Source organism: Lathyrus oleraceus, chromosome 3, assembly GCF_024323335.1.
Source record: "Lathyrus oleraceus cultivar Zhongwan6 chromosome 3, CAAS_Psat_ZW6_1.0, whole genome shotgun sequence".
In the NCBI taxonomy this organism is placed as follows: Eukaryota; Viridiplantae; Streptophyta; class Magnoliopsida; order Fabales; family Fabaceae; genus Lathyrus; species Lathyrus oleraceus.
Genome location: NC_066581.1, coordinates 84,242,574 through 84,314,662, shown reverse-complemented (window position 1 = coordinate 84,314,662; position 72,089 = coordinate 84,242,574). Strand labels below are relative to the sequence as shown.

General features: G+C 36.8%; 1 protein-coding gene and 1 pseudogene across 1 annotated transcript; both read left to right on the top strand.

Annotated features, from left to right (window-relative positions):
• The first annotated feature begins 18,452 nt into the window (after positions 1–18,452).
• Positions 18,453–19,632, top strand: LOC127125479 (MATH domain and coiled-coil domain-containing protein At3g58360-like; annotated as a pseudogene).
• Positions 19,633–41,194: 21,562 nt separating this feature from the next.
• LOC127129805 (MATH domain and coiled-coil domain-containing protein At3g58340) lies at positions 41,195–42,359 on the top strand. Its single transcript, XM_051058930.1, has 3 exons — positions 41,195–41,316; positions 41,390–41,550; positions 41,725–42,359. The coding sequence occupies exons 1-3, from the start codon at positions 41,195–41,197 to the stop codon at positions 42,357–42,359; spliced, it is 918 nt and encodes a 305-aa protein (XP_050914887.1).
• The last annotated feature ends 29,730 nt before the right edge of the window (positions 42,360–72,089 follow it).

The window sequence follows — 72,089 nt, the reverse complement described above, 5'->3', positions numbered from 1 at the left end:
CAGAATAGAATCTCTATAAGACCTATTCTAGAAAAGACTCCCTATGAAATGTGTAAAGGAAGAAAACCAAACATTTCATATTTTCATCCTTTTGGATGTTCTTGCTTTATATTAAATACTAAAGAACATCTGAACAAGTTTGATTCCAAAGCACAGAAAGGTATTATGTTAGGATACTCAGAACGCTCTAAAGGCTACAGAGTATACAACACAGAAACCAAAATTGTGGAAGAATCAATTCATGTCAGATTTGATGATAAGCTTGACCCTGAAAAGTCAAAGCTAGTTGAAAAGTTTGCAGATTTGGAAATCACTCTTGTAGAATTTGATAAAACTCCAGAAGCAACTGTCACTCAGAACTCTGAAGAAATTAAATCTCCAGAAATCCCAAAGAAAGTCAAAAGTCGTATCAATGTATCTGAAGATTTGATTCTGGGAAACAAGGACGAACCTGTCAGAACCAGATCTACCTTCAGGACTTCTGAAGATACTCCTCTGGGACTAGTGTCTCTGATTGAGCCTACGTCTTGTGATGAAGCACTTCAGGATAACGACTGGGTGGCAGCTATGCAAGAAGAATTGGATCAATTCTCAAAGAATGATGTCTGGGATCTCGTTCCTAAACCCAGAGGCACTCATGTCATTGGAACCAGATGGGTTTTCAGAAACAAGCTGAACGAGAAAGGAGAAGTTGTCAGAAACAAAGCTCGACTGGTAGCTCAAGGTTACAGTCAACAAGAAGGTATTGACTATAATGAAACCTTTGCTCCAGTCGCGAGGTTAGAATCTATTCGTCTTCTTGTATCTTTTGCTATTAATCACTCTATCAAATTATATCAAATGGATGTCAAGAGTGCATTTCTTAATGGTTATATTTCAGAAGAAGTGTATGTCAATCAACCTCCAGGTTTTGAAAATTCAAACTTTCCAGAACATGTTTTTAAACTTAAAAAATCTCTATATGGACTTAAACAAGCTCCCAGAGCTTGGTATGAACGTTTAAGCAATTTTCTTCTGGAACAAAATTTTATCAGAGGGAAAGTTGATTCCACACTCTTCTGTAAAACCTTAATAATGATCTCATGATATGCCAGATTTACGTTGATGATATTATTTTTGGTTCTGCTAATATCTCTGTTTGCCAAGAATTTTCTAAGTTAATGCAGGCAGAATTTGAAATGAGTTTAATGCAAGAACTAAAGTTCTTTCTGGGAATTCAAATTAATCAAACTCCAGAAGTCACGTACGTCCATCAAAGTAAATATATTAAAGACGTTCTGAAGAAGTTTGACATGACTGAATGCAACTCTGCAAAAACTCCCATGCACCCAACTTGCATTCTTGAAAAGGAAGAGGTAAGCAACAAGGTTTGTCAGAAGCTCTATCGAGGTATGATAGGCTCTCTTCTCTATCTGACTGCTACTCGTCCTGATATTCTCTTTAGCGTCTGTCTCTGTGCCAGATTCCAATCAGATCCTAGAGAATCTCATTTAACAGCAGTTAAGAGAATTCTTAAGTATCTGAAAGGAACTCCTAACCTGGGCCTGATGTATAAGAAAACATCAGAGTATAGACTTTCTGGTTATTGTGATGCAGATTATGCAGGAGATAGATTAGAACGAAAAAGCACATCTGGAAATTGCCAGCTTCTGGGAAACAATCTGATATCCTGGGCTAGCAAAAGACAATCAACAATTGCTCTATCAACTGCAGAAGCAGAATACATCTCAGCATCACTGTGCACAACTCAGATGCTCTGGATGAAGCATCAGTTAGAAGATCTGCAAATCTTTGAAAGTAACATTCCTATCTTTTGTGATAATACTGCTGCTATTTGTTTAAGTAAGAATCCCATTCTACATTCCAGAGCCAAACACATTGAAATAAAACATCATTTTATCAGAGACTATGTTCAGAAAGGGATAGTAACATTGAAGTTCATTGATACTGAACATCAATGGGCAGATATCTTTACTAAGCCTCTAGCTGAAGATAGATTTCTTTTTATCTTAGAACATCTGAACATTAAAAATTGCCCTGAGTGAAGCATGGCTCTGAAAATGTAAAATGAGACTCTGATAAAAACAAATACACTTCTGCCTCTGACTCTGATACTTCTACCAGTTAAGAAGATATCTGAGTTAGAAATCTCCAGGAATCAATCTTTTGGTATTCCTGAAGATCAGATACATCAACACGTGGAGCACTAAGCGTCTAACCCTAGAACTTATAGACAACTGTCAAAAGAAATTCAAAGGGCAGACGTTTGAAATCTCCTTGAGCAGTGTGCGTACTGTTGGGATTAGACATTCATTAATTAGCTGTAATCATTTTTCCCCCAAGCGTGCAATCTTGAGTTGTGTACTAACGCAAATTGATGTGTCGTTTTGCATGCGTTTTACTTAGAGTATATAAACACTTTTCTCACATTTCACACACTTATCACTCTCACTCACTCTAAAACCCTAAACCTCTCTGAAGCATTCTCTGAAAGCTCTTCATCTTCATCAATCTTCTTCTTCTTCACCATGGACGCTCAACAACAACAAGTCTTTAACTTCTCTCAAGAAATGGAATCAAGCTCTACTGCTCAAACTTCAAGCATTCCAACTCCAACGGTTACAGGCGTCACCATCACCCCTGTTTACAAAGAACCTCATGTTCTTGACGGTGAACGCCATATTAACCTTTCAACCCCTTTTGAAGGACTGGACGTGTTGTGTGAATCGCTAGTAGATTTCGACAACTTGAAGAGAAATGGCGTTGATCTCACTGAAGAACTTCGTAAACAAGGTTGGGAAAACTACTTCCAAAGGCTTTATGGTCCTGTTTACCCTCTTCTCATCAAAGAGTTCTGGAGATTTGCAGATGCAGATGACCATTTCATCGTCTCCTATGTTCTGGGGGTAAAGATTGTTATTACTGAAGGGTCAATTGCCTCTTTACTGAACATGGAGAGAGCTGGAGGAAAAAGGATTTACAACATCCCTCCTAGGTCAAAGCGCATTACTGATGTAATCAATCCAACAATCTTCAAACCCAACACTGAAGGAAATCCTTCAAAGAACAAAGAGCTGCATCAGAACCTCAGAGTGTGGCTGAAGATCATTCTGGGAACTATTCACCACCGTCCAGCCTCTAACTCCTCTGACTACATCAATGCAGATCAGAAATGCATTCTGTATTGCATTCAGAAAGGTGTGAAGATCTGCCTCCCTGCTCTCCTTTTCAGATATCTGAGAGATTCTGTCAGAGAAACCAGAAACAATATGAAGCCCCGATCCTACATCCCTCTGGGAAGATTGCTATCTGATGTCTTCATTGAGAATGGACTGGTAGATCATCTGGAAAAGACCAAACTGATGGATGATCTGGCAATAGATGTTGGGAAGCCTCTGAACGCCAGAAATCTCAAGAGTATGGGAATAATCAAGAAGATTCAAGTCAAACCCACTCTGGACACATCCTGAGATTCTTTGAAAGATCAGAGGAAGATGCCTCATGGCCTTGCCAGGTTCTTCAAAAATGAACCCAGAGATGCTGTTGCTATCTATCTTCAGCGTCTGCTGGATGATGGTGTTGACATCTCTGACTTCAGCCTCGACGACTGTCTGGATTCAGAAGAAGACTTCGTTAGATACAAGAGAGGTCTCTCTGAGAAGAAGATAGCATCTCAGGCAAAGAAGGCAAGAATTGGAGAAGCTTCTGGAAGCAGATCTTCAGCTCCTCTGAAAAGTTCTACTGGTATGTCTGTTCCTCCCATTACCTCTGTACCTTCGATGGTTTTCTCTACTCCTCCATCGAATCCTCTCACAACACCACCCATTTTTACAACCTCTGAAATTCCACCTTCAATCACCAGAACTACACAGCCTTCACCAGTTTTAAATATCGCCCGTACTTTCATACCTCCCTCTAAACCTGAACAATTAAACCAAAACACTTCCTCTTCATCATCCTCAGAACCAGAATCACCCCCATATGTTTCTATCTCCTCTGACCCAGAATACTCTGACCCTGACTCCCCAACCATAGCTCAGATTTATGCTCAAAAATTCGCTTCACAACAACCAACAGAACCTGAAATAACTTCACCACCACAACAAACAACTACCCTTACTTCTGAAATACAACCTTCTGGAAACCAACCCTCTGACCATCTCACTTCTGATATCAACCCACCAAACACCTCTGCTGCACCTGAATCTGAAACTGAAACTGAACCTTTAGATTTAAATCCTCTTTACGCTTCACTCCAAACATCTGAACCTCAACCTGAATCAGAAACTGAACCAGAACCTCTAACTCTAAATCTCAGCCCTCCAACATCTCCACCTCTTACCTCTGAACCTGACCTTTCTGTACCTACCCTTGAGGAATCCATCATGCTGGTTGCAGGGGCTTCAGTACAAAAGATCAAGTCTCTGACCACTAACTCTGAAGTCAGTGATGATCCTAAATCTGTAAGGACACACTGGAACAGAGTCATTGGCTGGATGACCTCTGAGGCTTTTAGGCTGAAGAGTATCTCTGAACAAGTCAGAAATGGCTACATCAGAGATGCTGAGGCAAGACTCCAAGAGAGATTAGCCAGAGAAGCTGAAGCTAGAAGGCTAGAGGAAGAGAGATTGGCAAAGGAAGCTGAAGAAGAAGCAAGAAGACTGGAAGAAGAAGAAAAAGCTCGTCAAGCTGAAATTCTAAGGGAAAAGGAAGCTGAAGCTAAGGCTCTGGCGGATGCAGAAGCACAAGCTGCTGCTGAAGCTGAAGCTCAGCAGGCTCTGACTCTGGGGGAGTCCTCTTCTGTGATCCCTATGGTTCTTCAGACACTGAAAGAACTTAAGCAAGATCAGAATGAACTCCGGGCCAGAATGGACAAGCAAGATACTGTCAACGACAACATCCAGAACATGCTTGCTATGTTGCTTCAGAGAATGCCTCCGCCTCCGAACCCTTAGGCACTTAGGATTTATTTTTGCTTGCCTGTTGTTTTTATTTTCTCTGAATCTGATGTTTTCTTTTTGCCTTTGTGCTTCTATCTAAATACAATGTTTTTCTCTTCAATTTTTTTTTTTGCTATGTCTTTTTGATTCTGACAAAAAGGGGGAGAAGTCATTAATAGCTCTGATGAAAATATTGTCTAATACCTAAGCATTCTGCAACATATTTTTCTTAAAAATAAATTTATCTAACCTGGACTTAAGAAATTGCAGAAGGTATCAAGAAACCTCTTTACTTAAGAAACTCTGGTAAGAACTTCTGAACTCCCTAGCACTATCTCAGGGGGAGCTTTTGTCTATCTGATCTAATATTATTCATGGTTCATCTGCTAATTAAGATTGTTTTGTCATCATCAAAAAGGGGGAGATTGTAAGAACAAAAATTGTTCTACAACAGATTCCTTGATTTTGATGATAACAAAGGATGAAACCAAAAATGGCACCCTAACAAAAAGTTTCTAAGTGTGCAGGGTTCTAAAGAAAGAAGGAAGAAATCTGATGATGTCATCAGATACAAAACCAGATCAGATACAAATTATCAAATGATCAGAAGCATCTGAAGTGAAAACAAGTTCAAGAAAGTCTAACTCTGAGCAAAACAACAAGTATCAGAAGCATCTGAACAAGAAGTAAGCTCTAGATGTTCTGACTCTGAACAACGCTATCTCTAACTTCCAGAAGTTATCAGCGCTATCTGAAGAAACTATCTGAACTCACAAGAGATCAACATCAGAAGCAAGATTCCAAGATTCTCCAGAAACACAAATACTCTGAGCATGGAATTGCTAATCATGAAAGAGTAACGTTAAAGTCAAGTAAAGATTTGCAAATGGTTTTCCTAATTAAGAAAGAGACGTTAATCTCCAATTTCAATAAAGAAGATACTACTTGTGGTAAGTAGTCATTTCAAGGAGAGAAAGTTATCCTGCAGAAGCTATTTAAGTGATGGCGTAATTTCATTTTAATATCCACCAGTTTCAACTACTACTTCAACTGATATATAAAATGGGCTGCAATCAACTTTGAAGTATAAGCAAGCCAACAAGCCAAAATTATACTGAAACATCAACGCTCAAGAAAAACACTCTTGCTCTCTAAAGATCTTCACGAAGCTTTTGCTTATAACGTGAAAAACTCTTGTTCTTAATACTGTAATATTTGCTTTCTTAGAAGCACTCTAGATTACATAAATCTTTTATCTATTGTTTGTTTATTTCCTCAAGTGACTTTGTGAAGTCTGTATACTTGAGAGGACTAAGAGATCTTTCTCTTAGACGTTGTTTGTAATCTTTCAAGATTAGTGGATTAAGTCCTTGTTGAAGGCGAAATCACCTTGGCCGGGTGGACTGGAGTAGCTTTGTGTTATAAGCGAACCAGTATAAAATCATTGTGTGGTTTTCATTTTGAAAAAGCGCTTATTTTTCCAAACAATTCAAACCCCCCTTTCTTGTTTTTCTCACCTTCAATTGGTATCAGAGCTCCGGCTCTGTTATTGATTTTCTAATCAAACACTTAACAGTGTAGAGAGATCCAGTACGAGAAAAACCATGGCCCACTCAAATGAAAGAGATAGTTACAATGCTAAGCCTCCTGTTTTTGATGGAGAGAAATTTGATTACTGGAAAGATAGAATCGAAAGTTTCTTTCTTGGTTATGACGCTGACCTCTGGGACATTGTCACAGATGGATACACACCTCCAATCTCAGAAAATGGAGCTGAAGTTCCCAGAAATAAGATGTCAGAAGATCAGAAACGTATCTTCAAAAATCACCACAAGGCCAGAACAATACTTCTAAATGCTATATCATACAACGAATATGAAAAGATCACCAACAGAGAGACAGCCAAAGATATACTTGACTCTCTGAAGATGACTCATGAAGGAAACTCCCAAGTCAAAGAGACGAAGGCTCTGGCGCTTATCCAGAAATATGAAGCCTTCAAAATGGAAGATGACGAAGCTATAGAGGCTATGTTTTCTAGATTCCAAACTCTTATTGCAGGTCTCAAGGTGCTAGACAAAGGATACACAACTGCAGATCATGTTAAGAAGATAGTCAGAAGTCTGCCAAAGAAATGGAGACCTATGGTTACTGCTCTGAAGCTGTCAAAGGATCTGAACAATATCAGCCTTGAAGAACTTGTCAGTTCTCTCAGAAGCCATGAGATAGAACTAGAGGAAGATGAGCCTCAGAAAAGGAACAAGTCCGTAGCGCTAAAGTCCAGATCTGAAAGACGGAAACCTGACAGAACCAAAGCTCTCCAGGCAGAAACTGAAGATACTGACGACTCTGAACCAGAAGACTCTGATGATGAAGAAGAGTTGTCCCTACTAACCAGAAGAGTTAAGCAACTCTGGAAAAAGAGGAACAACAACTTCAGAAGACCAAGACCCAGAGGGGATCGATCTGAATCAACTTCAAAAGGTAAATCTAACAAAGATATTACCTGTTATGAATGTAAAGAAACAGGTCATTACAGGAATGAATGCCCCAAGCTAAAGAAAGACAACCCTAGAAAAGAAAGCTTCAAGAAGAATACCTTCAGGACAAAGAAAGGACTGATGGCTACCTGAGATGATAGTGAATCTGGATCATCAGAATCTGACTCTGATGAACAGGCCAATGTGGCACTTATGGCTACCACATCCAGGAGTAGCTCAGATGAAGAATCTGAAGAGGTATTTTCTGAACTTTCTCGATCTGATCTAGAATCTTGTTTATCAGAAACTCTTAGCTCATATCAGAAATTAAAACAAAAGTTTAAAAACATTAAAGGCTGTCTTAAAGCAAAATTTGAAGAATGTAGTGAACTTGAGATGACAATTCTAGCACGAGAAGATACAATCAGATCTTTAACACTAGAAAGAGATGGAGCAAAAAGAAAAAGCTTAGAATTAGAAGAAGCGTTGTCTCAAGCACCACAAACTTCAAATAAAATAATTTATAAATACGAAGAAGCCTTTCAAGAATTTCTGAAAAATGGGATAGATAGGAGTATTATGGCATCCATGATTTATGGAGTTAGTCAGAACAATAAAAAGGGAATTGGGTATGATTCTAAGGAAGATAAAACTTCTACCAGTAACCAACTTAAGTCTCCCTTTTCATATCATTACACACACACACAAGAACAAAAATTTAAAAATGCTAGAAAACCCAAAGTTATAAGAAACTCTGGGAAAACTAATCTGAAAGGACCCAAGAGATTCTGGGTACCAAAAGATAAGATTGCGTATGTTGCAGATATCCTATGCAGCAAAGTTCAGACACCAGTCATGGTACCTGGACTCTGGATGCTCGCGACACATGACGGGAAGAAAGTCTATGTTCCAAAGTCTGGAACTTAAAGACGCTGGATTTGTAGGCTTCGGAGGAGATCAGAAAGGAAGGATCAGAGGCTCCGGAACTATTGGTAATGGTACTCTTCCCTCTATATCTGATGTTCTTTATGTAGAAGGATTAATGCATAACTTGTTATCCATAAGTCAATTAAGTGATAACGGTTATGATGTAATCTTCAATCAAAAAACATGTAAAGCCATTAATCAGAACGATGGCTCTGTCCTTTTCACAGGCAAGAGGAAAAACAACATTTACAAAATAAATCTTTCTGATTTAAAAGATCAAAATGTTAAATGTCTAATGTCAGTTCACGAAGAGCAATGGGTATGGCATAGACGCTTGGGCCACATTAGCATGAGGAAACATTCTCAGCTAACTAAACTCGAGTTAGTCAGAGGCCTACCTAAACTGAAGTTTTCTTCAGATGCTCTGTGTGAAGCTTGTTAGAAAGGAAAATTTTCAAAAACATCTTTTAAAAAGAAAAATGTTGTTTCTACCTCTAAGCCTCTGGAACTTCTTCACATTGACTTATTTGGTCCTGTGAAAACAACATCAGTTAATGGAAAGAAGTATGGACTAGTCATTGTTGATGATTACAGTCGTTGGACATGGGTAAAATTCCTAAAGCACAAGAGTGAGTCTCACTCTGTATTCACTAGTTTCTGTTCCAAAGTGCAAAAAGAATTTGACTCTAAAATTATTAGAGTCAGAAGTGATCATGGTGGAGAATTTGAAAACAAAGATTTTGAAGAATTATTTGATTCTAATGGAATATCCCATGATTTCTCCTGCCCTAGAACTCCACAACAAAATGGAGTTGTAGAGAGGAAGAATAGGACACTCCAAGAGATGGCCAGAACCATGATCAATGAAACTAATGTAGCAAAGCACTTTTGGGCAGAAGCTGTAAATACAGCGTGTTACATTCAGAATAGAATCTCTATAAGACCTATTCTAGAAAAGACTCCCTATGAAATGTGTAAAGGAAGAAAACCAAACATTTCATATTTTCATCCTTTTGGATGTTCTTGCTTTATATTAAATACTAAAGAACATCTGAACAAGTTTGATTCCAAAGCACAGAAAGGTATTATGTTAGGATACTCAGAACGCTCTAAAGGCTACAGAGTATACAACACAGAAACCAAAATTGTGGAAGAATCAATTCATGTCAGATTTGATGATAAGCTTGACCCTGAAAAGTCAAAGCTAGTTGAAAAGTTTGCAGATTTGGAAATCACTCTTGTAGAATTTGATAAAACTCCAGAAGCAACTGTCACTCAGAACTCTGAAGAAATTAAATCTCCAGAAATCCCAAAGAAATTCAAAAGTCGTATCAATGTATCTGAAGATTTGATTCTGGGAAACAAGGACGAACCTGTCAGAACCAGATCTACCTTCAGGACTTCTGAAGATACTCCTCTGGGACTAGTGTCTCTGATTGAGCCTACGTCTTGTGATGAAGCACTTCAGGATAACGACTGGGTGGCAGCTATGCAAGAAGAATTGGATCAATTCTCAAAGAATGATGTCTGGGATCTCGTTCCTAAACCCAGAGGCACTCATGTCATTGGAACCAGATGGGTTTTCAGAAACAAGCTGAACGAGAAAGGAGAAGTTGTCAGAAACAAAGCTCGACTGGTAGCTCAAGGTTACAGTCAACAAGAAGGTATTGACTATAATGAAACCTTTGCTCCAGTCGCGAGGTTAGAATCTATTCGTCTTCTTGTATCTTTTGCTATTAATCACTCTATCAAATTATATCAAATGGATGTCAAGAGTGCATTTCTTAATGGTTATATTTCAGAAGAAGTGTATGTCAATCAACCTCCAGGTTTTGAAAATTCAAACTTTCCAGAACATGTTTTTAAACTTAAAAAATCTCTATATGGACTTAAACAAGCTCCCAGAGCTTGGTATGAACGTTTAAGCAATTTTCTTCTGGAACAAAATTTTATCAGAGGGAAAGTTGATTCCACACTCTTCTGTAAGAACCTTAATAATGATCTTATGATATGCCAGATTTACGTTGATGATATTATTTTTGGTTCTGCTAATATCTCTGTTTGCCAAGAATTTTCTAAGTTAATGCAGGCAGAATTTGAAATGAGTTTAATGCAAGAACTAAAGTTCTTTCTGGGAATTCAAATTAATCAAACTCCAGAAGTCACGTACGTCCATCAAAGTAAATATATTAAAGACGTTCTGAAGAAGTTTGACATGACTGAATGCAACTCTGCAAAAACTCCCATGCACCCAACTTGCATTCTTGAAAAGGAAGAGGTAAGCAACAAGGTTTGTCAGAAGCTCTATCGAGGTATGATAGGCTCTCTTCTCTATCTGACTGCTACTCGTCCTGATATTCTCTTTAGCGTCTGTCTCTGTGCCAGATTCCAATCAGATCCTAGAGAATCTCATTTAACAGCAGTTAAGAGAATTCTTAAGTATCTGAAAGGAACTCCTAACCTGGGCCTGATGTATAATAAAACATCAGAGTATAGACTTTCTGGTTATTGTGATGCAGATTATGCAGGAGATAGATTAGAACGAAAAAGCACATCTGGAAATTGCCAGCTTCTGGGAAACAATCTGATATCCTGGGCTAGCAAAAGACAATCAACAATTGCTCTATCAACTGCAGAAGCAGAATACATCTCAGCATCACTGTGCACAACTCAGATGCTCTGGATGAAGCATCAGTTAGAAGATCTGCAAATCTTTGAAAGTAACATTCCTATCTTTTGTGATAATACTGCTGCTATTTGTTTAACTAAGAATCCCATTCTACATTCCAGAGCCAAACACATTGAAATAAAACATCATTTTATCAGAGACTATGTTCAGAAAGCGATAGTAACATTGAAGTTCATTGATACTGAACATCAATGGGCAGATATCTTTACTAAGCCTCTAGCTGAAGATAGATTTCTTTTTATCTTAGAACATCTGAACATTAAAAATTGCCCTGAGTGAAGCATGGCTCTGAAAATGTAAAATGAGACTCTGATAAAAACAAATACACTTCTGCCTCTGACTCTGATACTTCTACCAGTTAAGAAGATATCTGAGTTAGAAATCTCCAGGAATCAATCTTTTGGTATTCCTGAAGATCAGATACATCAACACGTGGAGCACTAAGCGTCTAACCCTAGAACTTATAGACAACTGTCAAAAGAAATTCAAAGGACAGACGTTTGAAATCTCCTTGAGCAGTGTGCGTACTGTTGGGATTAGACATTCATTAATTAGCTGTAATCATTTTTTCCCCAAGCGTGCAATCTTGAGTTGTGTACTAACGCAAATTGATGTGTCGTTTTGCATGCGTTTTACTTAGAGTATATAAACACTTTTCTCACATTTCACACACTTATCACTCTCACTCACTCTAAAACCCTAAACCTCTCTGAAGCATTCTCTGAAAGCTCTTCATCTTCATCAATCTTCTTCTTCTTCACCATGGACGCTCAACAACAACAAGTCTTTAACTTCTCTCAAGAAATGGAATCAAGCTCTACTGCTCAAACTTCAAGCATTCCAACTCCAACGGTTACAGGCGTCACCATCACCCCTGTTTACAAAGAACCTCATGTTCTTGACGGTGAACGCCATATTAACCTTTCAACCCCTTTTGAAGGACTGGACGTGTTGTGTGAATCGCTAGTAGATTTCGACAACTTGAAGAGAAATGGCGTTGATCTCACTGAAGAACTTCGTAAACAAGGTTGGGAAAACTACTTCCAAAGGCTTTATGGTCCTGTTTACCCTCTTCTCATCAAAGAGTTCTGGAGATTTGCAGATGCAGATGACCATTTCATCGTCTCCTATGTTCTGGGGGTAAATATTGTTATTACTGAAGGGTCAATTGCCTCTTTACTGAACATGGAGAGAGCTGGAGGAAAAAGGATTTACAACATCCCTCCTAGGTCAAAGCGCATTACTGATGTAATCAATCCAACAATCTTCAAACCCAACACTGAAGGAAATCCTTCAAAGAACAAAGAGCTGCATCAGAACCTCAGAGTGTGGCTGAAGATCATTCTGGGAACTATTCACCACCGTCCAGCCTCTAACTCCTCTGACTACATCAATGCAGATCAGAAATGCATTCTGTATTGCATTCAGAAAGGTGTGAAGATCTGCCTCCCTGCTCTCCTTTTCAGATATCTGAGAGATTCTGTCAGAGAAACCAGAAACAATATGAAGCCCAGATCCTACATCCATCTGGGAAGATTGCTATCTGATGTCTTCATTGAGAATGGACTGGTAGATCATCTGGAAAAGACCAAACTGATGGATGATCTGGCAATAGATGTTGGGAAGCCTCTGAACGCCAGAAATCTCAAGAGTATGGGAATAATCAAGAAGATTCAAGTCAAACCCACTCTGGACACATCCTGAGATTCTTTGAAAGATCAGAGGAAGATGCCTCATGGCCTTGCCAGGTTCTTCAAAAATGAACCCAGAGATGCTGTTGCTATCTATCTTCAGCGTCTGCTGGATGATGGTGTTGACATCTCTGACTTCAGCCTCGACGACTGTCTGGATTCAGAAGAAGACTTCGTTAGATACAAGAGAGGTCTCTCTGAGAAGAAGATAGCATCTCAGGCAAAGAAGGCAAGAATTGGAGAAGCTTCTGGAAGCAGATCTTCAGCTCCTCTGAAAAGTTCTACTGGTATGTCTGTTCCTCCCATTACCTCTGTACCTTCGATGGTTTTCTCTACTCCTCCCTCTAATCCTCTCACAACACCACCCATTTTTACAACCTCTGAAATTCCACCTTCAATCACCAGAACTACACAGCCTTCACCAGTTTTAAATATCGCCCGTACTTTCATACCTCCCTCTAAACCTGAACAATTAAACCAAAACACTTCCTCTTCATCATCCTCAGAACCAGAATCACCCCCATATGTTTCTATCTCCTCTGACCCAGAATACTCTGACCCTGACTCCCCAACCATAGCTCAGATTTATGCTCAAAAATTCGCTTCACAACAACCAACAGAACCTGAAATAACTTCACCACCACAACAAACAACTACCCTTACTTCTGAAATACAACCTTCTGGAGACCAACCCTCTGACCATCTCACTTCTGATATCAACCCACCAAACACCTCTGCTGCACCTGAATCTGAAACTGAAACTGAACCTTTAGATTTAAATCCTCTTTACGTTTCACCCCAAACATCTGAACCTCAACCTGAATCAGAAACTGAACCAGAACCTCTAACTCTAAATCTCAGCCCTCCAACATCTCCACCTCTTACCTCTGAACCTGACCTTTCTGTACCTACCCTTGAGGAATCCATCATGCTGGTTGCAGGGGCTTCAGTACAAAAGATCAAGTCTCTGACCACTAACTCTGAAGTCAGTGATGATCCTAAATCTGTAAGGACACACTGGAACAGAGTCATTGGCTGGATGACCTCTGAGGCTTTTAGGCTGAAGAGTATCTCTGAACAAGTCAGAAATGGCTACATCAGAGATGTTGAGGCAAGACTCCAAGAGAGATTATCCAGAGAAGCTGAAGCTAGAAGGCTAGAGGAAGAGAGATTGGCAAAGGAAGCTGAAGAAGAAGCAAGAAGACTGGAAGAAGAAGAAAAAGCTCGTCAAGCTGAAATCCTAAGGGAAAAGGAAGCTAAAGCTAAGGCTCTGGCGGATGCAGAAGCACAAGCTGCTGCTGAAGCTGAAGCTCAGCAGGCTCTGACTCTGGGGGAGTCCTCTTCTGTGATCCCTATGGTTCTTCAGACTCTGAAAGAACTTAAGCAAGATCAGAATGAACTCCGGGCCAGAATGGACAAGCAAGATACTGTCAACGACAACATCCAGAACATGCTTGCTATGTTGCTTCAGAGAATGCCTCCGCCTCCGAACCCTTAGGCACTTAGGATTTATTTTTGCTTGCCTGTTGTTTTTATTTTCTCTTAATCTGATGTTTTCTTTTTGCCTTTGTGCTTCTATCTAAATACAATGTTTTTCTCTTCAATTTTTTTTTGCTATGTCTTTTTGATTCTGACAAAAAGGGGGAGAAGTCATTAATAGCTCTGATGAAAATATTGTCTAATACCTAAGCATTCTGCAACATATTTTTCTTAAAAATAAATTTATCTAACCTGGACTTAAGAAATTGCAGAAGGTATCAAGAAACCTCTTTACTTAAGAAACTCTGGTAAGAACTTCTGAACTCCCTAGCACTATCTCAGGGGGAGCTTTTGTCTATCTGATCTAATATTATTCATGGTTCATCTGCTAATTAAGATTGTTTTGTCATCATCAAAAAGGGGGAGATTGTAAGAACAAAAATTGTTCTACAACAGATTCCTTGATTTTGATGATAACAAAGGATGAAACCAAAAATGGCACCCTAACAAAAAGTTTCTAAGTGTGCAGGGTTCTAAAGAAAGAAGGAAGAAATCTGATGATGTCATCAGATACAAAACCAGATTAGATACAAATTATCAAATGATCAGAAGCATCTGAAGTGAAAACAAGTTCAAGAAAGTCTAACTCTGAGCAAAACAACAAGTATCAGAAGCATCTGAACAAGAAGTAAGCTCTAGATGTTCTGACTCTGAACAACGCTATCTCTAACTTCCAGAAGTTATCAGCGCTATCTGAAGAAACTATCTGAACTCACAAGAGATCAACATCAGAAGCAAGATTCCAAGATTCTCCAGAAACACAAATACTCTGAGCATGGAATTGCTAATCATGAAAGAGTAACGTTAAAGTCAAGTAAAGATTTGCAAATGGTTTTCCTAATTAAGAAAGAGACGTTAATCTCGAATTTCAATAAAGAAGATACTACTTGTGGTAAGTAGTCATTTCAAGGAGAGAAAGTTATCCTGCAGAAGCTATTTAAGTGATGGCGTAATTTCATTTTAATATCCACCAGTTTCAACTACTACTTCAACTGATATATAAAATGGGCTGCAATCAACTTTGAAGTATAAGCAAGCCAACAAGCCAAAATTATACTGAAACATCAACGCTCAAGAAAAACACTCTTGCTCTCTAAAGATCTTCACGAAGCTTTTGCTTATAACGTGAAAAACTCTTGTTCTTAATACTGTAATATTTGCTTTCTTAGAAGCACTCTAGATTACATAAATCTTTTATCTATTGTTTGTTTATTTCCTCAAGTGACTTTGTGAAGTCTGTATACTTGAGAGGACTAAGAGATCTTTCTCTTAGACGTTGTTTGTAATCTTTCAAGATTAGTGGATTAAGTCCTTGTTGAAGGCGAAATCACCTTGGCCGGGTGGACTGGAGTAGCTTTGTGTTATAAGCGAACCAGTATAAAATCATTGTGTGGTTTTCATTTTGAAAAAGCGCTTATTTTTCCAAACAATTCAAACCCCCCCTTTCTTGTTTTTCTCACTTTCACGTTTTTGCACAAGCGAAAGCCGATGAGCATCCAATTCGTTAGAGGTAGGGAAATAGGCTGGCGAAAGTAGGTATTGCCATAATAATCTATTTTTCTAAAAACTGTGTCGGGAATCCCGTAAGATAAATACTCAAGTCATGTTGAGACGTCTAAGATAGGAGTCACAACCCTAAGTTCTGCTTGTTATATATGTTTCAAGTGTTTTTATTCAATTAAGTTGTTTTTCATAAAAGTGCTTTTTAAAATAAGTTATTTTAACTTAAGTGCTTTTTCACTTAAGTCGTTCTATTTTTCATTATTTGGTTGCTCTAGCTTTGCATCGATAGGATAATAATCGATAATTAACCATCAGTCTCTGAGGAGGATATAAATTGGTAATTAACCATCGGTCTCTAAGGATCGATACTTTTTTACTACTTTGACATTTGTCGTATGCTTGTGGCGTATCCGCCATACTTTGAATCATCACACACTGTTCTTTTTATTGGTTTATTTTGATGTTTGTTATGTCTTAATGTTACTATTTGTTTGAATGTGAGACAATGATTTTAGTTTGTGTATTGCCTTGGATGACAATTGTGTAATGTTGTCATATTGCTCTTTATGTTGTGTTAATTTCTATTGTGTATCTTCATGTATGTGAGTGCATGTTCTTATCTTTGCAAATGCCTATGTATGATATATTGTATATGTGATATAGTGTATATATGTGATACTGCTAATAGCTTGCTTTGTCTCTTTTTGATGTTGTCAAAGTGAGAAAAGCATATGCAGCTACGAAGCCATGATGCATACATTCAGGGGAAACATGCATGAAGACACGAAACACATCATCTCAAGTTTTGCCATCATCAAAACGGGGGGAGTATGTGAGTGCAACTTTCCGTTAGATGTATATTATATGATGTCAAAACTAGGATACTTTAGCTTTTATATACATTGGACGGTATCCTCTAAGTCAAGTTGTGCATTTTAGTATCACTAGTGTAGATAAGAGATTTAATACTGGATTTTTTTCGGTGTGGTGGCTTATGGTATTGTAAGTATGATTTTGAAACCTGTTTTAAAAAAGATATGGTAAATCAATTTAACACCGGTAATAATTTGATGTTATAAGTGTCACATATGAGTGTTAAAATTAACATTCGACACATTTTTTCTCCTTCAAAGAGGTGTAAACACTTATAAATCATACCTACTTTTTCCAAAAATCCGTGTTAAAGTTTAATGGAATGTAGTTTGATTAGAAACCAACTAACACCTGTTTTGACTTAAAAAAAGATGTAAAACATATATATCGTACCAATTTTCTCCAAAATTGCATGTTAAAAGTTTAACGGGGTTATTTGGTTAGAAATCAACCTTTCACACCTGTTTTTTTTTAATTAGGCGTATAAAATTTTCTTATAATGTTTGTATGACATATGTATCAAACATGTTCTTTATTAAAGTTAGTGTTATAAATGACATCGAGTGTGATTTAATTTTAAATGAAACATCAATAAATATTATTCTTTAAAATGGATGGGAAAAAATATACAAAATAATTATTTAATCTTAACTCAAATTGGGAGATTAGTTTAAATGAAGTTTCAGGTTTACTTTTAACCAAACAATGAATAATGAATTGAATCAGTTAGTCTACACATCAAACACAAACAAAGATTTGAGCGGTTAGTCTCTAAGCTAAACTGAATTTTTTACGAACTTATCTCAAACCAAGGTGGAGTTTTGAACTTACTATCCTCCGAACTGAATCATGATTTTATATCGGACTGACCACGAACCGAACCAAGATTTTACACTAGACTGATCTTGAATCAATTGAGCTTTTACATTGGATTGATCTCAAGAATTAATAATTAGATTTTTCAATGGTTATCTTCAAGAACCTATAAGGAGAGTTTTTCCTTAAGTGGGTGAACTAATGAACCAAATGACAAATTTACACTAATCTCCCCAAAGAACTTTTAACGGATTTAGCTCCAAACCCAAACAAATATTTCCTAAGAAAGAAAAGATTCACCCAAAAGACAAAAAAAACTCTTGATAAATTTACAATATTACCTTTTCTAAAATAGCATCTTCACTTAAACACAAGAACCTTTTTCAAAATACTATATCTAAAATTATGCGAGAGAAATTAAAAAATAAGGTCAGATATCTCACGTTTTCAATTGTAAAAAAAATAAAAGACAACGACTCTATTTAAAAAGCAAATGATAGTTCAAAAAAAGAAAACAATCCACCGCAAAATTGATATGTATATTATTGATTAAAAACAATTATATATATATATATATATATATATATATATATATATATATATATATATATATATATATATATATATATATATATATATATATATATATATATATTGAATTACGGCATGGTTTAAATTCCTTTTAAAAATATTATAACAACGTTTCCTAATAAAGAGAAATAACTTAATAAATATAAAATTATTTTTACACTAAAAACACATATCTGTTGCTCTAACTTTAGAATGGAGAGCTTCTATGTCTTACATTAAAAAGACTCATGAACTTCCTCTTATCATCACGAAAAACTAAAATAAATGAAATGCATTAATTAAATAAAAACACTTTCATATTCTTTTTATTGGTAATTTACACTACTCATCAACCCCATAAAAACTCTCAATATATAGGTACAACTAACATTGAACTTTATGTACTAGCAGAGAGTGTGGAGATATGGTGCATGAACAGTCTAGTGTTGATAAGTTTGAGAAATTTACATGGAAGATTGAGAACTTCTCTCATTTAAACATGTATGAGGTTTACTCGGAGCCTTTTTTCTTAGGCGGCTATCCATGGTATGATATATTTTAATGCATAAATGATTTCCCAAATGTAAGATTTTAATGGACTTGTTATGAAACACTTTATACATTTTTATGTTTTGATATGATTTGGTTTCTTTTTAGGATGATTTATCTGTATCCAAAGGGGGACGAAGGAGTAGAGGACTTTTTATCAATTTATTTGGCGGTTGTGAAAACTACTAATATGTCTGAGGGATGGAGTAGAGATGTCAAATTTAAATTGTTTGTATTCAATCAGCTCAATGCCAACAGAACAATCACAATAGGTAGTTGTTTAGAAATTTTGCTTCTTTTCATAGAGGTATTGCTTTTGTTTTTATCTTCACATAACTAAATTTACCCTTGGTACATGAATTTACCAGAATCTAGCAACGAGTTCAATGCGAGAGAGGATTCCTGGGGTTTCGAATTTTTCATTACTTTGGATGAGCTTCATGATCCTGAAAATGGTTTTGTTGTTAAGGATTCTTGTATGTTTGGTGCAGAAGTTTATGTTTGTAAGTCAAGACATGAGAAACCAGTAAATCAATCCACTAACATGTCAACCGCTTCCTTAAGACCAAAGCTAGAGGATGGCGAGCTTATCGATTTCAAGGGTTTAGGACAAATAGAAAAAAAATATGTTCCATTACTAGAGCAAGCATGTTCTCTACACCCTTCGCTTATTGTGTGCCAGCAGGAAAGAAGTCGTAAGTTTCGGGAATGGGCATTCAGTGCTTTGGGCAGAGTTCTTTGTTTCCTTAAAGACTAAAAAGGTGAGAGATATGAATGACATTGCTTGCAAGAATCTTCAAATTATTTGGGAGGAACTTGAGCGTTTTAGCTTTGATTTGACATGGCTTGAGCCTCTTGTTCAATCCGCTTTAGGAATGAAGAGATATTTGGAAAAGTTGAAAGAAGCAGAAAAGCTAAGGGATAATTTGGTAGCTCTAGAGTTGGAAATGCAAGGCCTTAAGGCAAAGATGGCTACTGCAAGAGACTTGTTGGAGGCACAAGACTTGGAAGAAGAGATAGATTTGGATGCTGAACTAGGATTTGTAAAACCATAAACCTATTGCTAAATATTTACGTTGAAATGGTATATGGATGCTTTTTTATGTCTTCCCCCGGTGAAAATGTCATTCTTTACCACTTTAAGCTCTTAAAGAATGTCTCTGGTATTGATTTTTTTTTAAAATAATCAGATTTTTAAAAAAATTTGAAAATAACCATTAATTCAAAAAAATTATCAAAATATTCAGATTTTGTAGAGCATGCGGCAGATGAATTGGCGCACCCCAATGTAGTAAGAGGAGGCGCCAATAACATTTGCGCATGCATTGGACTTCTAATGAGAAGGTGTCAATGTTATTGGCGCATGCATTGACCCTCATGAGAAAGCGGCAATGTTCCTGACACCTAGGTGCATTTGATTGGTGTATTTGGCAATTCATCTGAAATTTAAAAAAATTTAATAAACTAAAAAGTTAAAAAAAAATAAAAAAAAGAATACAAGTTATTGGCGCATACACCAATTAAATGCACCTAGGCGTCAGGAGCATTGGCGCCTCCTCATGAGGGTCAATGCATGCGCCAATAGCATTGACGCCTCTTCATGAGGAGTCCAATGCATGCGTCAATGTTATTGACGTCTCCTCTTAATGCATTGTAGATGCGTCAGTTCATCTGGCGCATCCTTTTTAAAATCTGATTATTTTGATAATTTTTTTTAAATTATTGATTATTTTTGAAATATTTTTAAAAAATTTAATTATTTAAAAAAATAATCTCTGAAATTTCCCTAAAACTATACCAACACAATTTTGATAACCCTGAAATGCATTGTAATAAAACAGTCGAAACAGAAAACAGTATAAGCCCTCGTATAAAACAATTAAAAGCCATAGGTATAGCTAAATATTTTTATACCATCAAACCGTATAGGCTATAGTGACGGAAAAATTATGTAGCTACAGAGAATTATATACTAAGAAAAAAATAGTATAAGTATTTTGAGATATTTATCTTAAATTGACATTTATTGTTTGCTATCGATAAAAGTTAAATTTGTTATAGTGACTCTGAAGTAGTAATATACTACTTCTCTTCCTTCTCTTTATCTTAAGTAATTAAACTAAAGGATTAATAATAATAATACCTCCGTTTCTTATTACATGTTATTTTAGAAAAATATTTTGTATCAAAAATCATTTTATAATATTAATGAATCATTAATATTATTTTTTCTATTATATCCTTAAATATTTATTATTCTTTCTTCTTTTAATTATATCAATTTGGCTTTTCAATATTATCAATGAACGATAATTTTATAAAAAAAATTTTAATTTATATTTTTCATACCATAATTATTATATTTATTAATATGCGTGAAAAATGAAAAACGACTTATGATAATAAATGGAGGGAGTATTAATCAATATTCTATAAAATAATAATTTAATTAATCATAATTAAACTAAATTTCTTAATCTAATTTAATAACCATTAACATAAATTAAATCATATTTTATTAACTATATTCTAATTGATTTATTATTAATAATGTAACATTTAAAATTATCCTAATTAATTGAACAAAATGTTATGAGTCAATTAAGATGGATCCTAAAAAAATCAAAATAATCCTTCTTTAATATTTTAGGTTATTGAGACCGATGAGATAACTTATACTAACTCTGACCGTGTTAATGATAATCTAAAAATAGTCGAATTTTGGAATACGAGATAGATATATAGGTTAAATTGATATTTATCTACTGTACTTGTTTTGATATCACTAAAAGTTAAAGTTCTTGTAGTGGCTCTGAACTAATATACATATTTTGTAATGTTTCTCTTCCTTCTCTTTATCTTTAGGAGTAGTAGATTTGGTAGAAGTGTACTATGTTATAGACTTTTAATTCCTGTTTGTATCAATTTTAATCATAAGCTTAGGTTTCGGTAGATCTAATCACAGATTTACCAAATACAGTAGTTAATTGATTTATTAATTACTAGTATTTTTTTATTAAGTTATTTGATTAGATAAATTCAAACATATTAAAAAAATAGATTTTTAAAATATAATAATTAAATGGAATATAATTTATTTATTTTTATAATTTGTCCCAATAAAAATGGATTTATTTTTAAAATAACCATATTTTTAAAATTAAATACAAAAATAATCAAATTTTCAGAAAATTTTTCAAAATAACCATTTTGGAAGAGGATGCACCGGGGGAGTTGGCGCATCCCTTAAAATTTTAGGGCAGGCGCCAGACGTATTGGCGCCAATTGCATTGGGCTCCTAAAGGAGGAGCCAATGAAATTGGCGCCTGCATAAACCCCTAAGGGAGGCGCGCATGGGGTTGGTGCCCTAGTGACTCCCATAAGGGAGACGCCCATGGGGTTGGCGCCTGTGTCTTATTTTTTTTATTTTTTTTAATTATAATTTTTTATAATATTTTTTGTATTTAATATTTCATATTTCATATTTAATACATAATAAATAAAAATAAAAATAAAATGACTTCATTAAATATATAATAATTGATTACATTAGAATGACCAAAACCCTAATGACCCGCCCGATTATAACGTCCCCCGGTTCCACATCCCGGTGCGTTAGTTTGTCTCCGAGGTCTCCCACGATTTTCTTGAGGTGTTTGTGGTCTTTGGGTGCTGACCTGATCGAGCGATGGCTGGTTGGAAGGTCCGGCAGAGGTTCCGGCGGTATTCGACAGATGTGTCATCATTTGCTCCCAATATCCAGAGGGGTTGTGGCCAACGGCGCTTCCGTAATGGAGTTCGGTGTCCATGTCATCGTAGTTAGGGCGTTGGGGTTGGGTGAATTGGGTGAATTGGGGACGGTATAGTTGCCCAAATTGGGTCATTGAGTCGTTTTAAAAACGAAGCAATGGTTCTTGGGGCGTACTATAGTTAAACAGTGGTTGGGTGTTAAATGGTGGGGGGCTACGATGACGTGACCCATATGAATCATCGGTGCTATAGACGGTTGTGGTTGCGGGGTTTGGTTCTTGGTTTTGTGTTTGGGTGGGTGGTATGAAGGGATTGCGACGTTGGATGGTTCGTTGTTGGGTGGTTGGCATGAACGGGTTGCGATGTTGGGTGTTTGGTTGGTTTGAGTATGTGGTCGGTTGATGTTGTGTGGTTGGTTGTTGGGTTTGGGTGGGTTCACATTGGTGTTGGGTGGTGAATTGATGTGGGACATACGATGACGAAGCAAGTTGGCGCGGATCCATCAAATACCGCGGCTCAGATACGAATTGCTGAGTTGTTACAGACCTAAACCATGCCATATATTGTTGAGTCGGTCTTACACCTTGGATGACTGGTTCCATCAGGATGTGTTGTCGTCGATTTCTCCATTGACGACACATGTCTTTTGCAAAGTCTCTCCAGTCAGAATAATCCCACTGTGCATCGACCCTTTTTTGATGCCAATTCCCCAAACACGTGGGAGACTCTTGAATATGTTGTAGCATTCCGAACTGCAGTTTGACCCGGTCACTTTGGTGCATTTCAACTGTAGTGAATCGGATAATTGGTGTCTTCGTTGTCCAAACTGCAGCATCGTCATGGTTCACATCATGATCCAGACCCAGATATGGCCTCCATACAAACTGGAAAAAAATAACAAATCGTTAGATGGAGAATAATTTGAGAACTATTTTAAGATTAACTATAGTTTGGTAGGAGTATTACATCATCATGTCCAATGTGATCCAATAGATTTCGATAGACTACAATAGCGTGTTTCGGACACCTATTTTAGTTCATTCCCCTTACTGACCACCTAAGATAATAAAAAGAAGTGAAAAATATTATTTACTGTTAATTTAAATAATAGATATAATTAACTAAATGGTGAATGGTAAAGTGGTAGACTTACTTGGTTGCAAAGGGGAAAACGAATGGACGCTCATTTTCTGGGGCGAGCGACGGCATCCTAGACCACCCCCAAGCTTGAAGCAAATAAGCACATGAAAAAAAAGTACAGGTATTCTTTTTTGCATTTTTACACAATGCACTATATAGATGGGCCAACATAGCTGAACCCCAACTATAAGTGTTTACCTTATTGATGTTGCGTAATAAAGGTAAATACATTATATTCACAGAATTACCTGTACTTTCTGGAAACAAAAAGTTACCAAATAAAATCATAATATAACACCGAGCTTTTATTATTTTCTCATACTTGGTTGAATCTTCAGACAGTACTATACTGTTATAATATTGTCTAAGGTATTTTAAATTTATACCTTGCCCCCTTGCTTGACTGGATGTGTCTCCCTCAGTTTCGTCGTCTAACAAAGGGGCACCCAGTAATTCATTGCATATGTTGTTGTCTTGGTTAACTTTCCCATTCACTGCCTTTCCATCTATACGAAGACCCTGTTGGTGTAAGCCCTAGAGGCCAATACTTTTTGGTACTTGTATCGAATTATTTATTAATAATAAAAGGCATTTTCTTTATTATGGTTGATTAATAAAGTCCCTGGAATAGATAGTCCGTTTAATGTATTAAGTGTGACTTAATCATGAGAACACATTAAACATAAGGACACTATTCTTAAAGTATCTGTAGTCGAGCTTTATTGTGAAGTGGGATAACATTAAAGCATTAAGACTATTATGTTTGTAGACTGATGATCACATCTCATGGATCATGGATAAAGAGTTATCAAGTCTTAAACATAGGTATGAATATTAGGAGTAATATTTATACCGGATTGACCCGCTGTGAGAATACTATATAGAAAGTTATGCAAAGTGTCATAAGTTATTCTCATGGTGATAATGGTGTATACCACTATTCGACCTGAAACCACTATGGATCCTAGATGTAGAGTCGAGTGCTTTATTGCTGATCCAACGTTGTCCGTAACTGGATTACCATAAAGACAGTTGATGGCTACTCCACGAAGCATGCTGAGGGACATGAGTGACCTAGATGGAATTTGCCCATCCTGCATAACAGGATAAATGTCTATGGGCCCAATATTGAACTGGACAAGGATGACACGGTCTATGCCTTGTGTTCAATATATACATAAGGGCAAAAGGGTAATTATACACATAAGTATTATCACAGAAGGTTCTGTCAGATCACATGACATTTTCGTGTCTTGGGTAGCAGTGATGTGTTGCTAGATACCGCTCACTGTTTATTATGTTAAATGCGTGATTTAATATAATTGCCAACGTCACGAAAACCTACAGGGTCACACACAAAGGACGGATTGATGAGAGATAGAGTAACTAAGGAATACCGTAAGTTACGGTGCCCTTAAGTGAATTATAGAACATCGTAAGGTACGGTGTACTTGAGTAGAATACGAAATATGGTAAGGTACCATGGGCTTAAGTGATTTTGGGCATATTATAAGATATGGGCCAAAATACACTTAAGTGGGCTTTTTAGCTTGAAGCCCACACAAGTGGTTCTATAAATAGAACTCTTGTGCAGAAGCATTCATGGCGGTTGCATTATTTTCGTTTTCTCACTCTCTCTCTCTCTCTCTCTCACTCAAAGCCTCCATTCGTACCAGCTAGCACTTAGATTGAAGGAATCCGTTCGTGTGGACTGAGTAGAGACGTTGTCATCATTCAACGTTCGTGATCGCTCTGTGGATCTGCATCAAGGGTTTTGATCGTCACAAAAGATCTGCACCAAAGGTTTCAATCGCCACAAGAGGTAAATATTCTATCACTGATCATGACCATTCGTAAGGATCTCTAAAGGAGAAAATTTTAATTTCCGCTGCGTTTTGGACCGCAATTCTCCTACAGACCCAACAGCATGTACACGTCCTCAAGTGTGACGGTACACTCACCAATCGGAAGGTGAAATGTGTGGGTCTCGGGTCTCCACCTCTCCAACAAAGCCAGGATGAACTTGTAGTCCACCGAGTACGAAACAATGTTTAGGAGATTTCCAAATCCACATCCTCTAATATATGGTTCTATTAAAGGATCGTGGGGTACATATTCATGTACACGACATCTAAACCGCTTCGGATCCTAATAACAAAAAAACAAAAATACAATTAGAAGAAGAAATACATTATCAAGAAATATGTATTAGATGTAATCCAGAAATAGAAACTAAAAAGAAAGAGATTTGAAAGGTATAACACAAAGAACATATGTATTACAAGTAATCCATAAATAGTAACTAAAAGAGAGAGATAACATACAAATGCCGAGATATTCTTGATTGTGCCTCTGTGTTCATCGCCCATAGTTAACAAAGACATGATTCGATTTTGCAAAGCTTAAGTTTGTTAGATGAAAGAAATGTGGTAGAAGGAAAGAGTGTGATGAAGATGGTTTGATAATGTTGATATGGGAGAGTATTTATAGATGTATAAGTGAGTAGGTTTAGAAACCATAAAGAATTATGATTGGTTGCATGCAAAGGCACATGAGGTTAAAAAACAAGTGAATGACAAAATTGAAAGACAAATGAATGACACAAAGTGAATGACAAAAATAGCATGGAAGGAATCTAGTAGGCGCATGTGAAGAAATCACATGCAATAGGAAGAGGAGCCATTACCTTTGGCGCCTACATGTGATTTTTCACATGCAAGGAAGAGGCGCCCTTCCTCTTGGCGCCTTAGTGTAAGGCATTAGGAAGAGGCGCCCTTCCTAGTGGCGCCTATGTTCATTTTAAGGGAGAGGCGCCCAACCCTTTGGCGCCTATGTTACTTTATGGTGCCAAGGGAATGGGCGCCTATGTTTACTTTATGTTTAATCTTAGGGCACATTAGGGCACATTAGGGTACATTAGGGCATAGAGAAATCAGAGATTCTTTGATTCTCTGTGTATTGAGTATTCTTTTCACTCTTCCCTCTGTGTAATCTTTTCACTCTTCCCTCTGCGTGCAAGTATAGTCAAGTCTGTTTTCACTCTTTTCTCTGCGTGCAAGTATAGTCAAGTCTATACAAACTATTATGAATTTATTAATGCATTGGCCAACTATTTATGTTGTGCGGTTGGACAAGATTTACAAATCATTTAGATCAATTCCATTCAACACAATGTCTTCCACACAACAATATATGATCAGTGCACATGTTGACGGTGAAATATTTGATCATCAGTTGTTCGGTTTTTGTTTTCGAGACACACAGGTGACTCATTTTACAATAAATTGGCGATCAAATTTTTCACACCTAAAACAAAGAATTGAAAAGAAGTTGCAGTCCAATAATGTCGGTCAGATCATCTATAAAAATCCAGTTTGTTTTGCAGAAAACCAGGTAAAATTTTATCAGAAGAAGATTCAAGATGATGATGATGTTCAACATATGTTTGGCAGTCACGAATAATCCGGTTACAACGATATAGAGTTGTATATATTACCACATCAACAACAGGAGTCCCAGTACATTAATCAGTCACAAGTGTTTTGTGAGACTGATGACGAACAAGTTGAGGTGAATGTTCCAGACGATGAAGAAGAGGAACCTGAGATCATCGTTGATTCGATGGTGAACACTGAAGAGGAAGAGGAGCCAATACCAGCAGGTCATGTATATTGCCCACCCCAACACATGACAAGGTTAAATTTGGGTTCGGATGAACCTTCGGGAGATGTATGGTACAATCCTTACGTGCAAATGCAAGGATCTCTGAAACAAGGAGACACATTTCACACAAAAGAGGAATGTGTAAAAGCCATCAAAAAATTCCACATGAAACTATCAGCAGATTTCAGAGTTGACAGAACTGACGCATTGAGGTATAAAGTTTATTGTCCGAATGAGCACTGCCTGTTTAAGTTGTCAGCTTCGTCCAGGAAGAGTAAGGAGTCTTGGGAGATTGGATCAATGGGTCCAGATCACACATGCATCCTGACCAACCCAATGCAGGATCATCGTAAATTAAGCTCCCAACTAATATGCGATGAAATATTGTCTGTCATTGCCGATAATCCGTCTTTAAAGGTGAGTACAATAATCTCGGACATTAGGGCAGAGTACAACTACACACCATCATATAGGAAGGCATGGATAGCTATAACAAAAGCTGTTGAAAAAGTGTTTGGCAATTGGGAGGAATCTTACAAACAACTTCCAAAATACATGTTCGCTCTAAAACACTATGCTCCCGGTACAATTTTCAAGATGGAAACATTGCCCGCATATACACCAAATGGTACATGTGCTGTTGGAAATAGAATATTTCACCATCTATTTTGTGCGTATCAACCGTGTATCACAGTGTCATACCCCAAAATTTGCCCATTAATATTTCAAGACATTTCAGGGCACTCCGACTCATTTTATGACACTTAAAGGAACAAAGGCCCAGCTCGCGAATGACCCAAACTGGCCTACACGCTCACCCAGTGATAATATGAAAGTGGTTTATTTGGAAGCGGAGGAAAAGGGGTGCAAAAAGAAAAGAAAACGAACCAAACAGCAAAGCCCAGCCCAAAGCGCAAGACACAAATGTTGTGCCTGTGACGGACGTCACAGAGGGCGTGACGAGCGTCACGCAACACAGCCTTGTGACGGGCGTCACAGAAGGCGTGACGAGCGTCACGCAGCACACCCCTGTGACGGGCGTCACACATGGTGTGACGAACGTCACACCATTCCCCTACTTTGTAGGCGCAGGTAACGCTTCGGAGACTTGAAGATCCGTTGAGGAATGTTGGGCCCTGCATCCACTATATCCATGCGCACGTTGAAGACTTTTTGGCATGACCTAATGACAACAATATAAATAGCCACCTTGAAAACCTAAAAGGGGAGCTTTTGGCCGAGATTCTTTTTCCTTTGCCGTTTTCGCCTTTGCATTTTCTCTTCTTTTCCAGCAGCTTAGGCATTGTGTTTTACAAGTGCTACACTATTTCTTTTGCCATTCCTGATTCCCTTTTGGTATTTAGTTGATTCTTTTTTGCACCATAGTTTCTACAACGGAAACTATTGCGTGCCTTTTTACCGAATCTAATTTTACGGTGGCAGAAAGGTCACCTCCGCTCAAGTCTATCCGATCGGCCAATTCAAGGTTGCGACTCAAGTGCAAACAGGTTTGCATTACTATTATCACTTTATGTTCCTAATTCACATGTGATATCATAATTGAGATTCATAAATATATTTGAGGTTTTGCATGTAACTTAAGTCTGCCTGGATACTCTGAATTGTTGTAATGGACGCCGCTGTTTTATCATAACCATGCTTTGTTTACCTATTACTTTGGTGCAACTCTCGATTGCACCCTGATTTGGTATTCTAACCCGTTTGCTGAATTTTGCAAAGGTTCATATGTCCCGGGAAAAGATTGCTGTTTAGGTCTCCCACTTTATTTGTGGGATACCCTTGTGGAGACTCACCTTAAGTGGCCTAATTAATTTTAATGTGTTCATTTTAATGTCTTAATTTTAATGTATTAATTTTAATGTATTACTTTTAATGCATTGATTTTAGTATGGACTTAATTACTTAATTGACTTTAAAATATGACCTTTAAATAAGTGATCTTGGACCTCTCTTTGCTGCCTTACGGTATTACGGTATAACGGTCATGTCCCGCGAATATGGGGATACCCTTAGCAAAGACCCTTCGATTAAATCATCATAAAATAAATCATGGTCCCTCGGATGTTGCCTTCGAAAATACGATTTTGTCCCTCGATGTCCCTTCGGAGTAGCCTACGGTTAAATGATGATCGTCCCTTCGAATGCTAAGGTATCCTTACAACTGTTGCCTTCAATGACCTATCGATGACCCTACGATGACCCTTCTACATCCCCAGGATAAAACTACTTACTTCTCAATAGTAAGGACAGTTTTACCCTCATAAGGACGGGAAATGCCCGGAAAGACCTCGGACAGGTATAACCTTAATTGCCCATTCATAACATAAAAAAATATACTTTTCGCACCTCACACCTTTCAAACGTCTTCTTTTGGAAAATCACCACTTAGCATACATCCGTACTAGGATCATTGCCGAGTTATATTTTTCTAAACTATTTTCTAAATTAAACGAGATAACCACTTTGTATACATTCATGCAAGAATCATTACAAAGTTAAATTCTCATTTTCAAAACATTTTTCATACATTTCTCAACCACTTTTTTCAAACAAAGAAAACATAAATGATTGAGCAATTAAGAGCCCATGGATAACCATGGATACGAAGGGTGCCTAACACCTTCCCTTTGTATAAAGTACCTCCCGAACCTAAGAATCTAAATTAAGGTCTTTCCTGTTCTTTTCCGCCTTTCCTTATGGGATAAAAGAAAAGTCGGTGGCGACTCTTGCTAACCGCGACATTGCGATTACAAATCCAATAAAGTCCAGTTCACCGTATGACAGAACTGGCGACTCTGCTGGGGACTACAAAGAGAGGTCCATCTTAAAAAAAAAAAAAAAAAAAAAAAAAATCATTTATGTTTTATTATTCCTTCTTTTAAGGGGGCTTTGAGTGAAAGATCCTACACTCGGATCTAGTGTACCTTAGGTAAGTAGCAATAGATCATCGCGACTATCCGGCGTATACTGGAATGGTCAAAATGATAGCTACGGTTAATGTGACACTTTGGTTGTCCTGATGGTCCTCATGTTATTTGAGGAAAAATTTGGCTTCCGCATGGTGTCATCAAAACATTAACCAGACCTTTAGAACCCTAATTGACTCATCCTAGCCATTAGAAAGTAGTGAGATAACTGGCTTCGGTTCCGACTGAGGTTGGTTGATACTCGATACTACACTCTTTGAGATTGGACTTTAGGGAAGCTTCGGTCAACCACTTGGTGTTGCACTGAAGTGGACCTAAAGAAAGGTCGATGATCTGAGATCCTTCTAGAACCCGGTTACTATTCTAGGACAGGTTGAACCAACCAAACTTCAGTGGGGAGGGTACTTACCTATGGAACTCATGCAAGCCTTAAAACCTAGGAATGATGGTTGTGTGATTTGTTTGTGCTTGTTATTTACTTAACATCATAACATCATGACATCATAACATTGTACTAACCATTTCAAGGATTTAGGGATTTAACTTTGCTCTGTTTTGTATGAAAAAAAAACAAAAAAAAAAAACAAAAAAAAAAAGTTTCCCTTTTCGTTAGTTTATGCAAAGTTAAATTCCAAAAGGCCTTGAAAACATTTCATGCATTGCATAGCATAACATAGCATAACAGGTACTCTAAGGGATCAATGTTCTCACGGTCTTCCTCCAAACAGAAAAATGGACCTCGAACAAACTGTCAAGGATCTCCATGCTCAGAATGCTCAACTCCAGGAGATGATCTTGAACTTATCCAGGGGGCAGGAGGAACTGAAAGCTCTCTTGCTCGAGAAAAAGAAAGACAAGAAAGCTGTGAGTTACATTAACCCGGGAAGAAGGCTTAAAGGACAGGCTGCGGGAATCAAAATCAGAATTCCGAAGGATCAAGAAGAGGAAACAGAGACAGATTCAGAAGATGAGAATGCTGATCCTTTCAACCCTGAGGATGACGATGAAGATTACGAGAATGGACAGTACTCTCCAAAAGATGGCAAGTACAAGTTGCTGGAAGAACGCATGCTAGCTATGGAAGGTCAGAAGGCGCCCGGTCTGGACTTTGAAAGTTTGGGTCTAGTCTCCGATGTGATCATTCCTCGCAAATTCAAGGTCCCCGCTTTCACTCAGTATGATGGGGCATCTTGTCCTCAGATGCATCTGAGAGCTTACGTGAGAAAGATTCAGCCGTATACGACTAATAAGAAGCTCTGGATCCATTTCTTCCAAGAGAGTCTGTCTGGCACACAATTGGAGTGGTATTATCAGCTCGAGAGCTCTGACATCCACACATGGACTGATTTAGCAACTGCTTTCTATAAACAGTACCAGTATAATTCTGAACTAGCACCTACTCGGCTACAGTTGCAGAATATGACTATGGGATCTAAAGAAAGTTTCAAAGAATATGCTCAAAAGTGGAGAGATTTGGCTGGCAGAGTCAAACCCCCTATGACTGATCGAGAATTAGTGGACATGTTCATGAGCACACTGACTGGCCCATTCTACAGCCATCTATTGAGGAGTTCCTCATTGGGTTTCACTGAACTTATATTAACAGGTGAACATGTTGAAAGTGGCATTCGAAGTGGGAAGATACAGGCGACTATCTTTGATCCTCCGGAGACTCCTAATGGCATCACTGCCCCTCTGCCTAATCATGACGAGACTGTCAATGCTGTGGAAGATACTGATAACAATTATGACTTGGATAGCTGGATTTTCCCAACAATTGGTGACGGACCCTATAATTGGAAGGCTGAAGACACTATCCCGATTTCCTTTAGTCAGGAGTAATTGTTATTGCCATTTTTGTGTTTCAAAGCATTGTGTCTATACCCGGGGCATAATAGCTAATTTTTCAAGGGTTTTGTCATTTCATAAGCATATTCATATTCAATAAATCAATGGACTTTTTGCATTCAAATATTGCGCTCTTTATCTTTCCTGTCATTTTTTTCAAAACAAGCTATGTTTTCTTGCACACACGCACGTAACAGTTTTCCGATCCATATCCACTCTGGATCCTGTTGATAATAGTTCTGCTACTGTTCATTATGACTTTGAAAATCCGATCTACCAAGCCGAGGATGGAAGCGAGGAAGATTGTGAAGTCCCTGGTGAACTTGTCAGACTGTTACTACAAGAAGAAAAGACCATACAGCCGCAGGAGGAATCAATTGAAATTGCAATGGGTACTGAAATAGACAAGAAAGAAGTCAGAGGTTTCTTGGGGCACTCGAATTACATTGCCCGATTCATCCCACATTTGACTGCTACCTGCAAACCCATCTTCAAATTACCAAAAAAGAAAAATCAAGAGATGGTATGGAATGATGAATGACAAAATCAAGAAATATCTCCAAGAACCTCCAATTCTAATACTACCAGTTGAAGGAAGACCTCTGATCATGTATTTGACCGTGTTAGAAAATTCAATAGGGTGTGCTGGGGCAACATGACGAGTCTGGTCGAAAAGAGCATGTCATACACTGCCTTAGCAAAAGGTACCGACTGTGAAACAAGATACTCACAGCTCGAGAAAGCTTGCTGCGCTTTGGCTTAGGCTGCTCGCCGACTAAGACAGTATATGTTGAATCATACCACTTTATTGATTTCTAAGATGGATTCTACCAAATATCTACTTGAGAAACCTGCTGTCTCCTGAGAGAGTTATCACTGATAATGGTACTAAACTGAACTCTACACGCAGTTCAAAATAAAGCACCATAACTCTTCTCCGTACCGGCCAAAGACGAACGGCGCCGTGGAGGCTGCTAACAATATCAAGAATATAACAGTAACATACAAAGACCGGCAGGAGATGTTACCTTTTTCTCTTCATGGTTACCGCACTTCGACAGGGGCAACCCCTTTCTCTTTAGTCTATGGAATGGAAGCCGTTTTACCAGTGGAAGTTCAGATTCCCTCTCTAAGAATTACGAAAGATGCAGGCTTAGATGAGGATGAATGGATTCAAACTCGACTCGATCAGATAAATCTGATTGATGAAGAGAGACTTGCGGCTGTTTGTCATAGGCAGATATATCAGAAGCGCATGACCCAAGCATTTAACAAAAAGGTCAAGAGACAGGTGTACCAACTTGGCGCCTTGGTGGTCAAGCGTATCATTCTACCACAAGGTGATCCCAGAGGCAAATGGACTCCCACATACGAAGGGCCATTTGTAGTTAAGAAGGTATTCTCTGGTGGAGCCATGATACTTGCTACAATGGATGGTGAAGACTTCTCACATCCCGTGAACGCGGACATAGTTAAAAAATACTACGCATAAAAAAGACCCGCTAGATCGACGTATCTAGGCAAAAGTAAGGGCATCCCGGCGAACCAAAAGGGTTCGGGAAAAAATTAGGGATATATATATAAAAAATGTACACCCGGCAAGTCGAAAACCTGAAAAGGCGGCTTGGGCAAAAAAAAGGGTATCCTGGTGGACTGAAAACCTGAAAAGGCGGTCCAGGCAAAAATTAGGGATTAAAGCGTATGACTATGTCCCGTTCTCAGTCAACTTTCATCCAAGTTCGAGGGACTGACCAAGCCAATCACTTCTATCCGACAGCAAGGGATGAGATGCTCGAAGACATAATGACAGTAGTAGGCTTAAAATCAATAGGACTTCTTCCACATAGCTTTCTCTTTGTTTTCGACAATTTCCTCTTACTAGGATTTCTGTCTCCTTGTACACAAATTGCCTGTTTATAGGCCTCCTTTCAAAATCAATACAACCCTCTTTCAAAAAAAAAGATGCTTTTGTTTTTACTTTTCTGTTTTGGTTGCGTAAATGTCCATTGATTTAATTTGAATTAATATGTGCATTTGAATATGATAAATGTTTACCAAAATATATGCGTAGAATAGCAATAGCAATTACTACCCGACTTCAGGATCGAGGAGAAGGTCTAACCATGCTTCCAATGAATCCGCTACCAATTCTATTCCCCCAGCAAGTCTGTTATTCCTCAGAAGAAATTAGCAGTATTCCCAGGCACAGCCAGTTACTCCCCAACAGAGGTCGGCATCATCAGACAGATTGATCATCTTATCCATCCTCAGCCAGGCTCTGTTGAATATTTCCGCCATCAGACCAAATCAACAACCCCCTGCCGCGAAAGGGTCATCATTACAAGTATCTCCAATCAGTAGATGGGGATTTATTTTCCCCAGTAGAGTCTCCAAGCAGAACTTCTCATACGCATAACTCATTCCTTACATCATTTCACATCATACGCATGCATACAACATTCGCATTTATTTTCGAAAGCATAAAACATCTCATGCATCATGACATGGCATAAAGCTAACCTTTCTTTGCAGGTTAATTATCCTCCTGATATAGTCAAAGTAAAAGGCTCATCCAGGCAGACGCCTTTATCAATCACAGACAAGATTCAGATACATATTCCAGATGCAATTCACGGGAACATTCATTCAGACAGACACCTCTATCAATTATGTACAAGATCCAGATATGTATCTCAGATACAATTCCCGGGACATTCATTCTGACTACAGTTCAGTATCTTCCTAACGATGGCATCTTTAAGCCCATCCCAGACATTTATTGCAAGTACAACATGTACAGATATTATCAGATACAGCCTAACATACGGTTCATTCTGACTCAGCCCAACATATGATTCCTTCAACTATTTCAAGACGGTCTAATGTACGACCCAATTAAGACCTTTGTCTCCTCAGATGCTACCTAGTGTACGGTACATTTCTGAAGTGTAGTCTAGTGTACGACTACCCCCTTTTTATCATCAGATTCGGCCTAATGGACGGCTCATTCTGCTCTGATACGGTCTAATGTACGACCCAATTAAGACCTTTGTCTCCTCAGATGCTACCTAGTGTACGGTACATTTCTGAAGTGTAGTCTAGTGTACGACTACCCCCTTTTTATCATCAGATTCGGCCTAATGGACGGCTCATTCTGCTCTGATACGGTCTAATGTACGACCCAATTAAGACCTTTGTCTCCTCAGATGCTACCTAGTGTACGGTACATTTCTGAAGTGTAGTCTAGTGTACGACTACCCCCTTTTTATCATCAGATTCGGCCTAATGGACGGCTCGCTCTGATACGGTCTAATGTACGACCCAATTAAGACCTTTGTCTCCTCAGATGCTACCTAGTGTACGGTACATTTCTGAAGTGTAGTCTAGTGTACGACTACCCCCTTTTATCATCAGATTCAGCCTAATGGACGGCTCATTCTGCTCTGATACGGTCTAATGTACGACCCAATTAAGACCTTTGTCTCCTCAGATGCTACCTAGTGTACGGTACATTTCTGAAGTGTAGTCTAGTGTACGACTACCCCTTTTTATCATCAGATTCGGCCTAATGGACGGCTCATTCTGCTCTGATACGGTCTAATGTACGACCCAATTAAGACCTTTGTCTCCTCAGATGCTACCTAGTGTACGGTACATTTCTGAAGTGTAGTCTAGTGTGCGACTACCCCCTTTTTATCATCAGATTCGGCCTAATGGACGGCTCGCTCTGATACGGTCTAATGTACGACCCAATTAAGACCTTTGTCTCCTCAGATGCTACCTAGTGTACGGTACATTTCTGAAGTGTAGTCTAGTGTACGACTACCCCCTTTTATCATCAGATTCAGCCTAATGGACGGCTCATCCTGCAACTCCAATACAGTCTATCATAAGACCCATTTGGATCTTCAACTCAGATACAATCTAGCGTACGATCCGTTTTGATTTTGCATCCTCAGCAAAGTCATCTGCCTAATGGATAGCCCACTCTGGTCTTCAGACACGGTCTAATGTATGATCCATTCTGATCCCTTATCCCCAGCAGTATAGCATACTCTGACTCCCCGACGAAGTCAACAGCATAATGGAGGGTTCACTATACGGTCTGATGTATGACCCGGTGTGACACCCATGTCTCTAGATATCGTCTAATGTACGACACAATCTGGAAATCTCCTCAGCAAGTTTCTCGGATGGTATCTTTAAGCCCATCTCCACCAAGACTAATTGGCAAGTGCAAAATTTTGGGGCATTCTAGTGTTCAATAATCTTTCACCTCTAGACCACGAGCGGCACATACCATTCTACTCTCTCGGCTCAAGAATATTGAACAGGGGCAGCTGTCATACCCCAAAATTTGCCCATTAATATTTCAAGACATTTCAGGGCACTCCGACTCATTTTATGACACTTAAAGGAACAAAGGCCCAGCTCGCGAATGACCCAAACTGGCCTACACGCTCACCCAGTGATAATATGAAAGTGGTTTATTTGGAAGCGGAGGAAAAGGGGTGCAAAAAGAAAAGAAAACGAACCAAACAGCAAAGCCCAGCCCAAAGCGCAAGACACAAATGTTGTGCCTGTGACGGACGTCACAGAGGGCGTGACGAGCGTCACGCAACACAGCCTTGTGACGGGCGTCACAGAAGGCGTGACGAGCGTCACGCAGCACACCCCTGTGACGGGCGTCACACATGGTGTGACGAACGTCACACCATTCCCCTACTTTGTAGGCGCAGGTAACGCTTCGGAGACTTGAAGATCCGTTGAGGAATGTTGGGCCCTGCATCCACTATATCCATGCGCACGTTGAAGACTTTTTGGCATGACCTAATGACAACAATATAAATAGCCACCTTGAAAACCTAAAAGGGGAGCTTTTGGCCGAGATTCTTTTTCCTTTGCCGTTTTCGCCTTTGCATTTTCTCTTCTTTTCCAGCAGCTTAGGCATTGTGTTTTACAAGTGCTACACTATTTCTTTTGCCATTCCTGATTCCCTTTTGGTATTTAATTGATTCTTTTTTGCACCATAGTTTCTACAACGGAAACTATTGCGTGCCTTTTTACCGAATCTAATTTTACGGTGGCAGAAAGGTCACCTCCGCTCAAGTCTATCCGATCGGCCAATTCAAGGTTGCGACTCAAGTGCAAACAGGTTTGCATTACTATTATCACTTTATGTTCCTAATTCACATGTGATATCATAATTGAGATTCATAAATATATTTGAGGTTTTGCATGTAACTTAAGTCTGCCTGGATACTCTGAATTGTTGTAATGGACGCCGCTGTTTTATCATAACCATGCTTTGTTTACCTATTACTTTGGTGCAACTCTCGATTGCACCCTGATTTGGTATTCTAACCCGTTTGCTGAATTTTGCAAAGGTTCATATGTCCCGGGAAAAGATTGCTGTTTAGGTCTCCCACTTTATTTGTGGGATACCCTTGTGGAGACTCACCTTAAGTGGCCTAATTAATTTTAATGTGTTCATTTTAATGTCTTAATTTTAATGTATTAATTTTAATGTATTACTTTTAATGCATTGATTTTAGTATGGACTTAATTACTTAATTGACTTTAAAATATGACCTTTAAATAAGTGATCTTGGACCTCTCTTTGCTGCCTTACGGTATTACGGTATAACGGTCATGTCCCGCGAATATGGGGATACCCTTAGCAAAGACCCTTCGATTAAATCATCATAAAATAAATCATGGTCCCTCGGATGTTGCCTTCGAAAATACGATTTTGTCCCTCGATGTCCCTTCGGAGTAGCCTACGGTTAAATGATGATCGTCCCTTCGAATGCTAAGGTATCCTTACAACTGTTGCCTTCAATGACCTATCGATGACCCTACGATGACCCTTCTACATCCCCAGGATAAAACTACTTACTTCTCAATAGTAAGGACAGTTTTACCCTCATAAGGACGGGAAATGCCCGGAAAGACCTCGGACAGGTATAACCTTAATTGCCCATTCATAACATAAAAAAATATACTTTTCGCACCTCACACCTTTCAAACGTCTTCTTTTGGAAAATCACCACTTAGCATACATCCGTACTAGGATCATTGCCGAGTTATATTTTTCTAAACTATTTTCTAAATTAAACGAGATAACCACTTTGTATACATTCATGCAAGAATCATTACAAAGTTAAATTCTCATTTTCAAAACATTTTTCATACATTTCTCAACCACTTTTTTCAAACAAAGAAAACATAAATGATTGAGCAATTAAGAGCCCATGGATAACCATGGATACGAAGGGTGCCTAACACCTTCCCTTTGTATAAAGTACCTCCCGAACCTAAGAATCTAAATTAAGGTCTTTCCTGTTCTTTTCCGCCTTTCCTTATGGGATAAAAGAAAAGTCGGTGGCGACTCTTGCTAACCGCGACATTGCGATTACAAATCCAATAAAGTCCAGTTCACCGTATGACACACAGGTTTTTCTTTCTGTAAACCAATTATACAAATTGATGGTACATGGTTGTATGGAAAATACAAAGGAACGTTACTAATGGCAGTGGCACAAGATGGGAACAACAATATTTTTCCGATCGCCTTCGCCTTAGTTGAAGGGGAGACAGCTGAGGGATGGAGTTTTTTCCTAAGAAATCTCCGATTGCACGTACCACCTCAACCTAACTTGTGTTTGATCTCTGATAGACACCCCTCAATCATCAGTGCATATAATAACATTGACAATGGCTGGCAAAATCCTCATTCGACGCATGTGTTTTGTATTAGACATATTGCTCAGAATTTCATGCGAGAAATCAAAGATAAGACGTTGCGTAAGAAGGTTGTCAATGCAGGTTACGCATTGACAGAACCTTCTTTCAAACACTACCGCGAGGAAATAAGATTGTCGAACGAAGATGCGTTCGGTGGATCGATAGTATTCCGTTGGAGAAGTGGACTATGGCATACGACGGCGGACAACGTTGAGGCCACATGACAACAAATCTTGTGGAATCAATGAACTCTGTCTTCAAAGGAATTCGTAACCTACCAATAACCTCTCTGGTGCAAGCTACATATTTCAGGCTAGGGGCGTTGTTTGAAACCAGACGCTCAAAATGGAGTTCCGTGTTGCAATCTGGACAGTTGTTCAGTGATGCTTCAATGAAATTCATCAGACATGAAGCTGCCAAAGCAAACACACACGTGGTTACGGTATTTGAGCGAACAAAAGGTTGATTTAGTGTTGCCGAGTCCATGGATCACAATGAGGGCATGCCAATGGGACAATACAGAGTTGAATTAGATAGAGGTTGGTGCGATTGCGGAAGGTTCCAAGTCTTCCGTACCCCCTGCTCCCATGTCATAGCGGCGTGCTCAAAGGTTCGAAGAGATCCATCCTACTTGCTATCTGAACTTTACAAAGTCGTCAACCTTTCAAATGTTTATAAAATATGTTTTTCAGTAGTGGCAAAAGAGGATTATTGGCCAGAATATCAAGGGGACATCGTCTGGCACAACGAAGTTATGCGAAGGAAGAAAAAGGGTCGCCCTAACAGCACCCGAATTCGAACCGAAATGGATACGACGAACAAAATGGTTAGACTATGTAGTTCATGCCGTTAACCAGGTCACAATCGTAATAACTGTCCTACTGTTAGAACGAGCACATAAAGATTAAATCAGATGTACCTCTATTGTTATATATGGAAACTTACATTTATTTCAAAGTACCTCTGTTGCAATATATGGAAAATTAATTTTACTTCATAGTAGACGGCTGTGACGAAAAGAGAGTTGTTCATAAAAAATAACACAAACAATTAAAACAACTAGAATACAAAAACTATGCGATTACAACCATCAAAACAATTTTGAACATGTACTGCATCATCCTACGAGCGTCTTGGTCGGTCTTAATATCCACCCATTCACGCACTTCTCCGTTTTGGTTGAACGTGGACACAAGCCATTGTATTCTTCTAATCCGTTCATCCTCTCCAATTTCTCCCTCTAACTAACTATACAACGTCCGATTAAGACGTTCAAACGTATCTGTGTTCCAAAGTCGAACCTGTATCGGAGCCGCAACGGCAGAAAATATTACATCAGCATTTCGTTTTTTAATGTATGTAAACATTGTTAAAACAAAGAAAATTAAAATTGATGGTTGGACTAGACTAGGAGATGAATTTGAGTGAAAATATAGACTAGGAGATGAATTTGACTGAAAATAATTGTATGCAAGGTGATCGTATTTATAGAGGCGATAAATCCGACAACACACATAGGCGCCACAAGAAGTGGCACCTAAAAAACACACACACCCAGGCGCCAACCCTAAGGGCGCATCCCTTAGCTGAAGGCTAAGGCGCCAACCCTAGGGGCGCCTCCCTTAGGAGGAGGCTTAGGCGCCAACCCCATGGGCGTCTCCCTTAGGGGATTTACAAGGGCGCCAACCCCATGGGCGCCTCCCTTAGGGGATTTACAAGGGCGCCAACCCCATGGGCGCCTCCCTTAGGGGGTTTCACTAGGGCGCCAACCCAATCGGCGTCTGCCTTAGGGGGATATGGAGGTGCCCTAAAATTTCAAAGGATGCGCCAATTCCCCCGGCGCATCCTATCACAAACATGGTTATTTTGGAAATTTGTCTGAAAACTTGGTTATTTTCGTATTTAATTTCAAAAAGATGGTTATTTTTAAAAAAAAATCATAAAAATGAGTGTTTTTTTATATATTCTGTTATGGAGGGGATACTTATTTTATGAGAATTAGACCATTTCTTTCCTGTTGAGATGGTAGTCGCTTGTTTTCTTTTTAAGCCTTGTAAACTACTAGTAGTAAAAAATATACTAGTACCCCACTCCATAAATACAGGACATTTAGGCTTCTCAAGCAAGAACAAAACATAATTAAAATGCATTAATAAAGTTAAATGGCGAAATTAAAATATAGTATAGGTATGCCTGTCCGACTCTCTTTCTTGGTAGTTGTTCCAATTCCTCGTTAGCTAGGTCACTCTTACATGTACCGTATTTATTATCTTAGCTTTTCTGCTTCTTCTAGCAATATATTCATTGCTAAATAGTATCTATAAGTAGTTGCGCAAGGCAGCCTGTACTTATATATTATATGTGTGACAGTAAGGGACTCATCGGGAGCTATGTGTGACGGTAAGGAACTCCTATTTATATTTGTGTTGATTTTTCAAATAATAGCTTTTTATGACCCTCTCGGACAGAAATTTGTGTTAAAAAAAACCCATTTTGGTTTTTATTGTGCGTTCTTGCAGAAATGGAGAATCTAGAAACGAGTGTAGAGATTTTTGAGAAGTTCAGATGGACCATCGAGAACTTCTCTAAGTTGAATGTAAAGAATATATACTCAGAGCCTTTTGTTGCAGGCGGTTATCCATGGTATGGTGAATGATTTACCATTATAAACGTTTACATTTTTTATTTTGTTTTGATCTGACATGTTTTGCTTTAGGAGAATTATTCTGTATTCATCCGGGAACAATGTAGATCGCATCATATCAATTTATTTGGAGGCTGTGAAAACTACTAATATGTCTGAGGGATGGAGCAGACATGCCAAATATAAGTTGACTGTTTTCAATCAATTGGATTCCAACCTGACATGCACAAGAGGTGAGGTGATTAATAATTTCCTTCTCTCCTTCTAAACGGGTTTACACGTGGCTGTATATTTAGGTTTTTTTTGTTAGTAATGACTTGTTTCTTTGATTGACTCTATATTTATAATCATTTCTTCCTTTTTTATTTGACACAACTAAATTGATTCTTCATACATAAATTTGCTAGAATCAAGTCTCGAAGAATTCAATGAACATAAGTTGAACCTGGGTTACCATACTTTCCTGCCTTTGGATGAGCTAGATGATCCTGAAGAGGGATTTGTTGTGAAGGATACTTGTATTATTGGTGCTGAGGTATTTGTTAGTAAGTCAACAAATGAGACTCAAATGAATCCAACAGCTATGATGAATGTTTCCATAACCTCTAGAAGTCAAACAAGCCACAATGAAGTTGAAATTCCATTGCAAGGGCCAGATGTTCAAGACCCAAATCATGTAACTTGTTTACCAGTTCCTATAATGGTTTGCGGTGAACCTACAAAACTCACTGATTCAGAATTGTTCTCACCCTCATTAGGAGAACTTATGGATTTCAGTAGCGTAGGACACCAAGAAGAAATTTGTTCAGATTCACTCAATGAGCCCCTGCCAAAGAGAAGACGCAAGTTTACTGATTTGGCATTTTCTTCGTTGGGGAGAGTTATTTATTTCCTTAATACTAGAAAAGTGAAAGACATGAATGACCAAGCTTGTAAGGATCTTCAAGTTTTATGGGAGGAGTTTGAGAAATTTAGATTTGATCTCACTTGGCTTGAACCTCATGTTCAGTTTGCTTTAGGAACTAAAAATAATTTTAATTGAAAGAAATGCGATTTCATTCATAAGTAAGTCGTTAATAACATTCGTTGTCATACATATAGGTCATGGATTTGATAGCCAAGTGCAACCAAGTTAAGCGCACAAAAAATAACATTTCGCACAAATTATATATCCAACCCGTGGTGTATTGTAAGAGTTATTATAAAATAGGGATTGCTTGTTTTCCCTGCGCCCTCCATTAACCATATATAATCATTTAAATAGATTTTTGAGATAATAATCAGAAAAATAAATTATTCTTGAAAAATAACTTAATGATCCATTGTTTTTCAAATACCTGCATCTATCTTGTAATTCATGATTTCCTCATTAACCCATAGAATTTGATTTAACCTAAAATCTTCAAAGTAATGATGATGAATGTTTGTCTTCTACAAGTCTTGCACACAAATTTGATTCCTCTTTTTTTTTTCTAGTTTATTTTGCAAGCATCAAATTCTGTGTGAATGACTCAGAATGACATGTGAATAACACCATTGTTTTTTGAAGAATTTTTGGCATTGTATCAAATTCTATAGTCTAAAGAGCAAATTTGAATTACGAGATGCATTCAATTCGAAAAATATTGGATCTTCTAAGTTGCTTTTCAAGAATAATTTTTTTTTTATTATATTATCTCAAAACTCTATTTAATTAATGCAAGTTCCATGAGGGTTAGTGAAACAAGCAATCACATATGACATAACAAACTCACTAACAACATTTATCAACAACATACGTCAATTAATTACATAGATTGGGAGAACATTGATATTAACCATTCCTGGAAGCTATGAAGAGTATAAAGTAGAAGGGAGAGAAAACATGTATTCACTGTGAGAATATTATATGAAGACTCATAATATTTCACAGAAAACACAAATTCTCAACTCTCTTATACCCATGTTCACAACACCAGCTTCATCAGTGATAAGTAAAATAACCATACCACTTACAAGTGCTTCATCGGGGAAGTCAAACCGTATAGGTTGTAAGCTTCCATGGCTAGTGAGCGAGATAATCTGCTAACACACTCCTTTGATAGCTTTTGTGCAACGATATTAGATGTCATACTCAGTCAATACATCTGCCACGGGCTATTCTTTCAATCACTGCTAGATTTTCAAAAATAAATTTAATAGGACCCATCTTGGATATTGTAAGGTAGTATGACACACCATGTATTGCCTTAGACGTCAAGCAACTCAGACTAGAGTGCAAAACTTTTCTCAAAGAGAGAATATTGAGACTTGCAATCGGTGAATTTATTCTCATGTAGTAGTTGATGCTCTTCTTTTCTTCCGGTCTATCTTGTTCCCCAACACCATCCCAGAACCACAAAGTACTATTAAGTACATTATAAGTGTCTTCTAGAACTGCGGTATCAAGATAGATGGTTCTTGCAAATGTTCTTTGATTTTGTCGAAGGTCTCTAACAACCTTCATCCACTCGATGGCCCTGATCTTTCCTGAGAAACTTGAAGATTGGTTCATAGGTGGTTGTGAGATGTGAGATAAACCCTAGCGATGTAGTTTAATCTTCCCAAGAATCTGCCAACTTCTTTTTTTTTGTCTTAGGAGTTGGCATGTTTCTGAATGGCCCTGAGTTTTTCAGGATCAACTTTGATTCCTCTCTGGATGACTATGAACCCTAATAATTTTCCCTAATCTGACTTCAAAAGTGCACTTTACAGGATTCAGATGTAGCTTGAACTTTCTCAAACGATCAAACAACTTTCGCAAGTTCACTATATGATCTTCTTCGGTTTGTGATTTTACAATCATATCATCAACAAGACCTCTACCTCCTTGTGGATCATATCATGAAAAGAGAGTCATCATTGCCTTTGGTAAGTTAACCATTGTTTTTCAATCCAAAATGCATTACCTTGTAACAGAGGTGCCCTAGGGAGTGATAAACGGGTTTTATCCATGTCTACAAGAACTATCTTTATTGGTTATAACCGGAGAATCCATCCATGAATAAAAGACCGAGATTGAGCGGTGTTGTCTACCAGTATGTCGATATGTGGCAGAGGGAAGTCGTCTTAGGACTGGCTCTATTCAAATCTTTATAGTCTACACACATTATGCTTTTCCATCTTTCTTGGGACTGACACAATGTTAGTGACCCATTGTGGATACTTGGCAACGACACTAATCTTGCATCAAACTATTTATGACCTCCTCTCTAATATTGAGAGACATGTCTGGTCTAGTTCTTCCCAATTTCTGCTTAACTGGCAGACACTCTAGTTGAGCGGTAGCTTGTGTATGACAGTGCCTATGTCTAGTCCTGAAATGTCTTAATATGACCAGCAAACACACCTTCATACTCATGTAAGAGCTGGACCATCTTTTTTAATCTTATCATTTAAGACATTGTTGACCTTAACCTTTTTCCTGTTTTGTTTGGTTCCCAGATTGATCACATCCCTGGTCCTGATGATGTGAATGTCTTTATCCTCTTGCTTTAAAAGTCTAGCTAATTTTCAGGAAGCTCGATCGTCCTCATCTCCCTCTTCTGCTTGGTTAATCATAAATTCGAAGTCGTAAGGGATTATAGCAGTGCTGTTTTCAATAGGTTCTTTGTTAATCTGCACGAGAAAGAATTTTCTTATTATTATTTTTTTTAATGATGTGCTGAGAATGAGAGTATATGGAAGATATATTGCCATTTTTTTCGAGAAAAGAAAATTTGAAATGAAAGGAAAATAATTTAAATTGAAAAGAAAATGCGATTTCATTCATAGTAAGTCGTTAAACATTCGTTGTCATACATATAGGGTCATGGATTGATAGCCAAGTGCAACCAAGTTAAAGCGCGCACAAAAATAACATTTCAGCACAGTTATTATTCCAACCGTGGTGGTATGTGTAAGAGTTTATTATAAAATATGGGATTGCTTGTTTTTTCCTGCTCCTCATTAACCTATATAATCATTAAATAGATTTTGAGATATAATCAGAAAAATTAAATTATTCTTGAAAAAATAACTTAATGATCCATTGTTTTTCAAATTACATGCATCTATCTTGTAATCATGATTTCCTCATTAACCCATAGAATTGATTTAATCCTAAAATCTCAAAGTAATGATGATGAATGTTTGTCTTCTAAGTCTTTCACACAAAATTTGATTTCCTCTTTTTTTTTCTAGTTTATTTTGCAAGCATCAAATTCTGTGTGAATGACTTCAGAATGACATGTGATATAACACCATTGTTTTGAAGAATTTTTGGCATTGTATCAAATTCTATAGTCTAAAGAGAAAATTATGAATTACGAGATGCATTCAATTCGAAAAATATTGGATCTTCTAAGTTGATTTCAAGAATAATTTTTTTTATTATTATTATCTCAAACTCTATTTAAATTAATGCAAGTTCCATGAGGGGTTAGTGAAACAAGCAATCACATATGACATAACAAACTCACTAACAACATTTATCAACAACATACGTCAATTAATTACATAGATTGGGAGAACATGATAATTAACCATTCCTGGAAGCTATGAAGAGTATAAAGTAGAAGGGAGAATAGAAAACATGTATTCACTGTGAGAATATTATATGAAAGACTCATAATATTTCCACAGAAACACAAATTCTCAACTCTCTATACCCATGTTCACACAACCAGCTTCATCAGTGATAAGTAAATAACCATATCCCACTTACTATGCTTCATCGGGAAGTCAAACCGTATAGGTTGGTAAGCTTCCATTGGCTAGTGAGCGAGATAACTGCTAACACACTTCCTTTGATAGCTTTTTGTGCAACATATAGATGTCATACTCAGCAATAACATCTGCCACCGGGCTATTCTTTCAATCACTGCTAGATTTTCAAAATAAATTTAATAGGACCCATCTTGGATAGTAGTAAGGTAGTATGACACACCATGTATTGCCTTAGACGTCAAGCAACTCAGACTAGAGTGCAACAACTTTTCTCAAAGAGAGAATATTGAGACTTGCAATCGGGTGATTTATTTCTCATGTAGTAGATTGCATGCTCTTTTCTTCCGGTCTCATCTTGTTTCCCCAACCCATCCCATAGAACCACAAAGTACTATTAAGTACATTATAAGTGGTCTTCCTAGAACTGGCGGTATCAAGATAGATGGTTCTTGCAAATGTTCTTTATTTTTGTCGAAGGTCTCTAACAACTTCATTCCACTCGATGGCCTGATCTTTCCTGAGAAACTTGAAGATTGGTTCATAGGTGGTTGTGAGATGTGAGATAAACCTAGCGATGTAGTTTAATCTTCCCAAGATCTGCCATTCTTTTTTTTTTGTCTTAGGAGTTGGCATGTTCTGAATGGCCCTGAGTTTGTCAGGATCAACTTTGATTCCTCTCTGGATGACTATGAACCCTAATAATTTCCCTAATCTGACTTCAAAAGTGCACTTTACAGGATTCAGATGTAGCTTGAACTTTCTCAAACGATCAAACAACTTTCGCAAGTTCACTATATGATCTTCTTCGGTTTGGTGATTTTACAATCATATCATCAAATAGACCTCTACCTCCTTGTGGATCATATCATGAAGAGAGTCATCATTGCCCTTTGGTAAGTTACCCATTGTTTTTCAATCCAAAATGCATTACCTTGTAACAGAAGGTGCCCTAGGGAGTGATAAACGTGGTTTTATCCATGTCTACAAGAACTATCTTTATTTGGTTATAACCGGAGACCATCCATGAATGAAGAACCAAGAAGATTGAGCGGTGTTGTCTACCAGTATGTCGATATGTGGCAGAGGGAAGTCGTCTTTAGGACTGGCTCTATTCAAATCTTTATAGTCTACACACATTATGACTTTTCATCTTTCTTTGGGACTGACACAATGTTAGTGACCCATGTGGATACTTGGCAACGACTAATAATCTTGCATCAAACTATTTATTATGACCTCCTCTCTAATATTGAGAGACATGTCTGGTCTAGTTCTTCCCATTTCTGCTTAACTGGCAGACACTCTAGTTTGAGCGGTAGCTTGTGTATGACAGTGCCTATGTCTAGTCCTGACATGTCTTAATATGACCAAGCAAACACACCTTCATACTCATGTAAGAGCTGGACCAATCTTTCTTTAATCTTATCATTTAGACATTGTTGACCTTAACCTTTTTTCCTGTTTTGTTTGGTTCCCAGATTGATCACATCCACTGTTTCTGATGATGTTGAATTTCTTTATCCTCTTGCTTTAAAAGTCTAGCTAATTATTCAGGAAGCTCGATCGTCCTCATCTCCCTCTTCTGCTTGGTTAATCAGAAATTCGAAGTCGTAAGGATTATAGCAGTGCTGTTTTCAATAGGTTCATTTGTTAATCTGCAACGAGAAAGAATTTTCTATTATATTTTTTGAATGATGTGCTGAGAATGAGAGTATATGGAGATATATTGCCATTTTTTTCGAGAAAAGAAAATTTGAAATGAAAGGAAAATAATTTTAATTGAAAAGAAAATGCGATTTCATTCATAAGTAAGTCGTTAAAACTTCGTTGTCATACATATAGGGTCATGGATTTGATAGCCAAGTGCAACCAAGTTAAAGCGCACAAAAATAACATTTCAGCACAGTTTATATTCCAACCGTGGTGGTATGTAAAGTTTATTATAAAATATGGGATTGCTTGTTTTTCCTGCTCCTCATTAACCATATATAATCATTTAAATAGATTTTTGAGATAATAATCAGAAAATTAAATTATTCTTGAAAAATAACTTAAATGATCCATTGTTTTTCAAATTACATGCATCTATCTTGTAATTCATGATTTCCTCATTAACCCTAGAATTTGATTTAATCCTAAAATCTTCAAAGTAATGATGTGAATGTTGTCTTCTAAGTCTTTCACACAAATTTGATTTCCTCTTTTTTTTCTAGTTTATTTTGCAAGCATCAAATTCTGTGTGAATGACTTCAGAATGACATGTGATATAACACCATTGTTTTTGAAGAATTTTTGGCATTGTATCAAATTCTATAGTCTAAAGAGCAAATTATGAATTACGAGATGCATTCAATTCGAAAAATATTGGATCTTCTAAGTTGATTTTCAAGAATAATTTTTTTTTATTATTATTATCTCAAACTCTATTTAATTAATGCAAGTTCCATGAGGGGTTAGTGAAACAAGCAATCACATATGACATAACAAACTCACTAACAACATTTATCAACAACATACGTCAATTAATTAACATAGATTGGGAGAACATTGATAATTAACCATTCCTGGAAGCTATGAAGAGTATAAAGTAGAAGGGAGAATAGAAAACATGTAGTCACTGTGAGAATATTATATGAAAGACTCATAATATTTCCACAGAAAACACAAATTCTCAACTCTCTTATACCCATGTTCACACAACCAGCTTCATCAGTGATAAGTAAATAACCATACCACTTACTAAGTGCTTCATCGGGAAGTCAAACCGTATAGGTTGGTAAGCTTCCATTGGCTAGTGAGCGAGATAATCTGCTAACACACTTCCTTTGATAGCTTTTTGTGCAACATATTAGATGTCATACTCAGTCAATAACATCTGCCACCGGGCTATTCTTTCAATCACTGCTAGATTTTCAAAAATAAATTTAATAGGACCCATCTTGGATATTAGTAAGGTAGTATGACACACCATGTATTGCCTTAGACGTCAAGCAAATCAGACTAGAGTGCAACAACTTTTCTCAAAGAGAGAATATTGAGACTTGCAATCGGTGAATTTTTTTCTCATGTAGTAGATTGCATGCTCTTTTCTTCCGGTCTCATCTTGTTTCCCCAACACCATCCCATAGAACCACAAGTACTATTAAGTACATTATAAGTGGTCTTCCTAGAACTGGCGGTATCAAGATAGATGGTTCTTGCAAATGTTCTTTGATTTTGTCGAAGGTCTTCTAACAACCTTCATTCCACTCGATGGCCTGATCTTTCCTGAGAAACTTGAAGATTGTTCATAGGTGGTTGTGAGATGTGAGATAAACCTAGCGATGTAGTTTAATCTTCCCAAGAATCTGCCAACTTCTTTTTTTTTGTCTTAGGAGTTGGCATGTTCTGAATGGCCTGAGTTTGTCAGGATCAACTTTGATTCCTCTCGGGATGACTATGAACCCTAATAATTTCCTAATCTGACTTCAAAAGTGCACTTTACAGGATTCAGATGTAGCTTGAACTTTCTCAAACGATCAACAACTTTCGCAAGTTCACTAATGATCTTCTTCGGTTTGTGATTTTACAATCATATCATCAACATAGACCTCTACCTCCTTGTGGATCATATCATGAAGAGAGTCATCATTGCCCTTTGGTAAGTTAACCCATGTTTTTCAATCCAAAATGCATTACCTTGTAACAGAAGGTGCCTCTAGGGAGTGATAAACGTGGTTTTATCCATGTCTACAAGAACTATCTTTATTTGTTATAACCGGAGAAACCACCATGAATGAAAAGACCGAGAATTGAGCGGTGTTGTCTACCAGTATGTCGATATGTGGCAGAGGGAAGTCTTCTTTAGGACTGGCTCTATTCAAATCTTTATAGTCTACACACATTATGACTTTTCCATCTTTCTTGGGACTGACACAATGGTAGTGACCCATTGTGGATACTTGGCAACGACTAATAATCTTGCATCAAACTATTTTATGACCTCCTATGACCCCTCCTCTGACCTAATTTTAATATGACCCTCCCTAATATTGAGAGACATGTCTGTTCTAGTTCTTCCCAATTTCTGCTTAACTGGCAGACACTCTAGTTTGAGCGGTAGCTTGTGTATGACAGTGCCTATGTCTAGTCCTGACATGTCTTAATATGACCAAGCAAACACACCTTCATACTCATGTAAGAGCTGGACCAATCTTTCTTTAATCTTATCATTTAAGACATTGTTGACCGGAACAAACACCAAAAAAAAAACACAAAAAAAAAAAAAAAAAAAAATAAAAAAAGAAAACAACATTTTTCATTTCTTTCTTCCTTTCCTTCTCCTTCTTTTTTTCCGCTTTCAACCTTTTTTTTAACCTTTTTCCTGTTTTGTTTGGTTCCCAGATTGATCACATCCACTGGTTCCTGATGATGTTGAATTTCTTTATCCTCTTGCTTTAAAGTCTAGCTAATTATTCAGGAAGCTCGATCGTCCTCATCTCCCTCTTCTGCTTGGTTAATCAGAAATTCGAAGTCTTAAGGGATTATAGCAGTGCTGTTTTCAATAGGTTCATTTGTTAATCTGCCCGAGAAAGAATTTCTTATTATTATATTTTTTTTTGAATGATGTGCTGAGAATGAGAGTAGATGGAAGATATATTGCCATTTTTTTCGAGAAAAGAAAATTTGAAATGAAAGGAAAATAATTTTAATTGAAAAGAAAAATGGGATTTCATTCATAAGTAAGTCTTTAAAACATTCGTTGTCATACATATAGGGTCATGGATTTGATAGCCAAGTGCAACCAAGTAAAGCGCGCAAAAAATAACATTTCAGCACAGTTTATATATTCCAACCGTGGTGGTTGTGTAAGAGTTTATTATAAAATATGGGATTGCTTGTTTTTCCTGCTCTCATTAACCATATATAATCATTTAAATAGATTTGAGATAATAATCAGAAAAAATAAATTATTCTTGAAAAAATAACTTAAATGATCCATTGTTTTTCAATTACATGCATCTATCTTGTAATTCATGATTTCCTCATAACCCATAGAATTTGATTAATCCTAAAATCTTCAAAGTAATGATGATGAATGTTTGTCTTCTAAGTCTTTCCACAAAATTTGATTTCCTCTTTTTTTTCTAGTTTATTTTGCAAGCATCAAATCTGTGTGAATGACTTCAGAATGAACATGTGATATAACACCATTGTTTTGAAGAATTTGGCATTGTACAAATTCTATAGTCTAAAGAGCAAATTATGAATTACGATGCATTCAATTCGAAAAATATTGGATCTTCTAAGTTGATTTTCAAGAATAATTTTTTTTTATTATTATTATCAAAACTCTATTTAAATTAATGCAATTTCCATGAGGGTTAGTGAAACAAGCAATCACATATGACATAACAAACTCACTAACAACATTTATCAACAACATACGTCAATTAATTAACATAGATTGGGAGAACATTGATAATTAACCATTCCTGGAAGCTATGAAGTGTATAAGTAGAAGGGAGAATAGAAAACATGTATTCACTGGAGAATATTTATGGAAGACTCATAATATTTCCCAGAAAACACAATTCTCACTCTCTTATACCCATGTTCACACAACCAGCTTCATCAGTGATAAGTAAATAACCATACCACTTACTAAGTGCTTCATCGGGGAAGTCAAACCGTATAGGTTGGTAAGCTTCCATTGGCTATGAGCGAGATAATCTGCTAACACACTTCCTTTGATAGCTTTTTGTGCAACATATTAGATGTCATACTCAGTCCATAACACTGCCACCGGCTATTCTTTCAATCACTGCTAGATTTCAAAAATAAAATTTAATAGGACCCATCTGGATATTAGTAAGGTAGTATGACACCATGTATTGCCTTAGACGTCAAGCAACTCAGACTAGAGTGCAACAACTTTTCTCAAAGAGAGAATATTGAGACTGCAATCGGTGATTTATTTCTCATGTAGTAGATTGCATGCTCTTTTCTTCCGGTCTCATCTTGTTTCCCCAACACCATCCCATAGAACCACAAAGTACTATTAAGTACATTATAAGTGGTATTCCTAGAACTGGCGGTATCAAGATAGATGGTTCTTGCAATGTTCTTTGATTTTGTCGAAGGTCTTCTAACAACCTTCATTCCACTCGATGGCCTGATCTTTCCTGAGAAACTTGAAGATTGGTTCATAGGTGGTTGTGAGATGTGAGATAAACCTAGCGATGTAGTTTAATCTTCCAAGAATCTGCCAACTTCTTTTTTTTTGTCTTAGGAGTTGGCATGTTCTGAATGGCCCTGAGTTTGTCAGGATCAACTTTGATTCCTCTCTGGATGACTATGAACCCTAATAATTTCCCTAATCTGACTTCAAAAGTGCACTTTACAGGATTCAGATGTAGCTTGAACTTTCTCAAACGATCAAACAACTTTCGCAAGTTCACTATATGATCTTCTTCGGTTTGTGATTTTACAATCATATCATCAACATAGACCTCTACCTCCTTGTGGATCATATCATGAAAGAGAGTCATCACATTGCCCTTTGTAAGTTACCCATTTGTTTTCAATCCAAAATGCATTACCTTGTAACAGAAGGTGCCCTAGGGAGTGATAAACGTGGTTTTATCCATGTCTACAAGAACTATCTTTATTGTTATAACCGGAGAATCCATCCATGAATGAAAAGACCGAGAATTGAGCGGTGTTGTCTACCAGTATGTCGATATGTGGCAGAGGGAAGTCGCCTTTAGGACTGGCTCTATTCAAACTTATAGTCTACACACATTATGACTTTCCATCTTTCTTTGGGACTGACACAATGTTAGTGACCCATTGTGGATACTTGGCAACGACTAATAATCTTGCATCAAACTATTTTATGACCTCCTCTCTAATATTGAGACATGTCTGGTCTAGTTCTTCCCATTTCTGCTTAACTGGCAGACACTCTAGTTTGAGCGGTAGCTTGTGTATGACAGTGCCTATGTCTAGTCCTGACATGTCTTAATATGACCAAGCAAACACACCTTCATACTCATGTAAGAGCTGGACCAATCTTTCTTTAATCTTATCATTTAAGACATTGTTGACCTTAACCTTTTCCTGTTTTGTTTGGTTCCCAGATTGATCACATCCACTGGTTCCTGATGATGTTGAATTCTTTATCCTCTTGCTTTAAAAGTCTAGCTAATTATTCAGGAAGCTCGATCGTCCTCATCTCCCTCTTCTGCTTGTTAATCAGAAATTCGAAGTCGTAAGGATTATAGCAGTGCTGTTTTCAATAGGTTCATTTGTTAATCTGCACGAGAAAGAATTTTCTTATTATTATATTTTTTTGAATGATGTGCTGAGAATGAGAGTATATGGAAGATATATTGCCATTTTTTTTCGAGAAAAAAATTTGAAATGAAAGGAAAATAATTTAATTGAAAAGAAAATGCGATTTCATTCATAAGTAAGTCGTTAAAACATTCGTTGTCATACATATAGGGTCATGGATTTGATAGCCAAGTGCAACCAAGTTAAAGCGCACAAAAAATAACATTTCAGCACAGTTATATATTCCAACCGTGGTGGTATGTGTAAGAGTTTATTATAAAATATGGGATTGCTTGTTTTTCCCTGCTCCTCATTAACCATATATAATCATTTAAATAGATTTTTGAGATAATAATCAGAAAAATTAAATTATTCTTGAAAAATAACTTAAATGATCCATTGTTTTTCAAATTACATGCATCTATCTTGTAATTCATGATTTCCTCATTAACCCATAGAATTTGATTTAATCCTAAAATCTTCAAAGTAATGATGATGAATGTTTGTCTTCTAAGTCTTTCACACAAAATTTGATTTCCTCTTTTTTTTCTAGTTTATTTTGCAAGCATCAAACTCTGTGGGAATGACTTCAGAATGACTTGTGATATAACACCATTGTTTTGAAGAATTTTTGGCATTGTATCAAATTCTATAGTCTAAAGAGCAAATTATGAATTACGAGATGCATTCAATTCGAAAAATATTGGATCTTCTAAGTTGATTTTCAAGAATAATTTTTTTTTATTATTATTATCTCAAAACTCTATTTAAATTAATGCAAGTTCCATGAGGGGTGGATGAGGAGTGGTGTTTTAGTGTTGATTTTTGTTAGCTGATAGTGAAACAAGCAATCACATATGACATAACAAACTCACTAACAACATTTATCAACAACATACGTCAATTAATTAACATAGATTGGGAGAAGGGAACATTGGAGGGGAGAGAGTGCGAGGGAGAAAAAGAGAGAAACCATTGAGGCATTGATAATAACCATTCCTGGAAGCTATGAAGAGTATATTATTATTTTATAAAGTAAGTAGAATCGGAAGATAATATAGAATAGAAGAGTAATATAAAGTAGGATTATTTTATTATGAAAGTCAGTTAGAGGGAGACTATGAAAAAAGGAAAGTAGAAGGGAGAATAGAAAACATGTATTCACTGTGAGAATATTATATGAAAGACTCATAATATTTCCACAGAAAACACAAATTCTCAACTCTCTTATACCCATGTTCACACAACCAGCTTCATCAGTGATAAGTAAATAACCATACCACTTACTAAGTGCTTCATCGGGGAAGTCAAACCGTATAGGTTGGTAAGCTTCCATTGGCTAGTGAGCGAGATAATCTGCTAACACACTTCCTTTGATAGCTTTTTGTGCAACATATTAGATGTCATACTCAGTCAATAACATCTGCCACCGGGCTATTCTTTCAATCACTGCTAGATTTTCAAAAATAAATTTAATAGGACCCATCTTGGATATTAGTAAGGTAGTATGACACACCATGTATTGCCTTAGACGTCAAGCAACTCAGACTAGAGTGCAACAACTTTTCTCAAAGAGAGAATATTGAGACTTGCAATCGGTGAATTTATTTCTCATGTAGTAGATTGCATGCTCTTTTCTTCCGGTCTCATCTTGTTTCCCCAACACCATCCCATAGAACCACAAAGTACTATTAAGTACATTATAAGTGGTCTTCCTAGAACTGGCGGTATCAAGATAGATGGTTCTTGCAAATGTTCTTTGATTTTGTCGAAGGTCTTCTAACAACCTTCATTCCACTCGATGGCCTGATCTTTCCTGAGAAACTTGAAGATTGGTTCATAGGTGGTTGTGAGATGTGAGATAAACCTAGCGATGTAGTTTAATCTTCCCAAGAATCTGCCAACTTCTTTTTTTTTTGTCTTAGGAGTTGGCATGTTCTGAATGGCCCTGAGTTTGTCAGGATCAACTTTGATTCCTCTCTGGATGACTATGAACCCTAATAATTTCCCTAATCTGACTTCAAAAGTGCACTTTACAGGATTCAGATGTAGCTTGAACTTTCTCAAACGATCAAACAACTTTCGCAAGTTCACTATATGATCTTCTTCGGTTTGTGATTTTACAATCATATCATCAACATAGACCTCTACCTCCTTGTGGATCATATCATGAAAGAGAGTCATCATTGCCCTTTGGTAAGTTAACCCATTGTTTTTCAATCCAAAATGCATTACCTTGTAACAGAAGGTGCCCTAGGGAGTGATAAACGTGGTTTTATCCATGTCTACAAGAACTATCTTTATTTGGTTATAACCGGAGAATCCATCCATGAATGAAAAGACCGAGAATTGAGCGGTGTTGTCTACCAGTATGTCGATATGTGGCAGAGGGAAGTCGTCTTTAGGACTGGCTCTATTCAAATCTTTATAGTCTACACACATTATGACTTTTCCATCTTTCTTTGGGACTGACACAATGTTAGTGACCCATTGTGGATACTTGGCAACGACTAATAATCTTGCATCAAACTATTTTATGACCTCCTCTCTAATATTGAGAGACATGTCTGGTCTAGTTCTTCCCAATTTCTGCTTAACTGGCAGACACTCTAGTTTGAGCGGTAGCTTGTGTATGACAGTGCCTATGTCTAGTCCTGACATGTCTTAATATGACCAAGCAAACACACCTTCATACTCATGTAAGAGCTGGACCAATCTTTCTTTAATCTTATCATTTAAGACATTGTTGACCTTAACCTTTTTCCTGTTTTGTTTGGTTCCCAGATTGATCACATCCACTGGTTCCTGATGATGTTGAATTTCTTTATCCTCTTGCTTTAAAAGTCTAGCTAATTATTCAGGAAGCTCGATCGTCCTCATCTCCCTCTTCTGCTTGGTTAATCAGAAATTCGAAGTCGTAAGGGATTATAGCAGTGCTGTTTTCAATAGGTTCATTTGTTAATCTGCACGAGAAAGAATTTTCTTATTATTATATTTTTTGAATGATGTGCTGAGAATGAGAGTATATGGAAGATATATTGCCATTTTTTTCGAGAAAAGAAAATTTGAAATGAAAGGAAAATAATTTAATTGAAAAGAAAATGCGATTTCATTCATAAGTAAGTCGTTAAAACATTCGTTGTCATACATATAGGGTCATGGATTTGATAGCCAAGTGCAACCAAGTTAAAGCGCACAAAAAATAACATTTCAGCACAGTTATATATTCCAACCGTGGTGGTATGTGTAAGAGTTTATTATAAAATATGGGATTGCTTGTTTTTCCCTGCTCCTCATTAACCATATATAATCATTTAAATAGATTTTTGAGATAATAATCAGAAAAATTAAATTATTCTTGAAAAAATAACTTAAATGATCCATTGTTTTTCAAATTACATGCATCTATCTTGTAATTCATGATTTCCTCATTAACCCATAGAATTTGATTTAATCCTAAAATCTTCAAAGTAATGATGATGAATGTTTGTCTTCTAAGTCTTTCACACAAAATTTGATTTCCTCTTTTTTTTTCTAGTTTATTTTGCAAGCATCAAATTCTGTGTGAATGACTTCAGAATGACATGTGATATAACACCATTGTTTTGAAGAATTTTTGGCATTGTATCAAATTCTATAGTCTAAAGAGCAAATTATGAATTACGAGATGCATTCAATTCGAAAAATATTGGATCTTCTAAGTTGATTTTCAAGAATAATTTTTTTTTATTATTATTATCTCAAAACTCTATTTAAATTAATGCAAGTTCCATGAGGGGTTAGTGAAACAAGCAATCACATATGACATAACAAACTCACTAACAACATTTATCAACAACATACGTCAATTAATTAACATAGATTGGGAGAACATTGATAATTAACCATTCCTGGAAGCTATGAAGAGTATAAAGTAGAAGGGAGAATAGAAAACATGTATTCACTGTGAGAATATTATATGAAAGACTCATAATATTTCCACAGAAAACACAAATTCTCAACTCTCTTATACCCATGTTCACACAACCAGCTTCATCAGTGATAAGTAAATAACCATACCACTTACTAAGTGCTTCATCGGGGAAGTCAAACCGTATAGGTTGGTAAGCTTCCATTGGCTAGTGAGCGAGATAATCTGCTAACACACTTCCTTTGATAGCTTTTTGTGCAACATATTAGATGTCATACTCAGTCAATAACATCTGCCACCGGGCTATTCTTTCAATCACTGCTAGATTTTCAAAAATAAATTTAATAGGACCCATCTTGGATATTAGTAAGGTAGTATGACACACCATGTATTGCCTTAGACGTCAAGCAACTCAGACTAGAGTGCAACAACTTTTCTCAAAGAGAGAATATTGAGACTTGCAATCGGTGAATTTATTTCTCATGTAGTAGATTGCATGCTCTTTTCTTCCGGTCTCATCTTGTTTCCCCAACACCATCCCATAGAACCACAAAGTACTATTAAGTACATTATAAGTGGTCTTCCTAGAACTGGCGGTATCAAGATAGATGGTTCTTGCAAATGTTCTTTGATTTTGTCGAAGGTCTTCTAACAACCTTCATTCCACTCGATGGCCTGATCTTTCCTGAGAAACTTGAAGATTGGTTCATAGGTGGTTGTGAGATGTGAGATAAACCTAGCGATGTAGTTTAATCTTCCCAAGAATCTGCCAACTTCTTTTTTTTTGTCTTAGGAGTTGGCATGTTCTGAATGGCCCTGAGTTTGTCAGGATCAACTTTGATTCCTCTCTGGATGACTATGAACCCTAATAATTTCCCTAATCTGACTTCAAAAGTGCACTTTACAGGATTCAGATGTAGCTTGAACTTTCTCAAACGATCAAACAACTTTCGCAAGTTCACTATATGATCTTCTTCGGTTTGTGATTTTACAATCATATCATCAACATAGACCTCTACCTCCTTGTGGATCATATCATGAAAGAGAGTCATCATTGCCCTTTGGTAAGTTAACCCATTGTTTTTCAATCCAAAATGCATTACCTTGTAACAGAAGGTGCCCTAGGGAGTGATAAACGTGGTTTTATCCATGTCTACAAGAACTATCTTTATTTGGTTATAACCGGAGAATCCATCCATGAATGAAAAGACCGAGAATTGAGCGGTGTTGTCTACCAGTATGTCGATATGTGGCAGAGGGAAGTCGTCTTTAGGACTGGCTCTATTCAAATCTTTATAGTCTACACACATTATGACTTTTCCATCTTTCTTTGGGACTGACACAATGTTAGTGACCCATTGTGGATACTTGGCAACGACTAATAATCTTGCATCAAACTATTTTATGACCTCCTCTCTAATATTGAGAGACATGTCTGGTCTAGTTCTTCCCAATTTCTGCTTAACTGGCAGACACTCTAGTTTGAGCGGTAGCTTGTGTATGACAGTGCCTATGTCTAGTCCTGACATGTCTTAATATGACCAAGCAAACACACCTTCATACTCATGTAAGAGCTGGACCAATCTTTCTTTAATCTTATCATTTAAGACATTGTTGACCTTAACCTTTTTCCTGTTTTGTTTGGTTCCCAGATTGATCACATCCACTGGTTCCTGATGATGTTGAATTTCTTTATCCTCTTGCTTTAAAAGTCTAGCTAATTATTCAGGAAGCTCGATCGTCCTCATCTCCCTCTTCTGCTTGGTTAATCAGAAATTCGAAGTCGTAAGGGATTATAGCAGTGCTGTTTTCAATAGGTTCATTTGTTAATCTGCACGAGAAAGAATTTTCTTATTATTATATTTTTTGAATGATGTGCTGAGAATGAGAGTATATGGAAGATATATTGCCATTTTTTTCGAGAAAAGAAAATTTGAAATGAAAGGAAAATAATTTTAATTGAAAAGAAAATGCGATTTCATTCATAAGTAAGTCGTTAAAACATTCGTTGTCATACATATAGGGTCATGGATTTGATAGCCAAGTGCAACCAAGTTAAAGCGCACAAAAAATAACATTTCAGCACAGTTATATATTCCAACCGTGGTGGTATGTGTAAGAGTTTATTATAAAATATGGGATTGCTTGTTTTTCCCTGCTCCTCATTAACCATATATAATCATTTAAATAGATTTTTGAGATAATAATCAGAAAAATTAAATTATTCTTGAAAAAATAACTTAAATGATCCATTGTTTTTCAAATTACATGCATCTATCTTGTAATTCATGATTTCCTCATTAACCCATAGAATTTGATTTAATCCTAAAATCTTCAAAGTAATGATGATGAATGTTTGTCTTCTAAGTCTTTCACACAAAATTTGATTTCCTCTTTTTTTTTTCTAGTTTATTTTGCAAGCATCAAATTCTGTGTGAATGACTTCAGAATGACATGTGATATAACACCATTGTTTTGAAGAATTTTTGGCATTGTATCAAATTCTATAGTCTAAAGAGCAAATTATGAATTACGAGATGCATTCAATTCGAAAAATATTGGATCTTCTAAGTTGATTTTCAAGAATAATTTTTTTTTATTATTATTATCTCAAAACTCTATTTAAATTAATGCAAGTTCCATGAGGGGTTAGTGAAACAAGCAATCACATATGACATAACAAACTCACTAACAACATTTATCAACAACATACGTCAATTAATTAACATAGATTGGGAGAACATTGATAATTAACCATTCCTGGAAGCTATGAAGAGTATAAAGTAGAAGGGAGAATAGAAAACATGTATTCACTGTGAGAATATTATATGAAAGACTCATAATATTTCCACAGAAAACACAAATTCTCAACTCTCTTATACCCATGTTCACACAACCAGCTTCATCAGTGATAAGTAAATAACCATACCACTTACTAAGTGCTTCATCGGGGAAGTCAAACCGTATAGGTTGGTAAGCTTCCATTGGCTAGTGAGCGAGATAATCTGCTAACACACTTCCTTTGATAGCTTTTTGTGCAACATATTAGATGTCATACTCAGTCAATAACATCTGCCACCGGGCTATTCTTTCAATCACTGCTAGATTTTCAAAAATAAATTTAATAGGACCCATCTTGGATATTAGTAAGGTAGTATGACACACCATGTATTGCCTTAGACGTCAAGCAACTCAGACTAGAGTGCAACAACTTTTCTCAAAGAGAGAATATTGAGACTTGCAATCGGTGAATTTATTTCTCATGTAGTAGATTGCATGCTCTTTTCTTCCGGTCTCATCTTGTTTCCCCAACACCATCCCATAGAACCACAAAGTACTATTAAGTACATTATAAGTGGTCTTCCTAGAACTGGCGGTATCAAGATAGATGGTTCTTGCAAATGTTCTTTGATTTTGTCGAAGGTCTTCTAACAACCTTCATTCCACTCGATGGCCTGATCTTTCCTGAGAAACTTGAAGATTGGTTCATAGGTGGTTGTGAGATGTGAGATAAACCTAGCGATGTAGTTTAATCTTCCCAAGAATCTGCCAACTTCTTTTTTTTTGTCTTAGGAGTTGGCATGTTCTGAATGGCCCTGAGTTTGTCAGGATCAACTTTGATTCCTCTCTGGATGACTATGAACCCTAATAATTTCCCTAATCTGACTTCAAAAGTGCACTTTACAGGATTCAGATGTAGCTTGAACTTTCTCAAACGATCAAACAACTTTCGCAAGTTCACTATATGATCTTCTTCGGTTTGTGATTTTACAATCATATCATCAACATAGACCTCTACCTCCTTGTGGATCATATCATGAAAGAGAGTCATCATTGCCCTTTGGTAAGTTAACCCATTGTTTTTCAATCCAAAATGCATTACCTTGTAACAGAAGGTGCCCTAGGGAGTGATAAACGTGGTTTTATCCATGTCTACAAGAACTATCTTTATTTGGTTATAACCGGAGAATCCATCCATGAATGAAAAGACCGAGAATTGAGCGGTGTTGTCTACCAGTATGTCGATATGTGGCAGAGGGAAGTCGTCTTTAGGACTGGCTCTATTCAAATCTTTATAGTCTACACACATTATGACTTTTCCATCTTTCTTTGGGACTGACACAATGTTAGTGACCCATTGTGGATACTTGGCAACGACTAATAATCTTGCATCAAACTATTTTATGACCTCCTCTCTAATATTGAGAGACATGTCTGGTCTAGTTCTTCCCAATTTCTGCTTAACTGGCAGACACTCTAGTTTGAGCGGTAGCTTGTGTATGACAGTGCCTATGTCTAGTCCTGACATGTCTTAATATGACCAAGCAAACACACCTTCATACTCATGTAAGAGCTGGACCAATCTTTCTTTAATCTTATCATTTAAGACATTGTTGACCTTAACCTTTTTCCTGTTTTGTTTGGTTCCCAGATTGATCACATCCACTGGTTCCTGATGATGTTGAATTTCTTTATCCTCTTGCTTTAAAAGTCTAGCTAATTATTCAGGAAGCTCGATCGTCCTCATCTCCCTCTTCTGCTTGGTTAATCAGAAATTCGAAGTCGTAAGGGATTATAGCAGTGCTGTTTTCAATAGGTTCATTTGTTAATCTGCACGAGAAAGAATTTTCTTATTATTATATTTTTTTGAATGATGTGCTGAGAATGAGAGTATATGGAAGATATATTGCCATTTTTTTCGAGAAAAGAAAATTTGAAATGAAAGGAAAATAATTTTAATTGAAAAGAAAATGCGATTTCATTCATAAGTAAGTCGTTAAAACATTCGTTGTCATACATATAGGGTCATGGATTTGATAGCCAAGTGCAACCAAGTTAAAGCGCACAAAAAATAACATTTCAGCACAGTTATATATTCCAACCGTGGTGGTATGTGTAAGAGTTTATTATAAAATATGGGATTGCTTGTTTTTCCCTGCTCCTCATTAACCATATATAATCATTTAAATAGATTTTTGAGATAATAATCAGAAAAATTAAATTATTCTTGAAAAAATAACTTAAATGATCCATTGTTTTTCAAATTACATGCATCTATCTTGTAATTCATGATTTCCTCATTAACCCATAGAATTTGATTTAATCCTAAAATCTTCAAAGTAATGATGATGAATGTTTGTCTTCTAAGTCTTTCACACAAAATTTGATTTCCTCTTTTTTTTTTCTAGTTTATTTTGCAAGCATCAAATTCTGTGTGAATGACTTCAGAATGACATGTGATATAACACCATTGTTTTGAAGAATTTTTGGCATTGTATCAAATTCTATAGTCTAAAGAGCAAATTATGAATTACGAGATGCATTCAATTCGAAAAATATTGGATCTTCTAAGTTGATTTTCAAGAATAATTTTTTTTTATTATTATTATCTCAAAACTCTATTTAAATTAATGCAAGTTCCATGAGGGGTTAGTGAAACAAGCAATCACATATGACATAACAAACTCACTAACAACATTTATCAACAACATACGTCAATTAATTAACATAGATTGGGAGAACATTGATAATTAACCATTCCTGGAAGCTATGAAGAGTATAAAGTAGAAGGGAGAATAGAAAACATGTATTCACTGTGAGAATATTATATGAAAGACTCATAATATTTCCACAGAAAACACAAATTCTCAACTCTCTTATACCCATGTTCACACAACCAGCTTCATCAGTGATAAGTAAATAACCATACCACTTACTAAGTGCTTCATCGGGGAAGTCAAACCGTATAGGTTGGTAAGCTTCCATTGGCTAGTGAGCGAGATAATCTGCTAACACACTTCCTTTGATAGCTTTTTGTGCAACATATTAGATGTCATACTCAGTCAATAACATCTGCCACCGGGCTATTCTTTCAATCACTGCTAGATTTTCAAAAATAAATTTAATAGGACCCATCTTGGATATTAGTAAGGTAGTATGACACACCATGTATTGCCTTAGACGTCAAGCAACTCAGACTAGAGTGCAACAACTTTTCTCAAAGAGAGAATATTGAGACTTGCAATCGGTGAATTTATTTCTCATGTAGTAGATTGCATGCTCTTTTCTTCCGGTCTCATCTTGTTTCCCCAACACCATCCCATAGAACCACAAAGTACTATTAAGTACATTATAAGTGGTCTTCCTAGAACTGGCGGTATCAAGATAGATGGTTCTTGCAAATGTTCTTTGATTTTGTCGAAGGTCTTCTAACAACCTTCATTCCACTCGATGGCCTGATCTTTCCTGAGAAACTTGAAGATTGGTTCATAGGTGGTTGTGAGATGTGAGATAAACCTAGCGATGTAGTTTAATCTTCCCAAGAATCTGCCAACTTCTTTTTTTTTGTCTTAGGAGTTGGCATGTTCTGAATGGCCCTGAGTTTGTCAGGATCAACTTTGATTCCTCTCTGGATGACTATGAACCCTAATAATTTCCCTAATCTGACTTCAAAAGTGCACTTTACAGGATTCAGATGTAGCTTGAACTTTCTCAAACGATCAAACAACTTTCGCAAGTTCACTATATGATCTTCTTCGGTTTGTGATTTTACAATCATATCATCAACATAGACCTCTACCTCCTTGTGGATCATATCATGAAAGAGAGTCATCATTGCCCTTTGGTAAGTTAACCCATTGTTTTTCAATCCAAAATGCATTACCTTGTAACAGAAGGTGCCCTAGGGAGTGATAAACGTGGTTTTATCCATGTCTACAAGAACTATCTTTATTTGGTTATAACCGGAGAATCCATCCATGAATGAAAAGACCGAGAATTGAGCGGTGTTGTCTACCAGTATGTCGATATGTGGCAGAGGGAAGTCGTCTTTAGGACTGGCTCTATTCAAATCTTTATAGTCTACACACATTATGACTTTTCCATCTTTCTTTGGGACTGACACAATGTTAGTGACCCATTGTGGATACTTGGCAACGACTAATAATCTTGCATCAAACTATTTTATGACCTCCTCTCTAATATTGAGAGACATGTCTGGTCTAGTTCTTCCCAATTTCTGCTTAACTGGCAGACACTCTAGTTTGAGCGGTAGCTTGTGTATGACAGTGCCTATGTCTAGTCCTGACATGTCTTAATATGACCAAGCAAACACACCTTCATACTCATGTAAGAGCTGGACCAATCTTTCTTTAATCTTATCATTTAAGACATTGTTGACCTTAACCTTTTTCCTGTTTTGTTTGGTTCCCAGATTGATCACATCCACTGGTTCCTGATGATGTTGAATTTCTTTATCCTCTTGCTTTAAAAGTCTAGCTAATTATTCAGGAAGCTCGATCGTCCTCATCTCCCTCTTCTGCTTGGTTAATCAGAAATTCGAAGTCGTAAGGGATTATAGCAGTGCTGTTTTCAATAGGTTCATTTGTTAATCTGCACGAGAAAGAATTTTCTTATTATTATATTTTTTTGAATGATGTGCTGAGAATGAGAGTATATGGAAGATATATTGCCATTTTTTTCGAGAAAAGAAAATTTGAAATGAAAGGAAAATAATTTTAATTGAAAAGAAAATGCGATTTCATTCATAAGTAAGTCGTTAAAACATTCGTTGTCATACATATAGGGTCATGGATTTGATAGCCAAGTGCAACCAAGTTAAAGCGCACAAAAAATAACATTTCAGCACAGTTATATATTCCAACCGTGGTGGTATGTGTAAGAGTTTATTATAAAATATGGGATTGCTTGTTTTTCCCTGCTCCTCATTAACCATATATAATCATTTAAATAGATTTTTGAGATAATAATCAGAAAAATTAAATTATTCTTGAAAAAATAACTTAAATGATCCATTGTTTTTCAAATTACATGCATCTATCTTGTAATTCATGATTTCCTCATTAACCCATAGAATTTGATTTAATCCTAAAATCTTCAAAGTAATGATGATGAATGTTTGTCTTCTAAGTCTTTCACACAAAATTTGATTTCCTCTTTTTTTTTTCTAGTTTATTTTGCAAGCATCAAATTCTGTGTGAATGACTTCAGAATGACATGTGATATAACACCATTGTTTTGAAGAATTTTTGGCATTGTATCAAATTCTATAGTCTAAAGAGCAAATTATGAATTACGAGATGCATTCAATTCGAAAAATATTGGATCTTCTAAGTTGATTTTCAAGAATAATTTTTTTTATTATTATTATCTCAAAACTCTATTTAAATTAATGCAAGTTCCATGAGGGGTTAGTGAAACAAGCAATCACATATGACATAACAAACTCACTAACAACATTTATCAACAACATACGTCAATTAATTAACATAGATTGGGAGAACATTGATAATTAACCATTCCTGGAAGCTATGAAGAGTATAAAGTAGAAGGGAGAATAGAAAACATGTATTCACTGTGAGAATATTATATGAAAGACTCATAATATTTCCACAGAAAACACAAATTCTCAACTCTCTTATACCCATGTTCACACAACCAGCTTCATCAGTGATAAGTAAATAACCATACCACTTACTAAGTGCTTCATCGGGGAAGTCAAACCGTATAGGTTGGTAAGCTTCCATTGGCTAGTGAGCGAGATAATCTGCTAACACACTTCCTTTGATAGCTTTTTGTGCAACATATTAGATGTCATACTCAGTCAATAACATCTGCCACCGGGCTATTCTTTCAATCACTGCTAGATTTTCAAAAATAAATTTAATAGGACCCATCTTGGATATTAGTAAGGTAGTATGACACACCATGTATTGCCTTAGACGTCAAGCAACTCAGACTAGAGTGCAACAACTTTTCTCAAAGAGAGAATATTGAGACTTGCAATCGGTGAATTTATTTCTCATGTAGTAGATTGCATGCTCTTTTCTTCCGGTCTCATCTTGTTTCCCCAACACCATCCCATAGAACCACAAAGTACTATTAAGTACATTATAAGTGGTCTTCCTAGAACTGGCGGTATCAAGATAGATGGTTCTTGCAAATGTTCTTTGATTTTGTCGAAGGTCTTCTAACAACCTTCATTCCACTCGATGGCCTGATCTTTCCTGAGAAACTTGAAGATTGGTTCATAGGTGGTTGTGAGATGTGAGATAAACCTAGCGATGTAGTTTAATCTTCCCAAGAATCTGCCAACTTCTTTTTTTTTGTCTTAGGAGTTGGCATGTTCTGAATGGCCCTGAGTTTGTCAGGATCAACTTTGATTCCTCTCTGGATGACTATGAACCCTAATAATTTCCCTAATCTGACTTCAAAAGTGCACTTTACAGGATTCAGATGTAGCTTGAACTTTCTCAAACGATCAAACAACTTTCGCAAGTTCACTATATGATCTTCTTCGGTTTGTGATTTTACAATCATATCATCAACATAGACCTCTACCTCCTTGTGGATCATATCATGAAAGAGAGTCATCATTGCCCTTTGGTAAGTTAACCCATTGTTTTTCAATCCAAAATGCATTACCTTGTAACAGAAGGTGCCCTAGGGAGTGATAAACGTGGTTTTATCCATGTCTACAAGAACTATCTTTATTTGGTTATAACCGGAGAATCCATCCATGAATGAAAAGACCGAGAATTGAGCGGTGTTGTCTACCAGTATGTCGATATGTGGCAGAGGGAAGTCGTCTTTAGGACTGGCTCTATTCAAATCTTTATAGTCTACACACATTATGACTTTTCCATCTTTCTTTGGGACTGACACAATGTTAGTGACCCATTGTGGATACTTGGCAACGACTAATAATCTTGCATCAAACTATTTTATGACCTCCTCTCTAATATTGAGAGACATGTCTGGTCTAGTTCTTCCCAATTTCTGCTTAACTGGCAGACACTCTAGTTTGAGCGGTAGCTTGTGTATGACAGTGCCTATGTCTAGTCCTGACATGTCTTAATATGACCAAGCAAACACACCTTCATACTCATGTAAGAGCTGGACCAATCTTTCTTTAATCTTATCATTTAAGACATTGTTGACCTTAACCTTTTTCCTGTTTTGTTTGGTTCCCAGATTGATCACATCCACTGGTTCCTGATGATGTTGAATTTCTTTATCCTCTTGCTTTAAAAGTCTAGCTAATTATTCAGGAAGCTCGATCGTCCTCATCTCCCTCTTCTGCTTGGTTAATCAGAAATTCGAAGTCGTAAGGGATTATAGCAGTGCTGTTTTCAATAGGTTCATTTGTTAATCTGCACGAGAAAGAATTTTCTTATTATTATATTTTTTTGAATGATGTGCTGAGAATGAGAGTATATGGAAGATATATTGCCATTTTTTTCGAGAAAAGAAAATTTGAAATGAAAGGAAAATAATTTTAATTGAAAAGAAAATGCGATTTCATTCATAAGTAAGTCGTTAAAACATTCGTTGTCATACATATAGGGTCATGGATTTGATAGCCAAGTGCAACCAAGTTAAAGCGCACAAAAAATAACATTTCAGCACAGTTATATATTCCAACCGTGGTGGTATGTGTAAGAGTTTATTATAAAATATGGGATTGCTTGTTTTTCCCTGCTCCTCATTAACCATATATAATCATTTAAATAGATTTTTGAGATAATAATCAGAAAAATTAAATTATTCTTGAAAAAATAACTTAAATGATCCATTGTTTTTCAAATTACATGCATCTATCTTGTAATTCATGATTTCCTCATTAACCCATAGAATTTGATTTAATCCTAAAATCTTCAAAGTAATGATGATGAATGTTTGTCTTCTAAGTCTTTCACACAAAATTTGATTTCCTCTTTTTTTTTCTAGTTTATTTTGCAAGCATCAAATTCTGTGTGAATGACTTCAGAATGACATGTGATATAACACCATTGTTTTGAAGAATTTTTGGCATTGTATCAAATTCTATAGTCTAAAGAGCAAATTATGAATTACGAGATGCATTCAATTCGAAAAATATTGGATCTTCTAAGTTGATTTTCAAGAATAATTTTTTTTTATTATTATTATCTCAAAACTCTATTTAAATTAATGCAAGTTCCATGAGGGGTTAGTGAAACAAGCAATCACATATGACATAACAAACTCACTAACAACATTTATCAACAACATACGTCAATTAATTAACATAGATTGGGAGAACATTGATAATTAACCATTCCTGGAAGCTATGAAGAGTATAAAGTAGAAGGGAGAATAGAAAACATGTATTCACTGTGAGAATATTATATGAAAGACTCATAATATTTCCACAGAAAACACAAATTCTCAACTCTCTTATACCCATGTTCACACAACCAGCTTCATCAGTGATAAGTAAATAACCATACCACTTACTAAGTGCTTCATCGGGGAAGTCAAACCGTATAGGTTGGTAAGCTTCCATTGGCTAGTGAGCGAGATAATCTGCTAACACACTTCCTTTGATAGCTTTTTGTGCAACATATTAGATGTCATACTCAGTCAATAACATCTGCCACCGGGCTATTCTTTCAATCACTGCTAGATTTTCAAAAATAAATTTAATAGGACCCATCTTGGATATTAGTAAGGTAGTATGACACACCATGTATTGCCTTAGACGTCAAGCAACTCAGACTAGAGTGCAACAACTTTTCTCAAAGAGAGAATATTGAGACTTGCAATCGGTGAATTTATTTCTCATGTAGTAGATTGCATGCTCTTTTCTTCCGGTCTCATCTTGTTTCCCCAACACCATCCCATAGAACCACAAAGTACTATTAAGTACATTATAAGTGGTCTTCCTAGAACTGGCGGTATCAAGATAGATGGTTCTTGCAAATGTTCTTTGATTTTGTCGAAGGTCTTCTAACAACCTTCATTCCACTCGATGGCCTGATCTTTCCTGAGAAACTTGAAGATTGGTTCATAGGTGGTTGTGAGATGTGAGATAAACCTAGCGATGTAGTTTAATCTTCCCAAGAATCTGCCAACTTCTTTTTTTTTGTCTTAGGAGTTGGCATGTTCTGAATGGCCCTGAGTTTGTCAGGATCAACTTTGATTCCTCTCTGGATGACTATGAACCCTAATAATTTCCCTAATCTGACTTCAAAAGTGCACTTTACAGGATTCAGATGTAGCTTGAACTTTCTCAAACGATCAAACAACTTTCGCAAGTTCACTATATGATCTTCTTCGGTTTGTGATTTTACAATCATATCATCAACATAGACCTCTACCTCCTTGTGGATCATATCATGAAAGAGAGTCATCATTGCCCTTTGGTAAGTTAACCCATTGTTTTTCAATCCAAAATGCATTACCTTGTAACAGAAGGTGCCCTAGGGAGTGATAAACGTGGTTTTATCCATGTCTACAAGAACTATCTTTATTTGGTTATAACCGGAGAATCCATCCATGAATGAAAAGACCGAGAATTGAGCGGTGTTGTCTACCAGTATGTCGATATGTGGCAGAGGGAAGTCGTCTTTAGGACTGGCTCTATTCAAATCTTTATAGTCTACACACATTATGACTTTTCCATCTTTCTTTGGGACTGACACAATGTTAGTGACCCATTGTGGATACTTGGCAACGACTAATAATCTTGCATCAAACTATTTTATGACCTCCTCTCTAATATTGAGAGACATGTCTGGTCTAGTTCTTCCCAATTTCTGCTTAACTGGCAGACACTCTAGTTTGAGCGGTAGCTTGTGTATGACAGTGCCTATGTCTAGTCCTGACATGTCTTAATATGACCAAGCAAACACACCTTCATACTCATGTAAGAGCTGGACCAATCTTTCTTTAATCTTATCATTTAAGACATTGTTGACCTTAACCTTTTTCCTGTTTTGTTTGGTTCCCAGATTGATCACATCCACTGGTTCCTGATGATGTTGAATTTCTTTATCCTCTTGCTTTAAAAGTCTAGCTAATTATTCAGGAAGCTCGATCGTCCTCATCTCCCTCTTCTGCTTGGTTAATCAGAAATTCGAAGTCGTAAGGGATTATAGCAGTGCTGTTTTCAATAGGTTCATTTGTTAATCTGCACGAGAAAGAATTTTCTTATTATTATATTTTTTTGAATGATGTGCTGAGAATGAGAGTATATGGAAGATATATTGCCATTTTTTTCGAGAAAAGAAAATTTGAAATGAAAGGAAAATAATTTTAATTGAAAAGAAAATGCGATTTCATTCATAAGTAAGTCGTTAAAACATTCGTTGTCATACATATAGGGTCATGGATTTGATAGCCAAGTGCAACCAAGTTAAAGCGCACAAAAAATAACATTTCAGCACAGTTATATATTCCAACCGTGGTGGTATGTGTAAGAGTTTATTATAAAATATGGGATTGCTTGTTTTTCCCTGCTCCTCATTAACCATATATAATCATTTAAATAGATTTTTGAGATAATAATCAGAAAAATTAAATTATTCTTGAAAAAATAACTTAAATGATCCATTGTTTTTCAAATTACATGCATCTATCTTGTAATTCATGATTTCCTCATTAACCCATAGAATTTGATTTAATCCTAAAATCTTCAAAGTAATGATGATGAATGTTTGTCTTCTAAGTCTTTCACACAAAATTTGATTTCCTCTTTTTTTTTTCTAGTTTATTTTGCAAGCATCAAATTCTGTGTGAATGACTTCAGAATGACATGTGATATAACACCATTGTTTTGAAGAATTTTTGGCATTGTATCAAATTCTATAGTCTAAAGAGCAAATTATGAATTACGAGATGCATTCAATTCGAAAAATATTGGATCTTCTAAGTTGATTTTCAAGAATAATTTTTTTTTATTATTATTATCTCAAAACTCTATTTAAATTAATGCAAGTTCCATGAGGGGTTAGTGAAACAAGCAATCACATATGACATAACAAACTCACTAACAACATTTATCAACAACATACGTCAATTAATTAACATAGATTGGGAGAACATTGATAATTAACCATTCCTGGAAGCTATGAAGAGTATAAAGTAGAAGGGAGAATAGAAAACATGTATTCACTGTGAGAATATTATATGAAAGACTCATAATATTTCCACAGAAAACACAAATTCTCAACTCTCTTATACCCATGTTCACACAACCAGCTTCATCAGTGATAAGTAAATAACCATACCACTTACTAAGTGCTTCATCGGGGAAGTCAAACCGTATAGGTTGGTAAGCTTCCATTGGCTAGTGAGCGAGATAATCTGCTAACACACTTCCTTTGATAGCTTTTTGTGCAACATATTAGATGTCATACTCAGTCAATAACATCTGCCACCGGGCTATTCTTTCAATCACTGCTAGATTTTCAAAAATAAATTTAATAGGACCCATCTTGGATATTAGTAAGGTAGTATGACACACCATGTATTGCCTTAGACGTCAAGCAACTCAGACTAGAGTGCAACAACTTTTCTCAAAGAGAGAATATTGAGACTTGCAATCGGTGAATTTATTTCTCATGTAGTAGATTGCATGCTCTTTTCTTCCGGTCTCATCTTGTTTCCCCAACACCATCCCATAGAACCACAAAGTACTATTAAGTACATTATAAGTGGTCTTCCTAGAACTGGCGGTATCAAGATAGATGGTTCTTGCAAATGTTCTTTGATTTTGTCGAAGGTCTTCTAACAACCTTCATTCCACTCGATGGCCTGATCTTTCCTGAGAAACTTGAAGATTGGTTCATAGGTGGTTGTGAGATGTGAGATAAACCTAGCGATGTAGTTTAATCTTCCCAAGAATCTGCCAACTTCTTTTTTTTTGTCTTAGGAGTTGGCATGTTCTGAATGGCCCTGAGTTTGTCAGGATCAACTTTGATTCCTCTCTGGATGACTATGAACCCTAATAATTTCCCTAATCTGACTTCAAAAGTGCACTTTACAGGATTCAGATGT

Bases quoted from the DNA above. Each gene is read 5' to 3' on its own strand.
- LOC127129805 (XM_051058930.1), top strand. From the start codon at position 41,195: ATGGAGAATCTAGAAACGAGTGTAGAGATTTTTGAGAAGTTCAGATGG. The intron at 41,317-41,389 runs GTATGGTGAATG...GTTTTGCTTTAG, and splicing joins GTTGCAGGCGGTTATCCATG to GAGAATTATTCTGTATTCAT. The intron at 41,551-41,724 runs GTGAGGTGATTA...TAAATTTGCTAG, and splicing joins CAACCTGACATGCACAAGAG to AATCAAGTCTCGAAGAATTC.